The sequence below is a fragment of the Sinohyriopsis cumingii genome, chromosome 8 (assembly GCF_028554795.1).
Source record: "Sinohyriopsis cumingii isolate HCF-2022 chromosome 8, ASM2855479v2, whole genome shotgun sequence".
Taxonomy (NCBI): domain Eukaryota; kingdom Metazoa; phylum Mollusca; class Bivalvia; order Unionida; family Unionidae; genus Sinohyriopsis; species Sinohyriopsis cumingii.
The window spans coordinates 127,034,788-127,106,876 of record NC_142968.1 but is presented as its reverse complement, the minus strand read 5'-3'; the positions used below and the strand labels follow the sequence as shown (position 1 = coordinate 127,106,876).

The 72,089-nt window shown below is 35.1% G+C and overlaps 4 protein-coding genes across 4 annotated transcripts in view; 1 reads left to right on the top strand and 3 right to left on the bottom strand.

Annotated features, from left to right (window-relative positions):
- Positions 1-642, bottom strand: part of LOC149794612 (zinc finger protein 862-like) — a 2,709-nt gene extending 2,067 nt beyond the window's left edge. The window contains exon 1 of the mRNA XM_089968897.1: positions 228-642. Coding sequence (XP_089825023.1) covers positions 228-530 — 303 coding nt within the window. The 5' untranslated portion in view covers positions 531-642. The remainder of the gene's footprint in view (positions 1-227) is intronic.
- Positions 1-10,236, bottom strand: part of LOC149794611 (uncharacterized) — a 90,174-nt gene extending 79,938 nt beyond the window's left edge. The window contains exons 1-2 of the mRNA XM_089968896.1: positions 10,141-10,236; positions 6,624-6,756 (exon numbers count right to left, since the gene is read on the bottom strand). Of these exons, the coding sequence (XP_089825022.1) occupies positions 6,624-6,748 (125 nt within the window). The 5' untranslated portion in view covers positions 6,749-6,756; positions 10,141-10,236. The remainder of the gene's footprint in view (positions 1-6,623; positions 6,757-10,140) is intronic.
- Positions 10,237-24,966: 14,730 nt separating this feature from the next.
- On the bottom strand, positions 24,967-29,911 carry LOC149794610 (uncharacterized). Its single transcript, XM_089969138.1, has 8 exons — positions 29,858-29,911; positions 29,027-29,098; positions 28,694-28,765; positions 26,458-26,601; positions 26,176-26,310; positions 25,780-25,849; positions 25,287-25,587; positions 24,967-25,078 (listed from the first exon to the last, which is right to left on the bottom strand). Exons 1-8 carry the CDS (start codon positions 29,909-29,911, stop codon positions 24,967-24,969), a joined length of 960 nt encoding a protein of 319 aa, XP_089825264.1.
- Positions 29,912-31,318: 1,407 nt separating this feature from the next.
- LOC149794609 (uncharacterized) lies at positions 31,319-71,556 on the top strand. Its single transcript, XM_089968895.1, has 3 exons — positions 31,319-31,386; positions 42,528-42,715; positions 52,722-71,556. The coding sequence occupies exon 3, from the start codon at positions 52,803-52,805 to the stop codon at positions 55,071-55,073; it is 2,271 nt and encodes a 756-aa protein (XP_089825021.1). The 5' UTR covers positions 31,319-31,386; positions 42,528-42,715; positions 52,722-52,802; the 3' UTR covers positions 55,074-71,556.
- The last annotated feature ends 533 nt before the right edge of the window (positions 71,557-72,089 follow it).

Genomic DNA, 72,089 nt, shown 5'->3' with positions numbered 1-72,089 from the left:
CATGTTCTGATATATATATATATATATATATATATATATATATATATATATATATATATATATATATATGATTAACAAAAAATTGGCATTTATACAACAATCACGGTGTACTACAGTAACATCTCATTGAATATATTAAGGTTGTACACGTGTTTTTCCCTATGTTACTGTCATTTAAATTCATAGAATATTACTGTTAACAAGCTATAATATAATATTCTCAATACCTGTGTGATACACAACTGGTGCAGCTTTGGGACAATTGTATTAGCCAGGTTGTAGTAAGCCGCAAAGAAAGTGTTCCGCATAGCACTAATAATAGCATTTTTCCTTTTACTAATGGCAGTGATCTTCGCTGCTTCCATGGTGTTGGCATCCCGCATCACAGTTTGTGCACATGTATGACTGTTGTTACCTGAAAAAAAATGCATTATCAACTTTAGTTGACATTTTAATAATAATAAAACCCTATGATCGTACATTGCAATGTAAGCTAAGTGACGTATAATGCGACCGTCGATTGCATGCATTCCGTAATTAAATGCACCTCCCCCTTTTATGGCTAGCTTCACAAAGCTTGTAGTGAATTGCTTCCTAAATCTCAAGAATGATCACTGAATGCTGTATAAATTTTCTCGACAAGCAAAATAGGATCTCCATTCCCACGAATGAAACTTACACAAGTCAACACCTGGCAATATTGGACTATATATATAAGCATAAATTCATACGCAATTTAGGGATTCTTTCACTCCTGTATTTTGAGAAATAAAAAATTATTTTAATTATGCAAAACTTGTTTTTTTTGCTATTTCTTGTTGCGGAGTTTAAGTCTCTGCAGCCGTAACACGGGATTGATGGCAAAAGAAAAAGATCAATGAGTAAAATGCACAAATATTACTTACCCCGCCTGGATTCATGTTTGGTGATACACTCCTTCTTCAAAATATCACAGCCAGTTGTAAATGAATTGACGAACTATGCCTTGATACATACATCACAGAACATCTGTTTTAACTTTATATCATATCTCAGCCACGGACGCCCAAGTTTCCAACTGTCTAGAAATTTTAAGGAATTTTTGCCCTATTCATCATAATGTGGTGTTGCACTTGAAGCACTACATGTAGATGATGTTGGACTGCAAGGTTTATCATCGGGTTCAGTGACTGTATTGTCTGATGAATTTGCACTAAATCCAAACGCTGTTAATTTTTGTAACTTAGGATGAGATGATGAACACGCAACGTCTAACTTCCGTTTGCTCATGATAATGTTGCACTAGCGACAGATATAATTGTGATTGAGATTTTTTCCATTTGCTTTGTATTTATGAACAGTAGTCGGTATTTCAAAGGTTATCAGTTTTCTATGAAGGTTCAGCAAAACTATTGTATTAGTATATGTAAAAATAACAACAGAAGGATTAGCCATTCAATTAATTGTATCTGTTCTATTCGCATCTTCAGAAGTCGGTCAGTTGTAGGTATAGTTCGGTAGCATGATTGACTGTATCACAGCATACAGTACTCAGCCCAGATGTCAACATAAGCAGATTATGATGCAACAATGCACTGTAAAGATGGGGTTGTCAATACGAACAAAGGATCGTTTGTGTAACAGATTGATTCCAATGCATTGATTAGTCAAGTTTGCGGCTTCCTTTCGTTCTCCCTTTTAATTTATCCAGTCCAAATCCATGATTGTATGTACAAATTAAATAACCAAAACGTCTGTCGCCAAAACAATCACCAGATGGAATATTTTTGTTGCCAATAAGGAAAAAAAAAATCGCAATTTGCAACATTGGCGAAGCCCAGGATGATCCCTGGCTCCTATGTTGGAATAATTTAGAAATTCATGGCTGATTTCTTGTACACTGGTAGTTTAACAGTGCTTAAACTTCACACATTTAATAAATACGATGACACCCTGTTTTATAGTGCCAGCCTTTATTTTAGCAACTGAGTAAGAAAACATTCACAGTAAGCTTAATCTAAAAATTTTAACTCCAACCTTAATATAGGATGTAGACCATAATATAGGATGAAAACCTTAATATAGGATGTGGACAGATGAACAGATGGACATGCATGCTTAAGTCATCACTATCTTGAGCTTCCAACAAGATGGTGTTATGTATATTAATTTAATTGTTTATTAGTTTTAAAATGATGTTTAAGATTTATTGTCTCGTGCTGAATAATGAGAAATAAATATGCACGATTTTGTTAGAAATATACAATCTCATTTTTGCAAAAGAGTTTCTCTTCCTAACTATATGTTACTGTGAGTATATTTTTTATGAAACAGACAGAGGATTATTTTATACTTTTTTATATTTTCAACTTTTCAGCATATTCTAATATCAACTGCTCAGAACATTTTATATGGAAAAATACACCCATACAACTATGAAGGTTATACATTATTCAAATATCAATGATGAACATCACAGAATTGTCAGTTCACTTTTCCACTCGTCTTTAAATTTTCTAACATATTTCAGAGATCGACTCTTCTTCTTCTCCTCAAAGCTGACATTATCATTCTGTTTCTTTGGAGTCGCAGGGTCAGAAAATTCATAACTGCCAATTCGTTTCCGAGACAGAGAGGGAGTAGAAAATATACTTCTTTGCTCCATTGTGATTTTAAAGTTCAGATGTAAGCAGTGAGTGTTATGTCCGTTCATTTCTTTTCTGAATGATCCGTTAATTAAAACATTCAATGTTTTCAACGTTTTGCCGATCTAAGCAAATTAATTGGCAATAAAACAATCCCACGCCGAAAACTGGATTAGCGAGAAATCATATATTCCCGTTTTGTCTAACAGATTATAATTTAAAGCACAATCAAACAAATGCTGATACTAAATCAGAAATGAATCTAGTGAAGTCATAAATGATTCAGAACTTTTAAACATCCAGCTAAATGAAGCAACTTGCCAATAAAACAATTCAAGTTGGTCCACATCCACTGACAACCAGCTTCACAAGCTGCCATAATATGCTCCAGTTCTGACCAGTTGATTATAATTTGATGTCCAAAGATACCAATTCTGATATGTGATCAAAAGGCAGTCAATTTGTGTCATAATTGTTTCCTTTTCCTCTATCATAAACTTCAAACGTAACCTCAAAACAATCTAACCAAAGTCAGTTGAACCTAAGCCTGACTTCAGTGAACTTTTAGCTCCACCCAGTTCATGTAAATCTTCCATTGGTGCAATATTATTGGCCATCAAGATCTAAATTACTGTCAAGCAGATGTCAATCAGTGCCTCCTACAGTAAATTTGTTATTGACAGTGCACTCTTGGTAAGAAACTAAGCTGGAAGCGACAAGGGTAATTAAGTCTGATGTTCCAGTCCAAATCTACGTGCATCAAAAAGAAGCACAAGGTGAAATTTCTGCTTGTCAAAAATGGGTCATTTTTAAATTCCACACGTGTAAACCCGAGGGTACGTGTCTACTGAAGACCTTGCAGGTAATGTTTTTTCTTCAGAAAATGATAATTGTGACCTGAGGTCAAGTAAAGAACTATATAATCTTGTTATAGTGAGGACTTGGTCATTTGTGCTTTAACATCTAGCACTTTCAAGTTGTGCTATGCAGAGCTGCCAACCCTCCAAACTCACAATTAGTGAAAAGAGGGATAAAAATTAGTGAACTCTGAATACAATTAGTGAAAAATCATATCATAACACCAGCTCCATTAACTTTTATGATCAGTACTGCATTATATGAAACTCCCAAAATAAAACATATTATTTACACTGATTACATGTACAAAATTATTTGCAGCCAAATTTACTGGTATACACAAACTTCACACTATTTGTCATGATACGATGCTGTGGCAGACTTGAACTTCCTCAATTCAGCTACAGTAATTAAAAAAAAAAAAAAACAGTTTAGACTTCTTGCCAGATGGTTAATCTTGATGACTAAAATTGCTGCAAATTTTCAGCACCTAAGTTGGCACTAAAGTTTGTCTTAATTTTTTTTCACAATAGGAATACTCTTTCACTGTCACTGTTGTTGATCTCCAACTTAGAAAGGCACGTCATATTCAACATGAAACTTCACAAACAATGCTTCAGCACTGGTAGGTTGCAGGAGACCCGAGTAGGTGGCTTAAAGTACTCCAGAGCTGAAATCTGCTGGGGTGCTCTTAATTTTCCAAATATCTATATGCTTATTGCTAGCAGTGTGCTTTTTCTCAACATTCTGCCACATGCCCATAGGGGCTCATATCGCTGCTTACAATTAATGTCATAAATGAACTATATAATAATATTATTATATTATAGTAAACGTATGACAGGTAAATTGTAACCAAACAGTAAGAGCATCTGTGCACATTCCACAATTCTAAAATTCACAGCACACTACTGTGTGAAAAGCCTAATGTCCATCGGTGTTTCATGGCTGAATGCAAGGCCAATTTTTGGTGTATTCCAATCCATGCTTCACTTTTTATGGAATAAATACAATTTTCCTTGGAGGTGAAAACATTTTAAGTGTAGTGTAGCTTAATTAAGAAATGGTATTAATCCAGAAGATGAAACGTCGAACAGTTAATGATTAGTGGTGTCGGCGCATGCATGGAAAAATATTAACTTGAGCAGATAAACTAATCATTCAATATCTCAAACATTCCTATTCTCAAAAAAGGTGTCTTCATTTAGTGTTTTTTTTTTTAAAATTACAGTTTCAATGAGCATGTACATGTGCCATTTAAAAAATAAATCAGTTGGGTCCCAGTTATCCTCACGAGTATTTGTAAAACTTCTATTCTAAATACTAAACAATGCTTGCTACAGGGCAAACTGTAACAATTGGATATAGTTCTACTAAAATTGTGATTAGCAATACAGGGTTGTTATTGGCATCAGTGACCACTGCTGATATCACGACTGCCACTTAACGGGATAAATGTTATTTTATTCCTGATTTAGGCTGACTGAGATTTCGGGAATTCATGATTTTTTTGCATGCGGCATAAATCCATGAATTGCTATCAAAAGTCACAAAATTCACACCAAAATCGTGAGGGTTGGCAGGTCTGTATTATGTTGTGACCAGTTGGGCTGACTTATTTTCTTCAAATTATTGAAATCAAGTGATTCTTTTCTCTGGAAATATAAAAGTGCTCTGATAAAAGTCTTGGATAAAGACATTCACTGGAATTTATACTGAATTAAAACCTGGAATTATACTCCTGTTATTCAACAAAAGACTGTTGACCCATCAACACTCTATAAGCCACAACAGACATGTCATTGTCTTCAGTTTTGGATTTCTTCAGGATTCGAACTGAGTTTTATTCTGGGCTTTAAATTACTAGGACTTGTGTCTCTAATTCTTGGATTGTTTTGGTATTTAATTCGCAATACCATAAGTTCTTTTTTCTCATTTTCACTTTGTATTCAAGGGAAATTAATTATTTGTTAAATTTTACAAAGCTTGTTGTCTTTCACTTTTTTCTGTTACTCATTTTAAGAGCATAGACTCATACCAAATATAAACTCTATCCAGTGAATGCATATTATATCATAGTCCAGATTTTCCATTTCATTTTTGCCATTTACACAATTAGATGTTTTGCGAAACAAGGGTTAGCTACATTAGGTAATCTTAGAATTAACTGTAATATGATATCCTATTTCTACATACTTTTAATTACCACATTATTCATGGTGTACATGGTGTTAGTGTTACTCTGATCAAAAATAGTTTGTTTTGTTTGTCTGGGTATACATCTGTATTAAAATATTAGCCATGAAATGACTTAATAATATCTCATGTTCCACTGCTTCTCTAAAGCAAGTGATGATGACTAAAAAAGAAATTTATGTCCAAATGCTTTACGCCATCTATTCTTACTTAAAACTAGATACCAAGCAATACATAACAATCAAACACATCCATAGCCATAGGTCAATGGCTTGCTATGTCTAATAAAGAATCGATTATGAAAAACTAGTGCCAAGCCTGCCCCAACAAGCTTTCCTGTTTCTTTTTTTATGTCAGTATTTTAGAACATAGAGCCCCATTTGCAATCCGAGTGTTATTTATTACATACATTTCAAAAAGTGAAAATTCTCCTCAGATTTTCATAGTGTACCATTATCAGGAACTCATATGAAGAGTTTGTAGGGCCCTTGATGGCAGATTGTGAAGAGTTTGTAGGGCCCTTGATGGCAGATTTGGAAGTGTTTGTGGGTCGCCAAGTGGCAGAGTTGTCTAAGGCACTTGTCTTTACAGATCACTCACACATCTCACCTCTATGTGAATTTGAGTCTCAGCACAACCAAAGTGGGTATATGTGAAAGCTTACCAGCAGCTTCACTTGGGTTGGCATTTCTTCCTGGGATCTTCTCTGGGTTTTCTTTTTAAAAATAAATGTAATGGCCAAATATATAACTTACCATACGCTGAAAAATGCCATTAAACCCCATAAAACCAACAAGATATCGTACTGAACGGTTATTGAGAGAACTTGCCCATTAGATGATATTGCACCATTTAATCTTTAGTAGCTTTATAATGCCAAGGTACATCTAAGAGTGTCAACTTTATGATTACTGGAATATAAACAGAATGACATATCTGCCTTACTGTTTAAAGTCTTCTATAGTAGGAAGCTTGGTGTTGACATGCCGTCCCTGAGAATGGTAGTGCATTTCATTAATGGCCCAGTGATGTAGTCTGGTAGCCAAGTCTTCATCACGACTTTGGGCCATGATCTACCCTGTAACAAAAAAGAAACAAAGGATATCATGAACATTATGACTAAAAGGACAAAGCACAAAACAAGGTGTTTTATTCATTCTGAAAAAATTCAAATGGGTTTGCCAGTGTGAAAAGACCAAATGCATGAAGTGACACATTCTGTAGCCAAATACATCACATAATGTTATATATTGGTACATAAAGTCATGTGATGATGATGAAGTACCTGAGAATTTATACATAAAGGCTTAGTGTGTAAAACCAGTTCAATGGTAAAGTGTATACCTATAATAAATGCCTATTAATAATTCTAATTTCAATTAATTTATGACTGATGGAAGGACATTTCAAAGACTTGATAAGTGTGTTAATAGGGAATGGTGAATTATGACTAGCCGACAGTCATAGACAATTTCAATTTTCAAGACAAATGGGTGGCACAAACTACCAAAAAAAAGACGAAAACTGTACCAAAAATTCAGAAGCTTCATTCTTACAGACAGTAAATACATGACATCATCAGAAGGATGGTCAGAAATCGTGGCTCTGAGGACACACAGAAAGTAACCAGGACAAAGAAAATGGAAAATAAACAACCAACAGTGGCATATAAAAAGGTTAAGACAAACAAATTGCATAATTTTAGATATGGTATATTGCAACAAACACACCTCTTGTCGCATGGTAATTTCTGCGATCCTGTGTATAAACCTATATATACTATTAATTTGTTTCAATGAGCTCACTATTTTCAAACTGATTTCAAAACCACATACGCTGCATATCCACTATCTGACTGCTAATAAATTGATGTCTTTAAATGCCTGCATTTCTTTTACATAGTTTTTGATCATGTTCAAATTTCATAGTAATAAGATTTATATTATAATTTTATGGTTATGTGATGCAGTATATATAAACATGTATATACTAGAATAGGGTGGTCCATTTTCTTCAACCCCACAGGCCACATGAACCAAAAATGTAAAGTTTGTGGGCCATGCATGCCGATTTATATTTTAATTATATAACTAATTATTCTACAAGTGCGGGCTACACTAACGATTCCCATGTGCCACATTGGGACCCCAGGACTGCATTTGGACCACCCTATCCTAGACAATTGTTCTTTCAAATAAAAAGTACGGCAATGTGCTAATTACTTTGCATATTTTCAGGAACGAATTATATATTATAAGGAACATGTTTTGTTCATGAGGTCGTATGCTGAGGTCACAGACTTATCAGTTTAATTTATATAACTTGGGATGTGTTTATTTATGTTGTTGCTATATTTAATCTTATTTACTCTCAAAGTGGGCACGTCAGACTTGCCTTATTTGTATAATATTTTTTAAACATTTATGTGTTATATGAAACAAATACATTTCGAAATATCCAAAAATTGTCTTTGTGTATTAAACCCATTTCTGCAACTATCTAGTATCCCATACTCTTCCTCCAATAGCAGAATAGGTTGAACAAAATGTTACTGAAAGACTGTCAATATGCTTGAAAGCATACATTAACCAACCAGTGGTGTACTATGTACTATTAGCTTGCACATTTGTTGTATATACCAGTAACAGAAATCAATATGGAAAATGTAACTACTCTGAATCGTGTGCAAACAACATTTGTTGTGATATAAATTCCAAAATAAGTAAATAAATGATCTGACACACCATTCTCGCATGTTTCTTTGCAGTTAGACCATTAAAATAATTCTTCATGCATAAATTCCCCTAATTCATGATAGTTACACTTAAACTGTACAGCTGTTTCACTTGCTGGTTTGTGCAAATCTCACATCCTGGAACTTAAGATAATAAGAAAAATGTAAGTATTAATAACCACAACATAATAATCTACTTAATAAATCATTATTAATATGGGTTTATTATTAATAGCCTAAGCATTAAACTCATATACAAAGCAATACACGCTGTTAATATTACATTTATTTTCTTTCAAAACTGTTGCCAAAATGCAGTCTTGTTAATCTGATGTTGCATGACGTGCTGTTGTTTTTGTTGTTTTTGTAGGGTTTAACGCCATTTTTCAGCACACGATAGGCTATACATGGCAGCCAGTATTAATGGTGGAGGAAGAACCGGGGAAAACCCCCAGAAAGAACCACGACCCATGAGAAGCTACTGGCAGGCTTTCTCACATACTCACATTGGCCGAATCTGAGACTCGAACCCACGCAGACAGAGGTGAGATGGCAGTGATCTGTAACGGAGAACACTTTAGACCACTCTGCCCCCCTTGCATCACTTGCAGTTACGAAAGTACATATTAATTTGTTAACTATGTGATGTGATGTGATTTGGATTTTTAACGTAGCTTTAACAATTTTTCAGTCATATCGCTACGATGTCTGCAATGTGGCAGTTTATAGTGATGTCGAGCACTGGGGCATCATACCGCAGACATGTAGCATGATGTCCCACCCAGTCACATTATCCTGACACCGGGCCAACCAGTCCTAACACTAACCTCTTAATGATGAGCACCAAGCGAGGCAGCTGTTAGTACCATTTTTGTAAGTCTTTGGTATGACTCGGCCGGGGATCGAACCCACGACCTCCCGCATTCGAGGCGGACGCTCTAACCTCTAGGCCACCGGAGCGGTAATTTTGTTAATTAACTAATATTAAATTTCACAGATATGAACTATACATACATAACTAATATACTTTATGGTATATATAAATGAAGGGCATTTCGGTGTTTGCATTCCGTTCCGGTGTTTCGGTGCTTCTATGCACCCCTAATACTGAAGAAAGTGTTAAGATAGCTTTGTTTTGTTCAAGATATTTATCCTCTTAACCAAATTCGCCATTCACGGCTTCCATCGCATTCCAACCAACTGAAATGAAGCTCAACGGAACTTGAAAATAAGCTTGTGTGAGAATTTGAAATTATTCGAAAAAAATACATCGGAGTAAGTAAAGTTCACCTAAATCAACTTGACTTCAATTTATAGAAAAGCGTCAATACGTGCTGCCAAGTGTGTGAGATATTCTTGAAAATTTTGTCTCTCGTTCTGATGTCAGTCAATATCGGAACACGCTACACAACGCCGTTATTTAGCCAAAGACGTAGCACCAAAACATGAATAACATCTGATAGTCTTACAGTGTAGTTCTGTCATAATATAAAGGGTACACACAGATGTTACCAAATACTCTCAGATGAGTAAAATATATAAGTGGTAAAAGAGGCTGCTAGAAGCCTTTGCCATAACAGGAATTCGAAGTATGACTTAAATGTAATATGGTACGTGTCGAAATACGAGTCTACCATATCAACTAGCATGCAATGTCGCCTATTTGATGCCAAATTTATAAGTAAGCAACACTTCCAAATTGGATTAAAATCAACGTTTATAACTTACTCAATTTTCATTAATATATACTCCGTGGTACCATAAAAAATAGAAAAGTTTAAGTTTACGATAGAACTTGTTCCAAACTTTCCGCCATGAGTACTAAACATATCTTCTTTTACTAAAGAGCTCTAAAAATTGATGTCTCATTCAATACGGTAGCGGGCGTTTTCGTACCCACAGGTTATAGGGTGGAGGTTCGAACCGACAGGACGGTGATTTCCTACCTAAATGACAGTGGTTTCGTATATTTATTATCAGAGTAGTCCAATTAATTATTTAAAAATCACCCGAATATTGATTTTTTGAAAATGCACTACATCATTATATGCAGTGGCGTCGCTAGGGGGGTGCGGACCGCACCGGGTGACACCATCTCAGAGGGGTGACACCAAAATGAAAAATTGCAAATTTTACAGAGCACACACTGCTCGGTCTAGTCGGATTTCATAAGCGGATAACCGATCATAGTTAAATACATGACTAGCAGGCACAGCAGTGGCGTCGCTAGGGGGATGCGGGGGGTACGGACTGCACCGAGTGACACCACCAGAAGGGGTGACACCAAAATAACATTACTAAGGATTCTGTATGGTCTGTTACGGAAGGAGGACCATGGGGTTGACACCATGAGCTACCGCACTGGGTGACACCAACCCGAGTGACGCCACTGATTATATGCTCGGCACTGTTATAATACTACTTTTTTAAAAAGAGTGTAGAAAGAAAGAAAATGCAACGATGTGGGTTCATATTTTAAATTTATTCAAGATTTTTTAATTCTGTACACCTTAAATTCTATTTCATACAAATTCACATCTATGACCCCAAATTTAAATTTGACACAAATATGTATTTCTCACTAAAGTTTAATAACAGAAGATTATTTTTTGGGGGGTATTTTTTATTATTATTGTTTTTAATTACCTAAATCGACCAGCCATGTACACAAGATAGCAGTTGATCTAATAAAATTATCAAATTTGAAAAAAGTTTAGTAGAATAAGTAAAACACAAATTACCATCTCTCTCTCTCTGTGCCAAATGTTAACATATATTTATATATGCATGTCCGTGTGTTTGTGTGTGTGTATTATATTAGAAACAACAAAATAATAATGACAAGAATAGCACATACATCAAAATTTACATATATATGTACTCATACATACATACATACATGCAATTAGAGAGAAAATAGTGACGTTATTGCCTATTTTTCCAGTCTCCAATTTCATTTTAGTCCTCAATTATTTGACATACAATTTGAACCTAATTGCTTAAAATGTAACAGTGTATCTGACTACAATAACCCACTGCCCGTATAAAGCGTCCTTAAAATCTGATTTGCATCATTCTAAAGATTATTAACTGTGACGGCTATCGACGCAAACAAAGTTTCCTCAATGGACATTAACACATACACACACACATGCACACACACACACACACACAGACATGCATATATAAATATATGTTTACATTTTGGCAGAGAGGGAGAGAGAGAGAGCAGTAGCAGCTTTAGCGTTGTGCAAAAGTTGCAATTGCACATTTTCAGCAAGCTGGGGGGGGGGCGCGAAAAATTTGGAGTTTATTTTAAACAGATTATAATTAAAGCAGATTATTTAAAAAGAAATTTTACTCTGATGTTTATTTTTCATTTTGTTCAAATAACTGAACTAATATACACTTAAAAGTGTTGCAAGGCCAATAGTAAAGCTATATATTCCTTCTTGATTGGGGAATGGTTTCGCTGGTGCTTGTTTAATACTTTAGAAAAATAGCACACTGGATGATCTACAACATCTTTGTCTTTTCCAATCAATGCTCCACCAACTCCTACATCACTTGCATCAACAGATATTTTAAATGATTGAAAGAAATTTGGAGCTGAAAGAAATGGTGCACTCTTAAGTATGGCCTTTAATTTATTAAAAGCCTCCTGACATTTGTCAGACCAATGAAACTTAGTTTTCTTACTAACAAGCAATTATGGAAACGTTGGAGCAAAATTTCTGATAATATCCATCCGTACCAAAAAATCGCATCAGTTGCTTTTTAATGATATGCACTGGGAATTCAGAGATAGCCTTGAACTTAATTTTGTCCCACAAAAAAATACATCTTACAAATGTAACACAAGCATAGCAAAACTCACTTTTACCTCATTTAATTGTCAAACATGCATCACTTTCCAAATTTCCAAATGCTTTCCAAGTAATCTTTCCAGATGTCGTTGTGGACGATGACATCATCGATGTAAACCTTGCGATTATCTAGACCAGACTGTACCATGTATACTTAACACTGGAAAGTTGAAGAAGAACCTTTCTTACCAAATGACATGGATTTATGTTGATAAAGTCCATCTGGATTTATAAATACCAAAATTTCCTTTGCTCTAGTGTCCTTGAGTGAAATTTGCCAAAATCCTTTCCAAAAGGCAAAATTTGGTGACATATTTTGTATTTTCAATTTTGTAGTTATCGATTCTAGGCATTGGAAATGAATCCGTTTTGATGACACCATTCACTTTTCTATAGTCGGTACAAATGCGGCGAGTATTATCTTATTTAAGTACTAGAATACAAGGTGAACTCTAGTTACTTTTACTTGGTTCCATGAAATCATTCTCCAATAAAGACCGAATTTCTAGTTTTAAACATTTCTGTTTGAGAGGATTCATCCTGTAAGGATGTTGTTTCATAGGTGTGTAATCTACAAATTCAACATTATGGTAGATTATATTTGTTTGTGTTGGAACATCTCGAAACAAATGTTCATATTCCCATAGCTCTTTTCTTGTGGCTGTAGATGTGAAAGATTCTGGTCCAGGTTATTTAATAGTTCTGAATTCCGAAGATTGGTTAAACCAAAAGTCACAACAGTCCGATTTCATGCCATCATTTAAATCCTCCCTGTGCGGGACAGGTACAACTAAATTGACTGAATGATGAACAGGGCGGTCTATATTATGTATAAATTGCTGGAAAATTGCAGAGAAAAAATCTGACCCTTGATCACATTGGACAGATTTGGGCAGGCCAAGAGGTGTAAAAGCTTTATCAAAGCGTTTACTATGCTCTTATTTGTAATATTACTCAAAGGAGTCACCACTGTAAATCTTGTGGATGCACACATTATGGTCAACAAGTATTGGTTTGCCTGACATGGTCTTATGCAAGGGACCTACACAGTCTACCACAATTCTGCTAAATAGTTCGTCAAATGCAGGAATAGGTTGCAGATGAGCCTTAGGTATCTTCTGGTCGGATTTTCCTACCATTTGACAAGTATGACAATAAATGCAGTATTTAGAAACATCACTTTTTTTTGCGGGGGGGTGCCAATACAAATGATTCAAGTTATTGTGATAAGTCTTACTGACCATAAAATGAAGAGTCAAGAGAGTTGCATGGGTTAGACAAAGAATTGCCTGTCCATACGACTAAGGAATAACAATTTCATAGTTCACTGAGCACTCGTCATCAGCAAGTACCTCAGGTGGTCTCCATTGTCTCATAAGAAGCCCATTTTTGTAAACAAACTGGTACCTCTACGGCTTCAGTTTTGCTAATAGCCCTCTAAAACAAACAGGAGATCTCAGGATCTTGTTCTTGTTCGTGGTTGTCTTTGTCATCCTGATCCGAATAAAGAGAATGGTTAGCAAAAACAGGATCAATGTTATCAATATCTTCCGATTGATAAACACGAGGAGCAAAAGTGACGTCATCAAAAGACTGACAATAAATTTATCATCTAAAGGAATTTCTTTCCTGATCAACATCATTCCCAATAGCTCTTTCTGCAATAGATCTAGCAACTGCACAAGCAGGGTTTAAATCAGGGATTTCATTATCAGTAGGGTCAACGTTGTTAGTTACATGTTACAGTTTTGCTAATAGCCCTCTAAAACAAACAGGAGATCTCAGGATCTTGTTCTTGTTCGTGGTTGTCTTTGTCATCCTGATCCGAATAAAGAGAATGGTTAGCAAAAACAGGATCAATGTTATCAATATCTTCCGATTGATAAACACGAGGAGCAAAAGTGACATCATCAAAAGACTGACAATAAATTTATCATCTAAAGGAATTTCTTTCCTGATCAACATCGTTCCCAATAGCTCTTTCTGCAATAGATCTAGCAACTGCACAAGCAGGGTTTAAATCAGGGATTTCATTATCAGTAGGGTCAACGTTGTTAGTTACATGTGGATTAACCACAGCATTACCTTCAACTGCGTCATTATCTAGTAATCAATGAATACCCTCTATAAGTAAAGACGTCACTATTCCGATTGTCACATGTCCTGACACATTTACACAACGGAGAAGAACATTAACAAAGTCTCGCTCTATTCACTCAATAAAAACGCGTTCACTACAAGAAGACTTCTCAGAGAAAGGCAAAGTACCTGATAATAAAATACTCTGTACTTCCCTTCATATTTTAGTGGGGATAGGCTTAGCAGAATCGCCGATAAGTGACGCAGAAACTTTCGACATAAATGGTTCATAATTAATGAAATCAGACTAGGGTTTGTTTGACCCAACAAATGTATTGCTTTTAATATATGACCATGACCTTGACCTCTTAGAAAAAAGAGCATTTGGAATAGTTCTGTCCTGATTCTGTTCTTTATTTTTCAGTCTGTAGCAATTAAAAATAACGTACTCTTTCTTCTTACAATGGGACCGCGTTGAGATGTAACGTGAAGTTGTTTATATGTACAACATGCACAATTGATAGAATGTTGGCATAGCTCTATGAGCCTGAATTATTCTAAAGTACACTCTCTTTAGCAATTATTAATATTGAGAAAACAAATTCTTCCAGACTAGAAAATGCCAGCTTCCGAAAGTGCAATGAATAATTAACTATGCAAAATGCAAAGAAAAAGTGATTATCTCCTTTTTTTGGCAATTTACCTCTGAAGTCCAAGAGGTGAAAATGAGCAAGCAGAGCTAGCATTTTTTTATAGGCTCAGATCTGAAGTTAGGCCAACCTGTATAGTCTATATCCCATATTACACCCATCAATCATATATCAAAATCAAAGGAATTAAAACTTCTGTTACAGTACCTAAGATATAGAAGGTCTGTTTTTTAAATAGCCAGTATAACCAGTGAGGACAGCCGGAGAAAATCTTTTTCTTTAAAAATCGAACTCTATGCAATGGAAAATAGGTAACTGTAGGGCGCCACATTAAATAAACATGAAAATATGTGCAATTATTGTTTTTTATTTTCATATCATCATTTACGACTTTCTTAACAAAACAGTACATTAATCTTATGCATAAAAATAAGCTAATTACGCTTATTTTGCTCTTGCTTACACAAAATGACATGATGAAGTATTGTGCATGCAATGACCTTAATTATGGGGAAATTAAAAGTCAACTTAAATTTAAAAGTGTTGCATTAAGTGAAAGAATTATATAGTGAAAATATTTCATTCATTTGTAATGAAATTAAGAAATAATTAATAACCAAACAAATTCGTTTTCTACCATATTCTGGTGTTAGAAGAATAATCAAACATTTTCAACCGTTGACCTCTGACTTCCATAAACATCATCTGTTACATCCTTTTTCAAACTGTAAAATTTATTGGTGACATTTCAGGAATAATTGTGGCAAGTTTCATGTTCCTGTCTTTTAGCATAACATTAGTTCATATGTTGAGAAAATGCAATGTGCATTTTAAAAATATCATTAATCTGAAGCAGTGTTAAAAACCAGGGAAATTCCCTTTTTCTTTAAAAATCTAACCCTAAGCAAAATGCGAAACTGTAAAGTGCCACCAATAAGTGCATTTAGGAAGAGATTAGGATTTCTGATCATTCTTATCAAAAGTTTGATTCCAAAAGGTTGTGCCCGTTTCAGATTTGGAAGTACTCGTATGAGACTGAGATGGTTTTTTGCCAAAAGTCTGCTGAGAGGAAGGCTTATTGATAGGTGAAACATCGTGAGTCAAGGAATAATCATCAATTGTACGACAACCATTTTCTAACGTTTTGACCTTTCGCTCGTCAAGGTATGTCTAGACGTCACTTTGAACTCTTCAACAAACACAAACTGTCTCTGACCATCGTAATCTTGGTCAAACTTTTGTGGCTGAGCATTACCTATCAAACAGTTGTTCTTTTACCCTTGTAAATGTGACGTGGGTCTTTTGTATAGTTCCTAAACCTTTGTCGATATGCCTCATGTACGAGTTAATATCGCTTCAAGACACATTTCTTTGACCACATCATAGTTAGCACTTTGTTGTATTGACAATGAAGTGTAGAATTCATGAACTTGCCAATAAATATATTTTGTAATAATAAAGTCCATTGCTATCTTAGGCATATAAATGTTCCAGCAATTTCTCAAAAGGGGGTACTAACTTGATATTTCTGGTAACATCAAAACCTGAAGTTGTGTGTAAAGGGGTGGGGAGAAATGTACTTTTGCCTGCCAGCTCTAATTCATTTAATTTCAATTGCCATTTCTTCTTTTTCTCTTAATCTCTGTATCTGCATTTGCAGTTGCCTCTCTTCTCTTTCTCTGTCTCTCCCGCTTTTCTCTTTCTGATTTTGGATGTCCATTATTTCTCTTTGAAACTGAAGCCTGCTTAATTAAGTTTCCATCTGGTGTATAAATTTCAATTCTTTTAATTTCATTTCAGAGCAAGGTAGAGACTTGCTAATCAAACCCAAGGTGTTTTTATCCGAAAAATTCTTTTCCGCCAAATACTGAACCAAAATATTTTTTATTTCTTGCTAAGTTTAAGAAATCTTCATTTCACATAGATCATATTATCTGACAAACTGAAGCAATTTGTCCTTTTTCAAGGACTCTCCATTCCTAGGTATGATTTAAAATAAGTTCTCCACTTTAAATGACATTAAGAAAGCTTGTTGGTTTCACTAAAGATAGCACAAATATGTGAAACTAAAATACTAAGGACTAAAAAAATTACGAAACAAAGTGAATTTAAGTTTTTAAAAAAAATTTGTCTGAAATATTCCCAAGAAATTCGTATCTCGGACGACTGCACCAAAATGTCTGTTACGACTCTATGGTCATAAGCAAAGTAAGAGAAAAGCGCGAAAACCAACAAGTTTTGTAAAATTCAACAAATAATGTTTCCCTAGAATACAAAGTGAACATTTAAAAGGAACTTAAAGTATTGTGAATGAAATCCCAAATAGTTCTAAAGATTCCATCACAAGTCTAAAAGTATAGAGCATTCCGAATGAATTCCTGCAGTGTTAAGAATGAATTTTAATCTTGAAAGTGCTAGTGTACCAGTAGCCTGAAGTAGTGTTGATATGCTAACAGTCTTGATGTATCGCAATGATATTATCCAAAATGTCTCTAAATGAATTCACAAAAAAAACCAAATAGTTAACAATTACGCAAAGGACCATTGTAAAGGGCGGTCGATACTGACAACAACCCTGGGCGCCATGTTGGGAAATTTGAAGTATTTTTTTCGGGAGTGGGACGCAGAAGGTAATGCTTGATAAATGAACGATTCTAAGCTCGTAAAGATGAACAATACAGAACACAACTATACAACACGATGTCTCAATCAAACACCTAGCTATTACAAATATGCCAGAAAAAGTGGGGTCATTTATAAACGAAGATTCCCTCAAAGGGTTTGACATTCTACTTCTCCAAAACGAATTTAAAAGAAGAATTTAAGACAAGACCAGTTCTGATTTCTAATAGCTAAGAGTTATAGCCATCTCTGATATTGTTGACTAATAACAAGATTTTTAAATTAACCACTTTGGCAGCCATACTGGTTCTAAGACTGGCACCATTTTCATTTAGGATCAAATAAACATGAAAAGTCTTCTGGCGAAAGCCCAAATTGAATAGGATTGTCTATTCACGAGGAATAACAATAGTAAGGTTTTAAAAATGCATGTCATAGTGGCCATATTGGGTTTCAGATCAGCACCGGTTTTATCTACTGTATTTATCAACTGTACATCCGTAGCAGTATTTTATTGATAATGAGGAACACCAATAACAAGATGTTCTAAACAGCCAACATGATGGCCATATTAGATGTCATATTGGCCCATTTCTAATTAAAACCAACTACATATTATAGGAATTCTTCCAGTGAAAATCCCATGTCAAGATGTCTTTCCGTAATAATAACAAGATATTCAAGAGATCAGTCGTGTTGAATGTCGGATTGGAAAGGTATACATTCCGGTCATTCAGGTCGAGGTTCGCCCACTTACTGCATGAGCTTGGTCTAGACCACGACTTTGGGTATATTACCCATGAATATCACCTTTATCTGCGCGGCTTTGCAACTCGTATGTCCTGGTACAAGCTGGCTCGACATAAACATCCCACTGTGTCATGAATATACTCATTAAATATCTCACTATGCAAGTAATATACTCAGTAAACATCTCAATGTCATGGATATACTCAGTAAATATCCCACTATGGAATTAATATACTCAGTAAACATCTCACAATATCATGAATATACTCAGTAAACATCCCACTATGGCTTCACTATACTCAGGAAATATCCCACTATGTCATTAATATAACTCATTAAACATCCCTCAATGTCATTAATATACTCAGTAAACAACCCACTTTGTCCTTAATATACTCAGCAAACATCCCACTGGGTCATTAATATACTCAGCAAACATCCCACCATGTCGTCAATATACTCAGGAAACATCCCACTATATCATTAATATAACTAGTTTGAATTGCTTTTTATTAATATGTTTAATTATGAAATAAGATTTTCTAGCTTGTTTCAGTTCTTAGTGGTGTATTTATTTCTGAAATATGATTTTAATTTGTAGAAGTAATATCTTAGTCTAATATAGTAATTTAATCCAACATATAAGTTATAGTTTAGTCTAATACATACTGTTTAATTTTAGCCTAACAAAGAAATTTTATTTTAGTTTAATAGAGATTTTAAAATTTTAGTCTATTAAATATATCATTTTTCATTTAGTCTAATGTAGAATTTTTCAAAATTATTCTAACATTTTTAATTTAGTCTAATATAAAACTTTAATATTAGTCTAATATAGAATTTATAATTTAGTCAAATATATAATTTTGAATTTTAGTCTTATATAGATCTTTATATTTTAGTTTATTATACATATAGTTTTTGATTCAGTCTGATATAGAATTATAATTTAGACTAATACAGAATTTGTAATTTCAGCCTAATACAGGAATTTTATTTTAATCATATATCAAGTTTTAAATGCTGTCTAATACAGATATTTAGATTTTAGTCTATTAAATATATCATTTAAAATTTAGTCTAATACAGAATTTTTACAATTAGTCTAACATACGAGTTTTAATTTTAATCCAATATAAAATTTGTAATATTAGTCTAATATCAAATTTCAACTTTAGTGTAAAAGAGAATTTTTAATTTATTCTATGGAATTTTTAATTTAGTATACTAAAGCATTTTAAATTTTAGTCCAATTTAGATTTATAATTTTAGTCTAGTATATACTTTTTAATTTAGTCTAACAGAGAATTTTTAATAATAGTCTAATATAGAATTTTCATTATTAGTCTAAAATAGAATTCATAATTTAGTCTAATAGAGAATGTTTACTTTTAGTCTAATACAAAATTTGTAATATTATTCTAAAAAGGAATTTATAATTTATTCTAATATAGATTCTGTAATTGAGTGTAATATAGACTTTTTAAGTTAGTCTAATATATAATTTTTAAAATTAGTTTAATATACAGTTTTCATTTTCAATGATTTAAGATTATTTTTTTGTCTTAGTTAAATATTGATGCTTAATTTTAGTCTAATATAGGGTTTTTAATTTTAGTCTAATATATAATTTTTAATTTAGTCTAATACAGAATTTTTATTTTAATCTAATATAGAATTCTTAAAATTAGTCTAACGTACATTTTATTTATTTTATTCTAATAACATCTATAAATTTAGTCTAATAAAGAATTTTTATTTTTGATCTAATATAAAAATTTTAATAGTAGTCTAATACAGAATTTATAATTTAGTCCAATGTTGAAATTTTAATTTTAGTCTCATACAGAATTTGTAATTATATTCTAATATAAAGTTTTTAATATTAGTCCAACAATATTTTGAGTTTTAGTCTAATTTAGAATCAGTAATTTTAGTCTTATATAGAATTTTTAATTGAGTCTAACATAGAATTTGTAATTTTAGTTTATTTATATAATTTTTTAAATTTTAGTCTAATATAGAATTATTACTTTTAGTCTAATATAGAATGCTTAATTAGATAGTAGCTGTTGAAGGAGACCTGGATTCAAAGGACTACCTGGGGGATTTCTGAATGGTTTCTCCAGATTGACCTGACTCAGAACCACTAACGTTCACATAACTGAATTCTCAATGGGGGAAAAATCATGGAAGGAAGATATCTAAAAACACAAATTTCTCTTTCAATTTCTTGGTATGTCTACATGGATACGTTTTTAGCTCTACTGATCCTTGACTCCATTCAAGACCTTTCCTCCATTTAATTCGGTCTTTCTAAGGCTAAATTCCCCAAAATGGAATGCAAGCATCATGCAATAATTTCGAATAACCCCCATAACTGTGAAATATGACCCTACATGGTGATAGTAACAGTCCCTTGAGATGTTTAATATCTTCCAAATATTCGTTTTATGTAACAACTCCCTTCAGGATCTTTCCTACGTTTAAGTCAGTCTTTCTAGGACAAAATTCCAAAATATGGCATGCACCAACTTGGAATAATCTCCATAGAGAAATATAACTCTATAGGGTAATATCAACAACAGCTACAGACCTTTAATCTCTTAAAAAGATAATCTTTTTCTGCAACAACTACCTTGAAGACTTTTCCTGCTTTACAAGAGTATTTCAAATGATTAATTTTTTACAAAAATGGCATGTATGCATCATACAACATCCACTGAAATAACCCCCATGACTGTGAAGTACAAGTCTATGGGGCAATAGTAAAATTCACTTTAGACATTTAATATCTTCTTGCTATTCATGTCATGCAACATCTCCCATCTAAGTCCTACCTTGAAAATAGTCTTCTTAGAACTAAATTTTAAACAAAAAGGTATGCCAGCATAATGCAACAACTTGGAATAAACACTCTAGGCTGTGAAATATAATCCTATGAGGCAACAATAATAGTCTCTTGAGAGTTTTAATATGTTCCAAATATTAATTTTATGCTACATCTCCCCTCATGACCTTTCCTATCTTTAAATCAATCTTTCGAGGACTAAATTCCAAAATATTGCACGCAACAACTTGGAATAACCCTAACAAATTTTGTGGGACAATAGTAACAAGATCCTTAGACCTTTAATATCTTCCAAATATTCTTTTTTTGCAACAACTCCCCTGAAGAACTTTCCTACCTTTACAATGGTTTTAACATTATTAAATTTCCCAACATGGTATGTGTGCATTGAGCAGCAACTTAGGATAACCCTCATACTTGTGGGTTATTAGTAAATTACCTTTAGAAGATTAGTATCTTCCAAATATTCATTTTATGCAAGAACTCCCCTCAAGACCTCTCTGACCTTTAAACTGGTCTTTTTTAGGACTTAATTCCATTATGGCACAAAAGCACAATGCAACAACTTGGAATAACCCCATAACAGTGAAATATAACTCTACGGGGCAATTTTGAAAACCCCTTTAGACCTTTTGATATTTTCCATATATTCTTTCTCTGCATCAAATCCCTTGAATTCCTTTCTTACCTTTACAATGGTCTCTAAATGATTAAATTTCCAAAAATGGCATGCAGGCATCATGCAACAACTTGGAAAAAATCTTCATGACTGTGAAATATATCTCTTTGGGGGATATTAACAATCCCATTAGTTCTTTAATACATTCCAGATATATGTTTCATGAAACTGACTCCTTAGGACATAATGCAACAGTTTGTAGTAGTTTCATATTGGTGAAACTTTGCTATGGTCCCATTAGATCTTTCCTACCTTCTAGCTATTCCTTTAGGACTAAAGTCGAAAAATTTCCTCAAGACATCATTGAACAGAGAGGTGTAATCTTCATTATTGTGAAATATTTCCCTACCGTCCAATCAAAAGTTTCCTCATTGACTGTTTTGCATATAGCTCTGTACAACATTCAAACAAAATGTTTAGATTCAATCTTATCCAGAAACAAAAAATCAAACTTATTACAAATATAATACAAAAGAAATAATATTAGTGGTTAAATCAATTAATCAATCAAAATTTAAATAAATTATTTTATTAAATATTTTTACAAACATATTTCAAGTACAAATATTTTTTCAAACATATTTCAAAAAATATTTTCTGAAACTTATTTCAAGTACAATTATTTAAAAAATGCCATGGTAAAAGAAAAAAAAGATTAAATAAATATAAAGATTTTAAGTAAATATATAAATTTTTAAAAACTAGCGATTAATTTGGAATTCCATGTTGTTGCGCGCAATTTCTCGAGAAATAGCCTATTCTAAGTTGGAGCCCAATAATGCCAATCCTATCTCCTCCATCCATGATCTCCATCAAACAAACTGGTCCCCAAGACGAATCCTTGATAAGTCCCGTTCGGTTTCTCTGACAGCTTTTCGACGTTTCTTCTCGGAAAGCGACAAGCGCGGGCGGCCTTTATGTTTTTTGACTCTCTCGTGCGTCCGCCATTTTTTTAAAATAGTAGATATTTAAACGGTTACGGGTCAAAACGGACCGGTACCAAAAAGGCCCACGACCAAAACGGACCAGTGCTTAAAAGGCCCGGTCCGAAAAGGCCCGACCCAAAAAGGTCCATTTATGTATTTATTACCAATTACTAGTATCATGTCTAATAAAAGTAACTAATATGTAATATCAAATTCTTGTTTTACTGGTAAATGTCTATAAATAATGCGCAGTAGAGAATCATTGTGCCGTATGTCACAATCGTACGTCAAGTTATCATGAGAATAATTGCGACACGATAATACATGTTCTATGTAAGATGAACAAGGAAGGCAAATAATAATTGTGTAAGAAAACATTGTATGTAAAGCGAATCAGTAATATCTTTGTTATAACATATCAAGAATGAATACGACTGAGTGTCACCCACGTGTGGTTTGTGCATGCCAACTTTGTCATGGTAATGCCTTAACTAAGTAATGGCGATTTCATTTATGATGGATGGATGAACATTTTAATTTGCGAAGACTATTGACTCTTCCTGTTTCATATACATTCAGTATCGTTAATACGTGTATGCGTATTTTATCTGCGTTGATTATAATTTATGCTTTCAATAGACATTTGTTATATTCTGTGCCTTGTAGACACCGTTAATGCGTTGTGGTTGCAATGGAAGTCAAGTCACAATTGGAAAAGATTTAATAGGTTATTTATATATAAAAAATTTGCAACATAAATTTGTATGATAGGTTAGAAAGAGAAAAAGAAGAAAAGATATCATGTCTAACTAGTATAAGCACAAAAAAGACAAACGCTAATGCCATTTCAGATTTATTAATATGTCAGTAATAACAATCAATATCGATAATACATGAATATTAATATCTAATATCAAATACTACAACAATATTGCTCATAATGGCTGTCAAATAAATTTAACAGCAACATATATTAACTAATTCTACAATAACAGCAACAAATAATCATCGAACTATAAAAACATGCATACGTAGATAATCACTTAAAAACTTAACAAATTTGCACTACAGTGGCTACCGACGTTAATATGACGATATAGGATTCAATCCTAGAATAACAGAGGGATATAGTAATGTTGTTCACGGTTATTCAGCTTTTCTAAATATAAATTTCCATGTCATTTCCCGGGTTTTTCCAGGATGAAAGTACTTTTTCAACGTTCACATATGACCATTACTGAATAGAATTAAAGAACATTTTAGATTATAAAATATGCATTTTCTAAATCTAAAAATGTTCTCTTGCTAGTCTCTCCAAAAACATCAAAGTCAGAAACGATGATCATGCACAAAACCACAAAATGTATCACACGCAACAAGTTTGATTGTATTCCTAATGGGCATATAAAGTCATTTCAATGTACAAAATAAAAATTATAACTTCCTATTACAGTATTAAAGAAATAAACGCAAATAATATGAATCTTGTCTTGTAACAAAAAAGAGTTTAACCATGAACATATGTGGTATGGTAGTCGCTTACAAGCGGGCCGAGAATTTAAATTTTGTTATATCGGCTCATATCGGCATGAAATAGATAGGAAAATTATTTATTTCCTCAGAAATGACAAGTATTATAATCATTATGTCGTTAATCCGGTGACAGACAAGACGAAACTACGGCGTAGATGAAACATGACCCAGTACTCGCCATTTGTATTAATAGTCACATGACTTCACAAATCTCAAATGACGACATTTGCATTTAATATTATTTTTAATTTTTCTCAATAACATTTGAAAGTGTGGGTTGTTGGATTTTTGTACTCATGCGACTAGCATTGCAAATCGCAAGTAACAGGTCACATTTCATCAACGACGTAGTTTAATAATGTCTTTCAGCAGAATAAAGACATAACGATTTTAATATTAAGAACTCGATACATTTAACTCAAGATCAGTTTAATTACGACTCAATTACGTGATTATTTATACTTACACTCTGAGACCATACAGCTCGCCGACGGAGATCAAAAATGTAGAGGTTTTGATCTCGTGCTGCATGTACTGGTCCCAAAGTGTATTTAATGATTTTTCAAATCTGTAGCTTCGTCTCTCACGTCCAAGGTCGTTACACTGGACGGCTAAGCGCACGAGATCGGCCTCCCTCCGCAGCAGTGGCACTAACTGGTAGAAGCCTAGTCCCATGTGTACTGCCCTTGAATTTATACGATGGTGCCAGCCTGAAAATGTAAAACAGATAACGAACAATTGAATTGTAAACGTAATACTTTTTTTTATATATATATCAACATGTATAAATATTAATATGATACGGATAATTATGTCATGCATATTAACAGACTAATGTCTTTATACTGATATGCTTTATTTTTGCTGTGCTTACCTTCAACGTCGTTGTTTGTTCATACTTTCTGGCGGTATACAAACCAGGCCTCAGCTGGAAACACTGGGTTATCCAGCCACTGCCTGCGGAGGTACCCGATAAGGGTCCGTGTAGCATTGGTTGTAGCCTTCATCTGCAGCATCTGCAATGCTTGATGTATGTGCGCGCTGGGCAGGAACTGAAGGGCCAGCACTTGACGAACGAAGGAGTGAAGGCCTTCTCGTCGCATGTACGTTTCAGCCAATCCAACAGACTGAACGTGTCGCCACACGGCCTGGGACCAGTGGAAGGCACAGCCCTTAAGTTCGACGCCGGGAAAGGCCTCTCTGATGGCGAGCCATGCAGCTGAAAATATGCATATGCAAATAAAATTCCCGATATGATATTGTTTGTGTATGAAGCAATTCTTTGTGAAAGGTAATACGGTGTCCTAATGATATTGCGCGATGTCATTAATTTGTTCAGACATGCACTGTTAGTGCTGTTGAGTAATGTTCAATTTTAAATTTACATTAATGTTATTAATAAACAGCTTACCTTTTTCGAAGTCCAGTACGAATCCTTCTAATGATACATGTCCCAGCCTTGACTGCAGAGAACGAAACACCTGTAATCCAAAGAATCGAAATGAGGTCAGTGTTCGTAGTGCTGTTACCATAATCAATTCTACAGCGATTACATCACGTCATTTATCTAACATTCAAAAATGACTCATCATTTAATTCTTGGAAAGAAATACAAATGCTGGAAACACTGTAGAGCATTCAAGAGACATATGTTTCATTTTTGAGATATCACGACATAGTCTCATCACAGGGTGTATTCATTTTGTTACTGTTTCTTCTATATATCCTATATCTATCCAACATGCTGGAAATGTCAGTGAATTTTGTAACAGGTAGAGAGAAAGAAAGCTTTAACATAATGGCTTACAGCCAGATAGTCTGACTTCTTCTTCCGGCTCATTAGACAGAACACAAGGGGCAACTGCTTCTGTGCGCCATTTCTGTCGATTAAAGCCTGGATGGACATGAGTTGACCCTGTTGTCGGAAAGGCTCACCAAGGACCTGGAAGTTATAATCACAGTTATTAAACAGTTGGACATAAAGGCTATTATTGCGTGCTATTATAAATTTAAAACACACAATATCTGCAGCTCAGCAATAACTTGTAGTCGTACAGCATAAAATAATGAATACAGCATAATGATTTACCTTAAATGTTCCATCCATATACCACCGTTTCGCTTCTCGCAAAAGTCCTAACTGATATTCAGTTGCCAGCAGGAAGTGTCGCTCCCCATCCATTCTGATGTCTGCCACCAAGAAGTCAGGAATGTTGATGAAGTCCTCATTCAGCTTTAAAAATCAGCACAAATAGACTATTGTTATCAATATCATTCATGTCATAAAATATTCACACTTTAAACTATCAAAAATTAATTACAAACTATATACAATACATTTTATCTTCAAAATATAATTGACAGCAGATATTAAGAATAATGAGCAAACATTATAAAAAAGTAAAAATCAATTAGTTTAAATTTTATAGTCAATTAATATCGAACTGTAGATTTGTCTGATTTCTATATAAACCACAAACTTCAAAGTCCAACGTTCTTGGCTCTTCTGGGCGTAGTTTCGCTCTGGTTCTATTGGCTACTCTTTTTCAAAAGCGCCCTCTTTGGGAGAGAGACTGTATCTGGTCCAGAACTCTCCAGAATAGCGTCTTCTGCAATTTTCAAGGCTGGTGTGAATAGTTGCTCTCTAGCAGCACGTCTCACCTTTGATAAGGAGGAAATCTTGTTATGTCAAAGGAGGTAATCACAAGCGTATAATTAAACACTAAACATGTATGAAAATTTCTTGCCTTTACCACGAAATCCACTAAAATTATGAAAAGCATATTAAAAAAACATTTCACGATTATTGCCTTTATTATCACCACTGTGTTGGGATTGAATATTTAAATAATTATAGTTACATGTAATTTTTGTTCTTATAATTCTAATTTTGAGTTGTTTATGTACAAAAGGTACAATTAGCTGACAATGTAACACGCTATGCTGACAAAAATTTACCTTGGCGTACACCTGTGCCTTTAGCTGACTATCAGATACAGCGGTGTGTGTGTGTGCTGAGCATAGCTTTGAACAAACAAGTTCCCTTACTGGCGTATTGTCACTTTGCACTTCACGTTGAGACTTCTAGAAGTGCAGCGCCACAAAGTAGAATTTACGTTATCTCGCTGCAAGGACAAAAATGCATTATGTATGTCCTTGAACAATCTTGTCCAATGAGGAAATGTAATACAATTAAAGATTTGATATCACACACACACACACACACACACCAATTTTATTGTAACAAATTAAGGTCGAGAAAGATGTATTTTACTACGCATTTGATATATACATGTCATTTGTAATTGATATGTGATTAATTTCCTAGAAACAACAGTATTCAGTGTTAAAAATTATACAATCAATTAGTTGAGATTCAGTAAGTATGTATTTTGATTCTAAATAAGGATAAATTCAATCTAAATACAGCAGTAATCTAACCTCATGCACACAAGTTCACATCCATATTAACAAACTAAATTGAAATTATCATGTGGAATTTGTTTGTCGATATAAGTTAAAATGTTTGTCCAGGATTTTGAAGAAATTGAATTTGTCAGAATTGAAAATAATCATATGTATTTGTCTATGTTTACAATAATTGATGTAAATACTATTAATATCGACACATTTTCACACACCTTTACCCCATATGAATATCCAAGACTGGACACCAATAGTCTGGTATGTTTCTGAGAAGATCCCTCTAGGATTGAATACGTTATACCACGGTATTCGACCATCGTCTCAGTCAAAACATCGTGGACTGACCTGAAATAAACAATGTTATGCAAGCAATCATACAAAATTTAAGCATTTATGTTGTAAGGAAGTATTGCGGTTGCACATATTTCATGTTTGTATATGATTACCAAGGAATTCAAAATCATGTTTATAATAACGTGTCTCATACTCTTTGCAAATATTACTAGTATTACTTGCATATACGTACTCTTCGTCAATAATATTCACTGGATCAATTTTTCTGTCACTTATATCGAATGAAGTGTCTGCGTCGGGGCTGTCGGGAATCGTAATCGCCCCATATGGATCCACTTCAATTTCCGTTGACTCGGCTACCGGAATATCAGTCGACAAATCGCCAATACTAGGGATCTATGAAATAAATGAAACAATAAAAGACATTACATTTTCTATTTTTCTTCGCACCAAATAATGATTTTTAATTTAGTTTCATCATATGTATAACGGCAAATTGTGACTTATGGAAATATAAATATTAAGGCAGTCGAAAACCGAGTGGTTTAATTCATCGCCTTACAAACAAAATTCCTCGTGTCGCCTTATGACTTTTAAACACTTACACTTAATTCCAAAAATGGCGGGTCTTCTGGCTCATCTTGGTCTTGATCGGATACACCTATGGTCACTGGAACCTGTTGTAAACGATTAAGGATTTATTTAATTAATAAAAAATTTGCCTCGATAAACACTCACCATGAACAAAATAGTGTTACGAATTGTCAACAGCATTTCTTGTATAACCGCCTTGAATTGTATGAGAAATTAATCAACTATATTTTTACTTGTTTATATATACAACATAAATACGACATGAACACGATTGTACTGTTATTTACCTTATTACAAGTGTTCTTAATATTCCTCGTGTCGCCTTATGAATTTTAAACACTTACACTTAACTCCAAAAATGGCGGGTCTTCTGGCTCATCTTGGTCTTGATGGGATATACCTATGGTCACTGGAACCTGTTGTGAACGAATAATGTGTATTTAATAAATGCAAAATAGTGTTACGACTTGTCAGCAGCATTTCTGGATAAACGCCGTTAATTTTATGAGAAATTAATCAACTATATTTTAATTATTTATATATACAACTAAGTTGGGTTCATCGGCTCGTCTTTGTCTTCACCTTCCACCGCCATGGTCATACGTGGTAGAAATGATTTCAAAATATTTAGTTGCTTTATATCATACCTGATCCAATTCTCTGCATGGCCTCCATGTAAAACTGATTTCCCCTCTGCTATTTACAGCCTCCCTGTACGCCACCAAGGATATTCCTAGAATAAATAATTTATTATATAATCTTCTTAGATAAATATTTTCGATTCATACTCTGTAGGATGTACAATTTAAACATGCAAAGGATAAAAAATTCATACGTGATTTAATTGAACACATGAAGCTAAATATCGCCATAATTTGCATAGTAGTGTCTTAATTGTCGTAAATAAAGAGAATTTTCTTAACTAAAGAATTTTCTTATTTTTTGTGCACTGTGTTGCAAAAGTCCGCAATAGGCAAAACTCTCATTGATAATTTTATTATCAATGACCTGCACCGTCATCTTTATATGTTTCATTGTAGTTCTTGTGACTTCAAGAAAAGGTAGAGTACGTAAGAATAATAAATGTGTTTGCTCCTGCTCCCCTATTTCCAATTGAATAGAAGTGAATATGAAGATTTTCACTACTTTAGGAATATATTTAAAAGTGTACTTACCAGTGCTGCACGTGCGATGTTGCCAAAATCCACACACATCACAAGCAATCGCATGCTGTCGTGACCTAACTTCCCGAACACAATGAATACAGTGAACATACGCCATTATACAAAGTGCTTATCTTTTTTTATAAGTAATAATAAATTGATAGACGAGTATGGAAAACAGATTATGGTGAAACAAGACGAAACAATAAGTACTAAAAACTTAGAAAAACAATGCTAAAATTAAAACAAATAGATTGTAATAAAGTTGGCACACAAATAAATCCATAAGCACCAGAATCAGTGATCACCAGTAAAGACTTTGCTATTTATATACGTATTACATGCTGAAATTATCTTATTATTTGTTGCTGCGCATGCGCATGTACCTTATGGGAGTAGATGTTTTCTGGTCCCATAGGAAGTTTACAGATAATCCCCTGGTGTAGTTCAGTAAGGAGTGTCTCAGTAATCGTTACAGAAACTGTTAAAATCATATGACACATCAAGCGCTGTTGAGACTAGAGGCATAGGAAAATGTTGTGATTGTAGAGATTTGTATTTGACTCTTAATTGTGATTATCAAAGTTTCCTAACATATTAAATAAATCTGAGACAGAAAACAGGTAAAGGAAGTGTGAAAAGTACAAGGCGATCGCTGATTCTTTCGTAATATCGGTACTACAGTCTGCGTAATCGGTAAAGGTCTGCTGTTTGCTATCCGTTCTTTATTTTTGTCTAGGTGTTAATCCTCACTAACCAGTGTTTCAGTTTTGGCAGCTCAGTGTTTTAGCAATATATGTAAAAATATCATTGACTTAGAAGTGAATAGATATGGTTTTGGCAGCTCAGTGTTTTAGCAATATATGTAAAAATATCATTGACTTAGATGTGAATAGATATGGGTATAGTAGAAAAACTTTTTTCTTCTTCTTTATTATCATTATTATCATTATTATTATTATTATTATTAATCAATCTTGCAAACGGTCCTTATTAACCCGGGCCTTTTCCGTCCAGGTCCTTTCTGACCCGTTACTGGCCTTTCTGGACCGGGCCTTTTTAACCCGGGCCGTTTTGGTACTGGGCCTTTCTGACCCGTTACCATTTAAACTATAACCACGTGACTCTTAACCCGCCCACTGGAGGAAGATGACGTGTAAGTTTTTGTAGTCACGTGAGGTTTCTGTAACGGTTCGTGACCTACAAGTTTCAATTAAAGTGGGCCCCCTCAAAAATTCATTTTCTCTCGTTTATTTATCAGTTATCAAATTGATTCTTCACAAACTCTAGGTTTTTGTGAATTATTTCAGCTTATAAGTTGACACATTTCACTAGTTTCATGATCTTTAAAATTAATACAATTACAGACACTCTGCACTATTGTATGGTCGTCACATGTTTTGTTGCCAGACGTAAAGAAAACCAGGTAGTTAAATGAACCTGTTGTATAACTAAAGAACTGGTTCAAACAGGTTTTTATTTACCAGCGGTGAAATATGTTGAAATGGAGTTAGCGAAAATCTGACACATGGTAGCTTTAGGTGAAGTCTCTCTCTCTCTCTCTCTCTCCAGATATATCACACCGATTTATATTAGTTATTGTCTCTCCAGATATATCACACCGATTTATATTAGTTATTGGTTGTTGTCTTTGCTGTGTGAGAACCGTCTTTTGCGGTTAGGTAAGTCACTTCCTCGTTATTGGTATGCCCATCAATATTTTGATACTAAATTCAAATCGCTGGAGACTACATAATATCTGTGATTGTGTTGAACCTTTTGAAGAGAAGGTCTTCAATATTACATTTGAGACATTATTTAATTATATAATAATGTCAGTACTGCATAAAGGGCATAAACAGTATGACTGCATGAAGGACAAAGACCGATGTTTACTTCAGTTGAATGAGAAATACCCGGATGTAACAACAATCCGTTATTAAGGAACCGTCCACACGAATGGGTGATCTGACTTATTTTTGTGAGAAAAAAAAAAAAAAAAGAAGCGAACTTTCGAACTTTTCTATGTTCAATAGTTATTTATCTATTTCGCATGCGCCAGGGCAATAACCTAATTTCAGACTACTACGAATGTTGACCTTTTCGTCCTAAATTCCATGACGTAAACATCCGGAGCTTCGCTCATGACATTGCTTAGTTTCTGTAGCTTCTGTCTACAGTTGAACATATACTGCAAAGGAATATATTATTCTCTGGTTTTATCTAGAATTTACTGTGTTTTCTCTCTGAGACTATCTGTCTGACTCCGTCTATGCCTCTCTGACTGTATATGTATGTCTGTTTTATTTGTATAATATATTGGCTTTTCTTAATTATTATGTTTTGTATGTTTGTATGTTGTACTTAACCTTTGTTAAAAAATCAAGTCAGCGGTGTACCTGACTAGTGACATATGTTTTGTAAGAAAACATAATACATAGTTAATATTTATCTAAGATCATAGATAAAATATTCAGATCATTGTTAACAGAGTTAAGCATGTTTGTTTGAAGCTGAGTCAAGGACATCAGTTTACCACTTCTAAATTCCTAAACTTTTTGACAACTTGAAACGCTTTAGAGAGGAGGCTGATCCTTTGCTTACTTTGTTTACTTTAAACATTACTCATTCTTGCCTTAACATCTGAAGCTGAATCAGTCTTATTGTTGTGTTCAGTTTTTAATTTGGGTGGAGCCATTTATTCAAATTAATATTCACTGGAAGTGATCAATAATATTTTTGGACTGAAAACATTAATTTAGAGTTATAGTAAATTCAGTCAAGGACATTTTGAAGTATATTATTGTGATACTTCGAAAGATTGTTAACACACCATCACATTCCACGCCATTGGAACATTAGCACGTTCGAGACCACAGGCGCATCAACACATTCAGGATTCAAAAAAATTTACCTTGAATACCACTGGAATTCAATTGGAAATTCAAACATTTGGACTTTTGATAGAACTTTTAGGACTTTTGTGGATTTAATTCACAATAATGTAAGTTCTTTTTAAATTTTCACTTTGTATTCTTGGGAAATACATTATTTGTCGAAATTTACAAAACTTGTTGTTTTACGCTCTTTTCTTTTACTTAGTTTAAGACCATAGCGCCGTAAAAGAAAATTGGGAGCTCGTCTGAGATCTGAATTTCTCTAAAATATTTCAGAATATTTTGTGTTTGAAATTTAAATTCATTTTGTTTAGGAATTATCTAAGTATATCTAGGTCCTAAGTATTATTTCACATATTTGAGAAATATATAGTGAAACAAACAAACTTTCACAATGTCTTAGAACATGGAGAACTTTATTTTAAATCCCACGCAGGAAGGGTTAGAGTCCTTAAAAAAGGACAAATTGCTCCAGCATGCCAGACAATATGATCTATCTGACGTGAAGGGTTCTTCAAGGAAGCAAGAAATAAAATATTTTGGTCTAATATTTGGTGGAAAAGAATATTTTGGATAAAAGGGCTTTGGGTTAGATTAGTAAGACTATATATGGTTTTAAACTGAAAGTAATTGAATTGAAGTTAAAACAGATGAATGAAATAGGCTTAGGAGAGCTTCAGCTCTGGAAAGAGGAAAGAGAAATGCGGCTTCAGAAAGAGAAGGGACATATGCAATTGACAAAAGAGGGAAGGGAGAGAGAAAGAGAAGACATGTAAGTGCAGAGAAACATACAGACAGACAGACAAAGAAAGATGCAGATGCAATGAAGAAAGGGAATTTCAATTTAGATTAAAAGAATTATAACTGGCACGTGGAAACACTCCCTCGTTTACACACAAGTTCATGTTTTGATGTTCCGAGAAATATTAGGTAAGGTCACCCTCTAGGAGAAAAGGAAGTAGATAAATATTTTCCGCACTTTGAAAAAATTGCTATAAATTTTAAATGGCCAAGATAGTATTGATAGTTTTATAGTATAGATAGTATAAGTGTACTTACAGGCAAAGGTCATGAAGTCTGTACTTCGCTATCCGTACAACAAAGTGCTGATTATGACCTGGTTAAGAAATGTATCTTGATGTGTTATGAACTGGTACCTGAGGCATATCCTCAAAGGTTTCGGAACTAAAAAAGATCAGTGTCGAATTTACAAGAGATAAAGAACAATTAGTTATTTGGTGGTGCTGAGCCAAGAAGGTCGGTCAAAATTACGATAGCCTCATACAATTCATATTAATTGAAGAGTTCAAGAACTGCATCTACAGTGACGTCAAGACCTCTCTTGAGGAGCAAAAGGTCAAAACTTTATAAAATACTGCTCATACAGCTGACGATTATTCCTTAGCTCACAAAGTTTCTTTTGTCAATAAGTCTTTCACTCTGCCAGGTTCTAAATAGACATCCAGACTGAAGAATCAATGGACCCTTGACCCCAAAATCTAAGGATTAAAAATGAGAATCTCATGAGTCAAAACTAAATTCTCGAGAGTCAGTTATTTTGGACAGTCGTGAGCTCACAGCTGTGATTTCTCGTTATTGGTGAAATATATAATGTTTAAGATTTATTGCCTAATGCTGAATAATGGAAATACCTGTTCAGTATTATGTAAGAAATATACAGCCTCATTTTTGTAAAAGTGTTTCTCTTTCTAACTATGTTACCGTGTGTATATTTTGTATATGAAACAGACTGAGGAAGATTTTGTATACCCCATCATCGTCATCATCATCATCATCAAACCCTTAACCCAAGAGGTCGTTGGGGCACCACAGTTGACTTTACAACCAATTCTTGCCATCTTTCTCTGTTATCTACTGCCCTTTGGGAATCTCCAAATCTCATGCCTGTCGGCTCCTTAATGTTGTCCTACTTTATAGCCTACTTTATTATATTTTCAACTTTTCAAGATATTCTGTTATCAACTACGCAAATAATTTTAGATGCAAAAATATACCCATACAAATATGAAGGTTATATATTATTCAAATATCAGTGATGTACATCACAGAATTGTCAGTTCACTTTTCCACTCGTCTTTACATTTTCTAATAAATTTCGGCGATTGACTCTTCTTTTCCTCAGAGCTGACAACATTAAGAGAAATTCTGGTACTCGTAAAGTCATCAGCGGGTTCAGTAATCAGAAAAGTATGATTCCTTTCACAAGCTACACGCCTTTGTACATCGGAATAATGCAACTGTGGCTTTTACGTTTATATAGTGATGCAAACACTTTGGAGTCTCAGGGTCAGAAAAGTTATCACCGCCAGATCGTTTCCGCGACAGAGACAGACAGAAAAGAAAATATACTTCTTTGCGCCATTGTGATTTTAAAGTTCGGATGTATGCACTGAGTGCTTTGTCCATTAAATTTTATTCTGACCGATCCATTAATTAAAACGTTCGAGGTTTTAAACGTTTTGCCGATTCCAGCAAATTAATCGCCAATAAAGCCCAATCCTACGCCGAAAACTGCCTTAGCGAGATATATTCCCGTTTTGTCTAACTGATTATAATTTAAAGCGCAATCATACAAATGGCGATATTTTATCAGAAATGATTCCAGCGAAGTAATAAATGATTCCGAACTTTTAAACATCCCGCTAAATGAAGCAACTTGCCAATAAAACCATTTAAGTTGGTCCACTTCCGTTGACAACCGGCTTCGTGAGCCGCCATAATGATATGCTCCAGTTCTGACCATTTGATTATAATGTGATGTCCAAACATACCAATGCTGATATTTGAGCAAAAGTCAGCCCGTTCATGTCATCATTGTTTCCGCTTCCTCTATCATAAACTTCAAACGTAATCTCAAAAGGGCCGTCCATTTAGTACGTACGCATGGGTGTGTGTGTGTGTGTGTAACCCAAATGCATACGCTTGCGAATGGGGGGGGGGGACGGGGCTACTGATAATGTATGTATGAATAGGAAACGGGGTGAGGGTTGGGGTGGGTGAAACCTCGATAATAATTTGTTTAATACGTAACCTATTTGACTGGGTTAAGTCTGCGTTTGAATTTTAGCGGACACTAAACACACTTTTTAAAGTTACGTATATTATTTCTTTGATGTTGCCAGACATTCAAGGTCGGCGGACTATCTGTTTTATTAAGCACGTTAATATTACTAATCCTTGATCGTTTCTGCGTGGATTAAATATAGGCCGCTCTATAGAATTGGAGGAGGGGGTGCTTCAAGCGTACATACGCAGGTGGGGTGCTTGTAAAAAAAAAAGTACGCATGGGTCAAGCTTTGCCAGAGTTTTGCGTACGTACTAAATGGATGTCCCCAAACAATCTAGCTAAGTCAGTTGAAGCTAAGCCTGACTTCAGTGAACTGTTAGCTCCGCCCAGTTCATGTATATATTCCACTGGTGCGATATTATTGCCATCAAGGTCTAAACTATTGTCGAGTAGATGTCAATCATTGCCTCCTACAGTGAATTTATTATGGACAGCGTACTCTTGACGCACAAGTTGAAATTTCCGCGCATGAAAATTGGGTCATTTTTAAACCCCACACGTCGAAAGCCGAGGGTAAGCATCGATTGAAAATCCTGTCACCTGTTATTTTGTTTAAAACAAAACACTTCAGTCTCATGCGAATAGTTTCAAATCTCAGTCTGGCACAACTTAAAGTGTCTGAGTTTCAGAGAAAACTGATCAGAAATCCTTATCTCTTTTTACGTGCACCTATTACAGAAAGAAGTAAACGTCGTTTCTGATTGTTACAGATTGAAAGATAAACATCAGAATCAAGCCAGAACTATTCTAAATGTTATTATTTCTGAGAGGTCAGGGTCACGGTCCGTATTGAAAACAATACAGTTATTGGGTCAAACAATCCTCAGTCTGATTTTATTATGAAGAATTATGAAGCATTCATTTTCAAAGGTTCTGCATTACTTATTCGTGATTCTGCTAAGTCTATCCCTATTAAAACGTTAAGGGACACAATCTTCTCAGAGTCTTTTATTATCTGGTACTTTGCCTTTTTTCAAGAAGACGTTTTCCAATGAAAGTGTTCTTATCCATGGAGTAGAGTGCGGTATTCTTATGTTTCCCTCCACTGTGTAAAGCTGTCATCAGACTTAGTCTCAGGATCCGTGACAGTCGGAAAAGTAACGTCTTTACACATTGAGGGTATTCATTTATTACTAGACAATGGCTTAGCTGGAGACAAGGTTGTGGCTAATCCACTTGTAACTGACAAACCTTGTTTGGATCAGAAAGTCGATCCTATTGAAATAGAAAATCCTGATTTATACCAAGCTTGTGCAGTTACTAGAGCTATGATACATAAAGCTCTTGAGAATGACGAAGATCAGGAAATTATTCCTTTAGCTGACACATTTGATGGTCAAACGTTTGATGAAGCCAGTTTTTCTTTTTTTATTGATCAGTCAAGAGTTATTAATCACAATGGTCCTCTTTTTATTATTCATTCTCTTTATTTAATCAGGGTGACAAATGACAATCACTCATTGTCGAACATGAATAAGATTCTGAGATCTTCTGTTTGTTTCAGAGGGCTATTATCGAAACTGAAGCCATACAAATACGTGTTTGTTATTATGTTAAAAATCGGGTCCTAATGAGAAAATGGAGACCAATCGAGGTGTCCGCGGGTGACAAGTGGTCAGTGAGGTACCAAACTCTTGTTGATAAATCGTATAGACAGGAAATTCTTTATCTAGCCAATGAAGCTACTTATGCTAGTCATTTAGGGTTCAGTAAGACTTATCACAAAATGTTTATTTGTTTTTATTAGCCAAAAATTAAAAATGATGTTTGTAAATAATGTAGATCTTGTCGAACTTGTTAAATGCTAGGAAAACCCAATCAGAAGGTACCTAAAGCTCATCTGCAACATATTCCTGCATTTCTCGAACCATTTAGCAGAACAGTGATAGACTGTCGATCCCTTACCAGGTCAAAAATGAAATTAAGGTATGACAGAAATACAGGGGAAGGGAGTTGTCATTCTTGTGACAGAGCTCTGGCTTTCTTGCTAATACCTTGCCATGCCTGTATTATATTTATAGGACATATCGTGGGACAGGGTCAAGTTAAATGTATAAAAGTTAAGGTCAAGGCTATCTCTGAATTTCTGTGCCTGTCAGTAGAAAGCAGCTGATGTGATTTTTGGGTGTGACTGGATATTATCAGAAATGTACTCCAATTTGTCATCATTGGCAAACCCCTGAACAATTTATTGAGTTTGAAAACAAAGTTTCATTGGTCTGAAAAATGTCAGGAGGCTTTTGATAAGTTAAAGGCCATACTTAAGAATACACAGTTCTTTCAGCTCTAAATCTCAATCATTAAAAATGTCTGTTGATGTAAGTGATGTTGGGATTGGTGGAGTATTCATTCAAGAAGGCAAAAAATATTATAGATCATTTAGTGTGTTATTTTTCGAAAACATTTAACATGCACCAGATAAATTATTCCACAATCAAGAAGGAATGTTTGACTTTGATATTGGCTTTGCAACACTTTGAAGTGTATATCAGTTCAGTTCCTTCTCCGATTATTGTATTCAGTGATCATATTCCCCTGATTTTCAATAGCAGGATGAAAAACAAAATTCAAAGTATTATATTGCCTCTTGTAAATATTTTGTTAGTCATAGGACGTCATCTTATGTAAGTTTTAATATAGGTATATTTGACTAATGTTTAAGGAAACGTTTATTACAAAAAAACTTCTTTTTCATTATGAGAGGAGGTCTTATATATTTAATTTGTGTTATTTATTGGCTTTTCTTAATGAGTATATGTTATGTACATTTGTATCTTGTTCTTGACCTCTGTTAAAAATCAAGTTAGTGGTGTACCATGCCCAGTGAAATTTATTTTGTAAACAACATGATACATATAAAATATTTCTCTAAGATCACTGATTAAATATTGAGATAATTATTAATAGAGGTAAGCAGGTTTATTTCAATCTGAGTCTACGATATCAGTTTTCTACTTCTAAATTCCTAAACTTGTTGACAATTTTAAGAGGCTGACCCACACTATTATTGTGTTTTAGAATTGTATGTAATGTTGTTTACTTGAATCATTACTTATTCTTGCCTTAACCTCTGAAGTAGAACCGGTATTATTGTTGTGTTCAGTTTTTAATTTGGGTGGAGTTATGTATTCAAAGTACATTTGGCTGGAATCACAAAGTGCGCAATAATATTCTTGGAATAAAACTGTGATTTGGAATTATATTGAATTCAGTCAATGCCATTTAAGATTATATTACTGTGATACATCGAAAATAATTAACATATCACCACACTCCAGACCATTGGTACATTAGCACGTTCCAGACTACATGCACATGAATGCATCAGTATTGGATTTTATTTGGAACATACATCTGGACATGAAATGGAACTTTTAGGACTGTTTGGGTTTTAATTCACAATACTGAAAGTTCTTTTCAAACGTTGCATCGTGTTTGTTTCCTACGCCACAGAGCAGCAACACTTTTCCAGGCCCTGGATGCTCTTGATGGGGCTATTGGGTGGTGACGGACACATCAAGGGTAGTAAGAGCTGTGTTCAAATTGGGAGGTAGAAGGTAGTGGCGGGCATATTGGCAGGTGGTTATCCATGCACTATCAATCCAATTAGAGACTCAGTGTATATATGACATACTCTCATGCAAGTCTGTTGGAGTTAGCTTTTCCTTCCTAGTACCTGCCGACTAAGATTCTGCCCGTGTGAGATGCTGGCTATGCGGCCCGCTCAACAAACTGCAGGTCTATGGTCCTGCAATCAGCAGAGCAAATGCTTGGCCAGCCAAAATCAAACATAGAATGGTGCATCATCTCCTGGCCAGATTCGTTACTGTTCAAGACGGAGATTCCCCTGCTTAGCCCTAGGTACGTGGGAGATCAAAGATATATGCAAATTAATCATCAGACTCTATCCTGGTCTGCCTGGTCTCGATTTGGCATAACCACATGATCTGGTCGTGACCACTTCGGATGTGATCTGTTTTTAGTGTCCATTGGGGATAGGCTTGCTTTTATCTGGTCATCTACCCCGATTTGGTAGCTCTTGCTACAGATGGCTGAGCTAGATTGTCGGAACTCCATATTCTGTGTAGTGCTCTAAAATATAGCTTATGCCTTTGATCAGACTTGACAGTATGCATAAGCTTTATCTTGACAGTAGATCTCGCTGTTCCCTAAACTTCTTTGCACTCTGTGCTACCCACTCGCGGACTGGAGTACATCTTGGATGGAAGTCCCATGAACTCAGCCATGGGGACTCCGTTATAATCGTCCTTGACCTTTTCTACGTCCTTCCTCGTAGCGTCGCTTCGGATGGGATGACTTGCCGGAAAGTCGTTCATGTAGAGGTTGGCGTCCTTAGCCATGTCTAGTAAGACGTAGTAGCTTAGCCTTAGCACCGTAACGCGTCGTTATCTGGTTGTAATAAAAATAGTACATTAAATGTTTTGAAATGTATAGTACATCCTGACCATTATAGATCGGCCGATTGAAAATCAGCTTGTATAGTGGACTGCCACTATCAGGTGTCACAGCTTGTCCTTTTGAGTCCTAAGGTGGACCAGAATGACGCTGATGCACTTTAGCAGATTTTCCGTGATCTTGCCAAAGACTGAATTATTTAGCAATTTGTGTTAGCCCTTGTCGAATCCGTCTGTGACCGTATAGTTTTGTAGGGTGCCATTCATGAGATCTGGTCGAACTCTATCACGCAATTGTTTTTGGTAATGCGCATCCTGAAGTTAGTGTAGAGCTGGAGATTCCAGTTGTGAATGACGTATCACTCTTTCTTAAGCATTGACCAGCTTTGCGAGGTGGCATGGTAGGATATGATAGCTGTCTATAAACTGGAACTGGCTCAGGAAAAAGAAGGTCGTATGATTTTCCGTGTTGTTGGGGATAACGCTGATGTCTGACCTTGAAACTGTTCCCAGAATTGTCAACAGCAGATGACCGTCGTAGTGTAGAAGACTGCGAAATATGACGGGTACTTCAGTTTTTTATTCCAGGTTTAGTCGCTGATGGATGTTGAATGTCTTATGGGCGGCTTATCAGTAATGGCCGTTGATGTGTCACGGGTGTCTCACCCTGTACTTATCCAACTAGCCTTGTTAATCGATGTGATGTTTGACGTTGTACTATAAGAGGTCACTGGATGGCTCTTTTCTCGCAGATACCTACTAGCTCTTTCCCTAGGTTTATGGTAAGTTCACTACTGTGCTTTTTCCTGTGTACATAACGGAGAATTTGGTTTTGCTGTCACATTGTTTGACTATGTGGCGGAAGTGGCTGACAATTTTATAGAGGTTACTGTCGGTAGAAGTAACCTCTTTCCTTTTCACAAGCACGTTAAAGGCACACATGATTTAAGGTACGGCCGTTTGATGAAAGAAGTACTTAAATTCTAGCTTATTCTTTCCGGTGGGAAAATCTTCTACGGTTTTGATCCTATACCACGGGAGTCCTTTACGTGGTACTCGAGAAGGTCGGGTCGGGAGGCATCGATATCAAACGTGTTTTTATGTTTATATTTGTTACTGATATGCACCATTCGGGAATGTTCCTTGATCCATATATAATGCTACTTTCTGTTTTTGGTAAGTAGCAACAGGATGGTGGTCTTTTCTAGCACGTTCTCGAAGACACAAATATGGTAAAGCAAATGGTCCCGTCCAAAGACGATGACTGTGATGGTGGAGTTGATATTTTTAAAAACTTTTTGATGTCTGACGTCCTCATTTAAAACTCAGTTTGTAAAAGTGTAGCGGTCCGTGATACATGCCGTACTCGTACAGGTTTGCTCTTTGTAATGGTCATTGAGTGGAAATGGGGCGGATAGAATTGACCATTGAAACATTGGGTGTCGAGATTTTCTACAGTTATAACTGCCAGTTTGGGAATCCACTTGGGCTTTGATATATGCCCTTTAATGGTAAAGATGAGCAGTCTGAACTTTCCAAAAGTGCTAGATGCATTCTATTTATGCCACAATAGTTTGTATGTGAATGCGGACCACCTCAGTCTGTAACCCCATTCAATACACAACAATAGTTAGTACTGCAAGGGATATGGGAATTGTTTTGGGCATGGCGAATTTCCAAACTGCATCCTAAAGTTGAAATTGCGATATGCAATAATTACAGTCACAATGATCTATCCTGCATATCCACCCGCATCCATATATACGTTTACAATAGCATGACATGGCTCGCTTGCTGGTTGCATAGATGAAATGAGGCAGTTTATTAATTGATTAATGAGGAGTGAACGAATGCGTGTATGCATGATCACTGTGTTGAGTAAGGATGATAGAAGAAAGAAAGAGGGTAGTCTTTATTTTGTTTGACTAGACTATGCTTGTATTACAGCTCTGTCGTAAAAAAATTATTTACACACTTATACATTTATTAAATGATTGATTATTTGATTCATTGATTCACTCAGTCAATTATGATATTTCAGAGTTGTTTAAGATTTATTTATTTTCTTTTTTAATTTCTTTATATATGTCTTCTTATGCTGAGAAAACTGTTTCGACCTCTTCATAAGTCTCATCAGGTAGCAGCGGGTAACACAACTGCTCATAACATGCGTTGTGTTAGGTACGGATTTCCCCAGGTCAGTTTTCCTTTTTGTATTATATGTTTTTCGTGGTGTCTTTGAGCATGCTCTCATGGACTAAGATAATATTTTCTGTCTGCAGTGTCCATTTGCTCCTGTTAAACTTGTGCATAGGAGTGATCGCCCTTGGAATGACTGTCCTTTGTGCCTTTGCAGTAATCAGACTTCCTGTTGCCGGGCTGTTCTGTATCTCATTTGAGCCTGAATCCTATTTCCTCGTCTTGGCAGTATACATTTCCTCGTTTCTGGATGCTTTCAATACAGCTGATGGTAAGTACAATACATATCCACTTGTTCCAGTGATCTCAGAGTCCTTGGTAAAGGTATGCCTCCCAAGTGTTTTACTTTTGTTTTCAGTGATGGTCCCAGGTTGTTATTGAGTCTGTGTATTGTTGAATGCACTCTTGTCCCAAAGTTTCCTGAATAGTTAACATTTCAAGTAATAAAATACTGACTGATCTGTTCACAGCCTCGCGTTTCTGTGTGTGTTAATTTGTTGGTTGTCTTTGCACATCACATTAGGAAAGTTTCATTTTTAGCACTTACAGCGGGATATTCTTCTCATTTTCTGTCATGTTTAGATAAGTCTCTTGATGAGGGCACAGGCATACTGATCGTATCCACCAACTGTTAGTACTTCCTCCACCAAAGACCTTTAAATAATGCCGACATTGCTTGCAGTACCCAGAATAACATCGCAGAGTGGTATCCAGTACCTGGGGAGTTGCCATTTGCTATTTCTAACATTACCACCATTGGCTTCCATCATTCGTTTGAAGATCAAACTTCAGCAGGCATTGATATCTTGGCTGAGTATCTTCTGTTTTGACTCTTTTCCTTCGTCAAGTCGGAATTGCCGTGGAGCATAAGAAGGGGTCGAATGGGGGATGGTGAGACCATTTGATTGCCAACATCATAGAAGTGGAGAGATGTAAATGATACAGCACTGATCATTTATATGTGTCGCAAGCGATGCATAACAGTGTTGCTGCTAAGTCTTGATGCAGTGATTGGCATATGCAATGCATCCATATCTAGAATTTTTTTAAAAAGCGTTTAACTTAATCGGTGACAGTTGCTGTTTTGTCATAAAACATAATAGAGGTGGTGAAAACCCGGCTGAGATCAAAGGGTCGACGTAGATGTCACTCCTTACATTGCGGGAGTCTTTAAGGGAAAAAAGTTCTCCGATCCTCAATGAAACACAACGCTTGACCTTCACGTCGGCAGCAACAGTTTTGAGTTGGCATTTGGAGAGGGACAAGAGGTACTTTTCGTATGGCATGGCGGCATTTAAGCGTTGCTCAGGGTTCATTAATTGATGAGTATGAAATATCGACCTGTTCATTTATACAAAACGTTGAATGTAGATGTGTACATCAGAATATTTATCTTACTTAATGAGGCTTTGAGTTGTTATTCTGCAAAATCATTTGAAGGATGCGAATATATAAGGGAAAGTGCTTGAACGAGACACACTGTGTTACTTGGTATACCATTTCCGCTTGATGCAAATACGACAAGTGATTTCACTTGTGCAGTCCTCTTATATTTAAATGTTCCTTTTGATGCCTCCATTTCCTTTAATCAATATAATGTACTTAATTTTTACTGTCTTTATTTTTATCACCTCTTAACAGGTATTGTAACAAATATCTAAGTTTCTGTTTGCGCCATAAAATAGCAATTTGCAAATTTTTTTTATTCAAACATGCAATAATAGCTAGTGTTTTACCAAAGACAAAGCAAGCATAGGACGATGATGGCTGTTGTACTGCTGATGTTGAGAATGCATCGAAACTTAAGAAATTATAATCTCTTGCAAACAGTCATGGTTAGAGGCGTTCTGCTGAGGGATGGAAACAATTGTCATTGATAGGTTTATTAAAGATTTTAAAGTCGATAACATTTTAAGAGATCGTGAAGTTCTTCAGTTTTTATCTTGACTGGTTTTATGTCTAAAATGATGTCGTAAACAGTAACATCGGTATTCATCAGGCATAATTTGTGTGTTGCAATTTTAAAACGTTAAATACTATAATCGTGAAGCCATATGCATTGTTTTGCTTGTTATGATTCACTACTGTCAGAATCCGAACAATCCTTCAAAGTACATATTTCTGGCATTGGTTAGATACAGAACAATATATAATGCATACATACATACATACATGCATACATACATAACATACATACACTCATACATACATACATACATACAATACATACATACATACATACATACATACATACATACATACATACATACACTCATACATACCTACATACATACATGATCGTTTGTTTGCCTACATACACAAGGGCGCAATTATCGGACGTCAAATTCTCATCAAAGACATGAAATCAAACCTTAAGAACCACTGCATGTTTGATGAAAAAAGATCCGGATATTTAACAGGTAATTGTTAAGCACGTTTTCTGCAAAACAATTCAAAATCAAAGCTTTAAATTTTAGGGTCCAATAACTATTTCTTATTTCCTTTGTAACTTTCATGACTTTGGAGTACTTTCATAATATGTAAATCTCGCAAATACCTGCGCGTGTACATGACTTAGGTTGGCGTTGTGGCATGCATCTGTAGGCCCAATGCTTCTTATATAATGAGAGTCAAACAATTTCCTACGTCTCATGATAGTCGCTGACTCTAATCATATTAACCTTGAACTTGGACACCTGGCTACTTATAGGAATTTGAGTGACGGAATCCCATTTCATGTCTTCCATGTGGTCTTAATTCATAAACTGTCATCTTCAAGACTGTATACAGTCGTTTGGCGGGGTGTTCGGTATTATACAGCGAAATACGAAAATGTGAATTGTGGTAAAATCCTGTACGTCCTAATAAAAGATGTTGTAGTGAATGTATTACCACTTCAAGTTTTTCTTTCTTCTAGCTTGATTTGGCAAACCCCGATTTAAATTTCGATTTTGTTTTCAACCTTTTCTATTTGATTTACAATATTACTAGTGTGCATCGCATCAGATACACAGTAAACATCTGGTTTGATGCTGTGAAACTGATATAAAGTTTTAGTTTTTTCTCCAATATACGAGATCATCTGTTGGATGTGGAGTAAAATGCCAATGTTTTGAAGATTGTTTATTGGCGTGTATCATAAACACACAATTGATACCTGGTTTGGTGGGGAAGAGCATGAATTTTATACTCATCTTAAGACCAAAGAGTATGTTCTAATTGGTATATTAAATTGCTGTGTACATTAAATCTCCCCCACGCCAACTAAAAACCTACACTCTACTAATTATGTAAGAAATATTATATAATTCTAAACATCATGCATCATAGGCATCCCACTGGTTAATATAATGTTTAGATAAACTTCCTCAAACTATACATACACGATTTTTGACAAGAATAATGAAAAAGATAAATACATTTGGCTTCTCTCTGGGGGCTATTCACTTGATGAGGGAGTAATTTGGCTTGAGAACAAAGATGACCTCATCTTTACTATACCACTAAGTTTAACATTCTACAGACATAGGGTGATACTAATGTTTGTACTAGGGTGATGCCAGCTTTATCCATACATTAGAACTGAGCTGATCCATGATCCTGCCTAAGGTGGGTTGATCCCAGTCTTTATATGATCTTTATTCTAATAATCTACTGACTAGGCGTGATTCCAAAGTCTGTACTTTGGTGATCCCAGCATAATCACTACTCTAGCAATAGGCTAAAATCAAAGGCTGAACAGGTGAGGATAGTAGTATAGGGGGACAGTATGGTGAGAGTGGACTTGTTGAAATTATATGAAAAGGAATATAGCGTCAGTTTGAATTTAACATGGGAATGGCACCTGGGATCAATGGAAATTGAACATGGGTGATGTCATGGGGTTTATAGGGTCAAAACTATTTATAGGGTGAAATGCATTTATAGTGACAAAGGTTGATAGGGACAAACATAGACAAACATAAACAAACAAATACACATCCGAACAAAAAAGATGGAAACACAAAGAAAAGAAGACAGAAATGTTCGAAAGAAAGAATCACAGATAGAACAGAGACTCGAAAAGGAAAAGTCTATTGTATGGGTACAAAATATTGATTCAAGTATATACATGGGCTCTCTGGCCTGTGCTTTGGTCATATCACCATCCATTTCATACATAAACATTCCGACATGAAATAAACCTATTTACGAGTTATTTAGCTGTTGGTTCTAGTAAACTACTTTTGCAAATTAAAGTTCATGCCTTCGAAAAATCATTTAATATACAAGGTATTTACATTTCATAAAAGAAAGCCATTTTCTTTCACGCTATCTTAAATGTTCATTTTTAAGATACAGCTAAAACAAAACAAGAAACAAACAGTCAAATATAACAAAGCTCATGTTTCTATCTTTATCCGTCACCGACGTTGTTTAAAATTTGGTCAGCTACCACTTGTGTCCCGGCGTAAATGTGTCCCATCACGTACTCCCTTTCATTCGTAAATCTGCTATTGTATCCATCGTGCTAGATACACTTATCGGTAAGCAGATCAAGTGCAGCCATAGTCTTCTTCCCATGGAAGTACAACGTATGCCATATGAATGGTCACTTTTGCATCGGTGATGTCAAAATTTTATCTCCTGGTCTGCATGTCTTCCGTAGCCCTCAAAGGTTTGGAAGAAGTTAATTCTGCAGGTGTACTAAACCCGAGACATACAGGCGAGTTCAAACTGTCGTGATTCATAGGTAGGCTCAAGCGACCTCGATCTTCGGCTTGGCACTGACGTTTGAGTTCCTCTAACATTGAGTCAAATAATTAATGAAATCTGCTACTTCCTCGGGTGGAATGTCAGACGCGAAGTCTTTAAATGTCACCGTGTATGTGTAAGTTGTTGCCCTAAATTTTCTCGAGGTCGCAGTCTGAGTCATATGGATGCTAATATACTCCTTTAGGTGTACTGAATCCTTTTCCTTCTTGGACGCACTTTGCTGTGACGGTATGGTGGTGAAAGAGGTCAATGATGTTTTTTCCTTCTCTTTTTTCATCTGCGTAGAGTGATTTATATTTCTCGGCGTTTGTCCTTGCAATGAAGTGTCGTTCTTGGAAGTCGTCCATTTTTATACTGAGTGGTATCAGTGTGTCCATAAGGTACAGTCTTGTAGTCTGGAACTCGCACTGGTTGCATATAGTTTGTCATGGCCTTAGCAAATAAACAACTAAGACGTGATACTGCATTGGTGAAGTGAGCGTGAGGCATAGCATCACACCCGAGTTTCTCGTTGGACTTGAGTCTTACACTCGATACTTACTGTTTGAAAGAATTCATCTTTCTCGCTTGGGGGAATATCAAGCCAGTTTAATATTTTGAAATAGCAGCACGTTGGAACCTCCAAGAGCAATAAATATTAAACAAGGATATATCTGATATGGCAAGAAATGTACCGCTAAGATGAATGCAGTATATAATGAATAGATATGCAAGTCCTATGAGTCACAAGTGACCTTCTACACCAGCAGCCGTAGCAGTTGTCGAATGAATTCTTAGAATATCTATGTTACTAATACCTAGGCGAGTTAATTATTGTCAGAGATAAGACAGTCACAGTTCCCTTCTAAAATAGTCCATGAATAATGTCTCAGGTTTTGGGTCAAGGTAAAAAAATATTGCAATAAAAATATTTTTTCTGCAATGCATTTATATAAAGAATGACATGATACTAAAATGCAAAAAAAAATATTTGTTGGGAGTACTGACACTTTAGATTATAATGTGATGTATCTTTATATATATATATATATATATATATATATATATATATATATATAGTCACTGATGCAGAATTAACTTCTTCCAAACTACTTTTAGCGCTAAAATTTCATCAGATGTAAGTTTAGTGCTTTATTGAGCTGCTTAGAACAAAAATAACAAAGACAATAATTTGAATATGATTAAAATACTTATGATAAAAAGAAATAAGTTGTCAGAGATTTTAAGGTTAAGAACGTATTATCCAATGTTTGTAATAGTTTTTAATAAGGTTTTAATATAATATAAACATTACTTAAATAAATATAATGCTCACCATGTTAGGTAAGATAATATAAAATATTATTTGCTAGAAACAGTTAAGAATTCAATGGAACTTGCACGTATCATAACATTGACGACATTGGTGTCAGGTGTACTTATTGTCCACTTGTCTAACGTACTATCGAAACATTCACTGTAAAGAACTACTTGGAACAGTCATATATGAAAATCAACAGGACAGTCCTCATGATCTTGTGTCTCCTCCAATATCACAATCCATAGTAGAAACATCGGTACAAGCATAACCTCGACAATCACCGCAGGCAGGTGAACACTTAAGATTTTGTTTGCGGCATGTGTATCTTGCACACTCTTACAGTTACATCTGATCATCACCAACGGGCTGATTGGTGCTGCTTGGTTATCACTGGGCACAATAACAATAGCTCTTTTCACGTCTTTCCATCCCCATTTAATGGGTCAAATTTACATTACCTTGCCAGACTTGATCTTGATAGTAGACATGGAGCGAATGGTACTTACCTGAAGCAGGTGTTGAAGGCAGTGACCTTAACTGTTGAGGTCTTTATTACCTTCTCAATGAAAAACTTAGAACAAAGCCCGTGTATGTATCAGTTGATTTTAAAACTAAAGAAACCATTGCTTTTTCTCAAGCCACAACCACATATCAAAAGCAGAGTTGGAGTTGTTGAAGACCTCTGCATACTCTTAAAGCTGCCTGATCTTCTCGAGTTCAACACCTTTGTTAATTCTATGCAGTTGAGAGGTTGTATCACAACCGAGCAGAGCATGAATAAAGAGACGATTTTTGAAGCCTACCATGCTTAAGGACGGTTTGGTGCTTTTGATGTTTCATAGTCTGACTTTCCTTGAGGTACGCGTGGGTTCTGGATGGAATATTATTTCTCTGCTTCCCATGCTGGCATAATAGCAAAGGAGCACAAGTATGCCAGTTGCATCAGCTACAACTATTGCATCTCTGTTAGTAGCCGCAGCAAATGCAATCTTCACAATAAGAACATCTGCATCTCCAGGTGCATGTATGATGTACATCCTGCGGTTTCAAGACATTCTCTCATCATGTATACGAAACGTTGTTTCTTCTCTTTGTTTAGTAAGAACACATTCTTGTTTACAGTGAGCACTGTACTTGCATCACAGTGAATCGATACAGTTGTACATGCTGTTGCTGATCTTCTCATATGCATGATATCTTTCACTGATGCAACCTCTTTGTAACCGTCTAACACCACTGGACATCTCCCATACTTTCTTGTCAAGGAGTGCACATACATATTGCATATGTATTGAAATGTCGAGCTATTATTCCAGGGCAAATGATGCAGTAAAAGCTCCCTCATCAAAGAATTATAGAGATATCACATTTGGCTGTACTTCCTTCCTAAATGCAATAGGAAGTACTGCAATTTTTTTCTGCCTCAGCACATCTGAAATCTCAAAAACGTTTACAGGATGACTGCAAAGCTCTTACTTAAATAGTTCTTCCATGTTTGTGTTTTCGTTTTTACTATTGGCAATCTCTGACAGAGATGTTCTGGGTTAATGTAGATGGCTTCATGTTCTTTAACTTTGATCTTGCTACCTGTTTGCTTGATGATTCTTTTTAAAGGAATATTTGTAGATGTCCTGGCCTTAAATAGATTCTATTATCTTCTGTTTTATGGCTGCTGCAGTGTCCACGTTGACTGATTCCTTTGCTACCACTCCTGAGACTATTGTGCGAAAGACAGATCTTCACAACTGAATGGGTTTCTTGCCTTCAAGACATGTATCACTTTCATTTTCTTTGCAGTCTTTGTCCTTCCTTGCATTAGATAATTTCTTGAGTTGATCAATGGTTTGGAAGATTGATCCTGAAATTCTTGTATGGCCAGTGTAAGCTGGCATTGAATTGACCAGACAGACCTCAGAAGTACTGACATATTGATAGCTCCTCCATTGATCTTAATGCTAGGCGTTAGCACTTGCTCAGTTATGAGTTCAGTGATCAGCAGGTGTTATACATGTTTGGTCTTGCATTCATATACTAATTGCAGTGCTTGTGTGAATAATTATATTGCTGATATTATTATTATTATTATTATTATTATCAACATTTTGTTCTAGTGAAAATAAACTTAACTCCTCAGACCTGCTGAAGTTTATTTTTTTTCTTTCTGCGACCAAAGTGGCTAAATGAATAAGAAACATGCCGGACGCAGAATCAATCGATTAGTGACCAGAAGATCCTATATTGCCTTATGTGATGCGTTTGTATGCTGGTAATATACTCTGATATTCTTGGATATAACCACGTACTATAACACCAATTAAAATATATTTTAAATACGATGTTCAACATCCTGCTTTTCAGTCGTGCTGGTGGCCATAATTGTGACTTTTTTCTTTAGAATGTTCTCTCATTGTCCAGTGTACATCAGTTGTTTTTTCTACTGCACAAAACAGCTGCCTGTGTAAGCCATTATGTATTTCAAACGCTGTGAATATCGAGGTGATAAAGCTGATTTCAAAATCTTAAAATGGTTTGAGTTTGAATCTCAACTAAATGTTTAAAGTTCGAAACATTTTGCTGTTTGTAACATTCGGTCGAACAAAATGAGAATTAGAACTTAGAATAATTTCTTAACTCTTGTGCTTCTTTTTTGGATGCTGAAATTTAATAATATAAATTTACTTCAGGTGTCATGTCTTAATTTGGAATTTGTATCTGGATCTTGAGATTTATTCCCAAAATGTTCGGGAAATATGAATCCTAGTCGTACATACATTCCAACGTGGTGATTTGGTGATCCATTTTTCCTCCCGCACATTATAGGACATTTGAGAATTTAGCCTCACGTGTTGAAATAAATTTATTTTATGAGCAAGAGGACGGTCGTATTTTGATTCATATTCCGACATGTTCAAAATATAAACGCTGTAGAATTTGTTTTAATAGAAGTTAAGCTGGTTCCATTGTTAGTAATGGAATCTAAAAGACAGCGCGATGAAATTCGAATCTAAATTACGCACACCTTTCGTCCCTTGTCATGTACAAAGGACGTTGGAAGCATTTTAAAAAAATAAACTAGCTATAATAAAAACTTTAGTAATGTACGTGAGAATATGGGTTTACTATTCAATACGGTACCATTGTGCAAAAAGAGGAGACTGGTATTTCTTGATATATCTTTTACGCCTTGTGGAATACATTCTTCTGTTTGACGCTTTGCATATAATTATAGTCTCGTCTATATATGATTATAGTGAATTTTTGTCTTATAACTGAGGTATTTTGCAACCAACCTGATCTTCATAACAAATCTGCTTAGAACAAATACCAGGGGAAAAAAAAGATAGCAAAAACAGAAATAAGTAGAAAAACACGTTTGTGTCTATTCCGCATGCAATACAGTCCACTTACACAGAACATTATCTGCTTAGCAGTTATTGACCTACAACAACATATTCAGTCCTCCGAACGGTCGGTATAAGGTAATGTACGTAAAAGCCATATACATAGGCAGAAAACATTGCAAAACTTTGATCATGGTCTCGAAACCCAAAAGGAGAGGAAACAAATTAAAACTGTGCCTAAAATCCTTTGATCTATTCGGTCTAGAAGGAACAAACAAGAATTTGAGATGATGGTCATGAATTATTCCGCTCTTTTACTATCATAAAATGCTGTGCGATTTTTCCTTTTCACAATTTGATTTCTTCATCATTAAAGCAATTCTCCTTGTCTCTTTTTGGTGAATTCACTGAACAAGACGTATCCTTATAGTACCTAGGTCATGAACAAACTGATCTGTATGCTTTGTTTTCGGTTTTCCGGTTAAAAGGGCTCTAAAGTCAAAGTTGAATGATTTGTTTTTGAAACCCGCATATGTATATAAAATGAACAACACAAACAAGTAGAATGTGTGTTTGTGTAGATAGATAATGATATATACATAATAATGGCTGCCCCCCCCATATATATATATATATATATATATATATATATATATATATATATATATATATATATATATATATATATACACGCGTAGCCATTCTTACGTATATATCATTGTCTAACTAGACACACATATATATGTGTGTGTGTGTGTGTGTGTGTGTGTGTGGAGATAGTTAATGACATCGTAATCGATATTTATTGATTGGTCTGTGCTTCATGCGTTATGTTTTATTTCAGCATTCAAGAGGTTAATAGTATTTTCTTCTGATTTTAGGTTAAATAGCCGGCAGTAATTGCCGGGTCACCACAATATTCCAGGTTTTTTCATAAAGACGCTGTTCAGGGCAGTTTAGCAATGGCTGACAGAGATCGAAATACAGAGTACGTCCGTAGGTTACGGTCAGTAAGTACTAAATTTGCTTGCAAAATGAAAGATATTAATTTGCTTAGGCCATTTTATATTGCTTCTCTTATGTTTCGTGAAAAATTGCAAGTTTTGACAGACCAGACGAATGCGATAGCATGTGGAAGCTTTGGAGAGGCGACCCAGTATCCCTTTAAATGTGTTGCATATAGGGATATTGACATAATCATGATTTATTACCGAACCGTTGCTATCGAAGATATTCGTGAGACAAACCAGTATAACCGAGAAACATATGTATATCATATTGAGAATAACGGCTGCCCGCCTGGATATTGCTTACTAAGGATGTTAAATCGTGGCTCATCCCCAATGTTACAGTTGTTACATTTATATAAAGAACTCTCGGGAAGGAAATACATTATGAGCTCTGCATCCAGAACTGTAACTGGGATTTTAATGTGCGGTAGTGACTTATTTCCGCACGGTACTATTCAGTATTCGGATATTGCCACAGGCAACATACGCGAAGCTGGACCGGCCATCAGCACACAGACTAGTGGATGTGAAGCTCAATCCAGACTAAGTTCCTGTGGTTCTAACATCACGAAATTCGATTTTGTATCTGTAATTCACTGCCCCAAATGGCCTTCGTGTGCATTAGAGTGGGAGACAAGAATAAGACCTTATGGTTGGCCTTCACAGCAACAGAAAAGCGATATCGTGAAAAAAGGAATATACCTTGCTCCAATTGGCTCCAAACAAAGCGAACTTGAAGACATACAGTGGAGATATTCATTCAATGAGGCAGAGAAAATACTTGTCAGGTCTTTCAATTTCACTCAAGTCAAATGTTACGTGCTTCTAAAGATGCTAATATCTGAAAATCTAACACAACGTTTCAACGATGATGTCATTAGTTCCTACCACATCAAAACATTAATGTTCTGGACGATTGAGCAGACCGATCCCCAGCTGTGGGTTTCACACAACATAGTAGAGTTGATTTTTCATGTCCTGGAGATGTTATTTCTCTGTGTGAAAAACTTATTTTGTCCCAGCTATTTTATCCCGGATGAAAATCTTTTCGCTGGAAAGGTTACTCCTGCAAATATGGAGGCTGTATCTCAGGCTTTATCAAATATCATTAGGGAGGGATGGGTAGCTTTAACAAGACTTGATCACTTTGCTAGAGATGATGACTTCATTCAAAGCCTTTACCAAGACAACGACATTGTAGATCATGAAGATGTTACAACGGAGCAAATCACTGAAGTGAACTGTACAATGAATATTTTTAACTCTACTTCCCTGAGTAGCTTCATGTTACAACTTTTGAACGTGGGAAGTTTCTGTCATATAAGTGAAACAGCCAAGATGGATGCACATTTTAATGAAGTAATAAATAAACTTCTTCAAAAAATATATGTCTCAGATGACATGAGAGATAAAGAAATCTTGCAAAATATTCTTGCCTTTGTCTTGTGCAGCTACGGAACTCATGTTTTGTCCTTGTCACGTTGCCCAAGTGTCCTAACAACAAACAACCGTATTGTGGAAGAATTAGGACTAATCTACACAAAGTATGCTTGTAAAAGTAACCTGGGGGAGTGCCATGCAAAATATGCGAACTATACTTACATAACAGGAGATTTCCCAACAACTATTGCAACAGCACAAAACTTGCTCGACAGGTACACACAATTCCAGCTCCGTCCACCTGGGTTAACTGTAAATATACCCAATTTGTGTAATTATTTAGATCTGATATTCCTAAACGCCTACGTGAATGAAGTGAACGCTGCTGATTTATTTGATAATCATTGTCACATGGAATGCGTTTATTTCCTGAAAAATGAGATATATGCACTGCCAGATGACGCAAGAGTTGAACTGTTTAATGTCCTTGGTGCCAAAAGCCATTTCCAAACAGAATGTAGGTTTTGGTTTGGGTTAAATCCATTTTTATATGTGGCTTATCTGGCCTTTCTTGCAAACTTTGATTCGGGACATCAAGATAATGCTGAAGCTTTCCTAAGGAAAATGGAAAGCATCTGTAGCAATCCTCCAACTGCTTTTGAGTCATCATCCCTTAATCTGCTTGGTGTCTGTTACGTCAAAATGGGGCAGCTGGATAATGCCATTGAAACGTTTTCCATTTCTGTGAAGAGAGGCCGATGTAATAATGCAGCTGTCTGGCACGTGGCTCGTCTGGTGTGGCGAAAACTGCGAGATAGATGGATGGAAACACATGAAAAGTAAGGAACTGAGAGCAATACAAACATCGCTGAAATTCTTTTGCATTATTTTTCGTCAACATATGACAGGTGTCTCATTTGATGATATTATCCTGGTGATATATTTAGGATGCTTGTTTATTTTCGTGGCGTGGAAAGCAAATACTGCATTTTTCATCTGGTGTAATGACGGATCATTTCTAGTCTTATTTAATCCTTTTTAAAAATGAGAGAAAATTATACGATTGCTCAAAGAATCATATTTATACGTTTTATTAATTTGTATTATGTATATCTTTGAATTCATCACGTCTTACTCAGCTACTAATATTAATTCATGCAACTTGGAGGTGGGCTGGTTGATTTGTGTTTCCGTTTTTTTTTGTTTTGTTAATATGACCACACAGAATAATTGTGGTGATTATTAAAATCATAAAGCACTTTGATCTAATTTCTTTATTTTATGAATAATATAAAATAAGACACTTCTCAATTGGCAGAGTCCAAAATTTTCACCTGGTTGAAAGCTGTTAATAAAAATAAAACGTTTAATGTAGAAGTGTATATTAGAATAATGGTGCTAGAACAAGACAAACTCTATGTCGATGCTTACAGCATTTCAGTTTTATGCAATATACGACAAGTCACATGATTTGTTCAATCCAATTACTTTTTAAACTTTTGTTTGTTAATGCCTCCATACATCAATTGCCCGTTTGCTTTAATTAATGAATTTCGTTTTTGTATTTTCGTTGCATTTACACAGCTTTGCATCTATAACTGTTATTTTGTAGCACCTCTTGAGACATAGAAAATAAGTGGTAGTGTAACCAACGTCTATTGAAATTTCCCTTCGCGCCCTAAAATAGCAGTATGCAATAACTTTTGTTCACACATGCAAAATTTATTTTACTGGCAAGTGTTATTTTCAATATGCTTTACCAAACATAAATATGCATGACACCACGATGGCTGTTGCATTGCGAGAAAAGGCATTAAAACTTAAAAGATTGTAATATATTGTGAACAGTAATGGTTAGAGGAGTTCTGTTCAAGGAAGAATTTATAACATTGACATTGATACGTTTATTGATATTGATTTAAAAGTCGATAATAGTCTAATGGATCTTGAACCGTTTCAGTTTCGTCTAGACTGGTTTCATTTGCAAAAGATTTCGTAAACAATAATATATATAATTTTGTCTGTTGCAGTTTTTAAGTTTTATGCCTTCATCATGAAACGATTTGCATTATTTTTTCTTGCTCTAATTCACTACTATTAGAAACCAAAATATTATTCAAAGGTGCATATTTTTGGATTGGTTAAATCAGTACATTATACAGTACATATATGCATACATATTCATGTGTGTGTCTAAGTATATGTGCATACAATTGCACGAAATGCCTCTTTTAAATTGGAATCGTCTACTGAAATTTACAGATGTGCACACATGGCTTTTCCACTAGTTTAGGAAAGGTTTCATCAAAGACATGAAATCAAACTTAACATCCCACTGTACATTTCATATTTTGAATATTCATTAGAGCTTTCGGTTTTAAGATTAAAATAATTTTACTTTTTCTTTCATCACTAGGACGTAGATTTTTCATGTCTATTTTGTAATACCAGATTGTGTACAGGACTTATCTTGGCGCAGTTGCATGTATATGTAGACATAATGCTTTAATGTTTCAATAATGAGGGTCACACAATAATGAGGGTCACACAATAATGAGGGTCACACAATATTCTACATCTCTAATTAAATCAACGTCAAAACTAGCCACAGATGCCACTCACGGAAATTCGAGCAATGAAATCCTATTTCATTGTCATTCTTGTGGTCATAATTCACAGACTAATGTCATCTTCGATATTATACAGTCTTTTGACACGGTGCATGGAAGTGTGCCATGAAATACGAAAATTGAACAGTGATAATATGCTGTACATCCCATCAAGAGAGTGTAATGAATGTATTATCCCTTAGAGGTTTTTGTTTGATCTGATAAGGGCCGGTTAAAATTTCGATTTATTTTCACAAAGTTTATATTCATTTTAATTATTGGTGTGCATCCTTTCAGACAGTCAGCACATAGTTTGATGTGACAAAACCCAATATAAGTTGTAAAGTTTTTTTTTTCTTTCTCAGAATCCCTTATACACGAGTCCGTCTCAGGAATGAGGTCTGAAATATTTAATTTCTGTATTTTGATTGTTGTATGCTAGAAACACACAATCGATACCTGATTTTATTGGGCAGAGCACGATTTATACACAATTTAGGACCGAGGAGTATGTTCTAATTGCCAAATTCTGTGATTATTTCCATAGATGTGCTATGTACATTACACCTCTCACTCTCAAAACAACGGACTCACAATATCCTAATCATGTAAACAATATGATCTGATCTTAATTTCAACCATGCACCATACGCGTCCCATTGGTTAAACTCAAATTTGGACATGTCCTCAAAATTGGGTGACACTAGGAGATTGCTCATGTCAGACCATTAGAAGTTTTGAATTTGTGTTAAGAAGTAAAGTATGGGATTAGTTTTGTAGGGAGGTGACCACTTCCAAGCACGATTGTCGGTGTGTGTCCGAATTAGATGTCCTATTTAATTGAGAGTTTAATGTTTTTTTCCGAGTGTATCGCGGTATAGACTGTCAGTTGTCGAGTCACACAGCAAATAACGCCCGAAGGGCGTTATGTAAGTTGTTTGAGTCGGCAACTGACAGCTTATACCACGATAAGCTCAGGAGAAAAAAAACAACAATATTAAACTCTTATAATTTCAATTCTTTATAACTGTATTTACTTTTAGATTTATTTTTTAAAGATATTTCCTATCAGTTTTAGAGCCCTTTTTTAAGCGTATGAATTCTTTTGGCTAGCGTCTGCCACGTAGCTACTTATAGAAAAGGGGATTCTACATCTACAACGTAATAGCTTCGTCTACATCAAAGAATTTTACCAATGCCAGGCGACCTGGGTTTTGAACTTTCCACAGCATTGTGTTAATCGTTTATTTAAATAGTGTATGTGATATGAGTAGAAGTTTAATATTCAAAGCAAAGAACGTGTTTTGTTTGACATACGAATGACTCATGGATTTAATGTTGTCATGAGTTCTTTGTGACTTGGTCGAATCGTTCTTGTCCAGTCACGTGAGTAACCATTTTGCATTTCTTTCCATTTTCGTGCTCATTAACAGTTTAAGCTACTTACAATGGCTAGTTACCAATGAAATTTAGACTATTGGTAAATGGTTATAGCAATGGGGGTCCAATAGTCAAAGAGTGCAAGACATCGACTATGACAGTTACGATGGGGTAGTAGCGAGAGTTTATCACCCCCACCCCCACCCCCCATCTTAACTATCATTCTCGGCGTCTTATATTGTAGGACTGTGAATCCAGTTGTTATAATGTTATTCTTTGACCACCACCCCCTTCCCAATCTCTACATCAATTTACCTATAGTTTAAATTCATTTGTAACGTGCCGCAGGGAAAATGCTGTACAACATATCCCCATTATTCTTCTTTTGAGTTTCCCAGCTTTTTTTCATACCTAATCAAAGAAAGACTTATTTATCTTCAGAAAAATTTTAAGGATTTGTTATTTGATCTTGTAAAATCAATTTATTTCATTTTCTAAACAAATTATAAACCCACCGTTTTTATTTAGTTTTAAAGGCTTGCAGTGTGTAAACCTTCCGATTCGGTGTTCACATTATTTACTGTGCACGTGACACTGTTTATAGAAGTATAAAGTAGATCTCCTGCAGTTTATATAGAAATAAACGTAACTCGGTCAGATCACATGATTATGTTCTGATCAATGGAAATCGTTCCTACATTTATCATCTGATGCAGCTGCAATTAGTTTTACTTGATCATTAATCGTCTTTCGGTTATTTGCCTTAAATACATTTTTGTTGGCATCCCTTTTTCGTACGTGTTGTATTTCGGCCTTGAGGGAAGTTAGAGGTTTATGTGGTTTACTGAGTTTTTGTGGTTCTAATGTAACTATTTTTATTTGTTAAATCCAAGGGATATGAAAAAAAAACAGACGAATATGATCATGTTAAATGATTTTAGGTATTTAAGGGAAAAGCAGGTCTAACATCTTATAAGTTATAAGTTAAAAATGAAAGAAAATATTTTAAATTTTAAATTTCAATTAAAATTCTGATCAAATGAACATATCAGGGGATTTACCCTGATCCAATGTTGTGTCCTTTATTTTCCTCCCCTTCCTTGCTCCTGTTCCTTTGTTCCTTAGATCCATCTCTCTCCTGTGAAAGCGTCCGAACTGCCCGACGTCCAGGCCACGGAAGGAAAAGCGCCTCGGATGCCCTTGTCTGTCCACCTCCCAATGCTATCACCTTTGACACAAGCAGCACAAGTTTCTTTCATTTCAAAATCTAACCCCGGTTTCCAATTTTGTACGGGGCGGTCCTTAATTTAACGCCAAATATGCGAGAGTCACAATCGATTTGAATTGTAAATGTTCCTACTATGCGGTTTATCGGTGTGTGTGTGTGTGTGTGTGTGTGTGTGTGTTATGCATACTTGTATTTTTCCGAAAGATTTGACCAATCATTTTGACTTACGGTAGCTGTTGAATTTTGTGATCTAAATTGGGGTGTCGCTACGCCGTTAGTTTATGCAGTAGTACGCAAATCGAGATCCTTTCAGGCCCATCGTTCTTGCATGGATAGGGCTTTCTTGGGTTAGAATGAAATCCCTAGTTGATAATTATGTTGTGTGTGCGGGGGGGGGGGGTGGCAAGGAGCGGAGGATGGATGGTACGAGTGCTATAGTGTCTCTTATAGATGTGTTTGGTCTTTTATCCGCATTATGTGATCTATACTGAATGTTTGCAATAGATGAGCATGTTTCTCTTGTGTTCCAGTGGGGGTATGTTCAGTTTTGAGCGTTCATTTTATTTATTTTGGTTGACAATTTCTTAACTGAATGTTCGGGTTTGGGCTTGCATTTTATTTATTTTGGAATAGCAAATCCTTTTGTTTTCTTCATTCTTCCTTCCCTGTCTTCAGTAGTCTCAGCACTGGTAGTACTCAATTTTTAGCTCATTTTCCTTATCTTCTTTACTTCTGCTCTCTACCATCGTGTGTTTATTTCCTGTCTAGTTGTTGTTGTTGCCTTCGTCTTCGTTCATGCTCTTTTGTATTTCTGCTCTTTCCCGCCGCGTGTATTTGTTTTCTCCTGATGTTGTTGTCCTCTTCTTTTCCTGATCTTCTTTATTTCTGATCCGTTTTTCCCGTGTTTTTCCCTTGGCCAGCGTTGTTGTTATCTTCTTCTTTCCTGATATTTTTATTAAATGTTCTAAACAAGACCAACGGACTCTTTTTTCCTGGTATATTCTTTTTAAAAATCACAGTTAACATTTCACAACACATCATTGAAGTCCATCGTATCTTCTTCTTTCACTCGCTGACTCTCAGTTTAAATTTCTTAACCGGTACGGATTCTTCTGTTTCTTCTCGTGATCTATATTTCTTGCTTTTCTTGACTGGAATGGGTTCTTTATCTTCGGAATCCCTCTCATCCTCTTCTTTTTTCTATTTCTTCTCTTTTTTCTTTTGGCATTCTGAAGACCAATATAATAATATATTGAACAATTTCAAAATATTATAAATATTCACAAAAAATTCCGTAATCGAATTGATAGATTTCGAATCGACAGAATTGCCATTGACGCTATTCGTACACCACGTGAATATGTCACGTGATCTGCATACACTTCGTCTGATTTCCGTACAGCAATTTGAGAACTGCAAATACCGAATCCAATGCATTGGCTATCATCCAATCAATTACCTATACATTTCTCAATGGGGTACTAAATTTAATTGCTAGCAGATCCAGTACTTTTTGACAAACAAAAGTTCACTAGGTACTGAAAAAAGCCTTGTGATCATATATTAACTGTGTGCTTTGTAGTTTTATACAAACTAAATTAAGTGTTTATTTTCCCCATAATTTTCACATTTTTCTCTTGTAATAATGTTTTAAGGATTTCATAGGATCATTTTAATATGTAATTTTTATCGTACTATATAAATATCAACAATATTTCATGTAGAAGTGTCAAGCGTAACGTAATGAATATATTCAATTGACAGCTTTGACTAATTTTGTAATTACACGAACAATGACAAGTACTTGTTTTGTGGGTTTTACTTATTGAACAAGTATGAAAATTTTTTTATTTTGATCCTTTTTCCTTTTCACTCATAATTTCATCATTATTTTGTGCCTGTTGTTTTAGAGCCTTAGAACATGATTAAACATGGAAACGCTTTTATTGGTCGATATATTCTTGACTAATATAAAATAGAACTAGGAATTAATAATTAGTCTTTTCATGCATTAATAACATAGCGTTTGGTTACTATGTGTCTTGTTAGAAATATGAATGGCCACAATCATTGATTGATTTATTGGTGAACAAAGGTTTCACAAGAAAATGCATTGGCAGAGTAGACAGTATATTGTGAATACGAGACTGGAAACACCAAGCGCATGCTGATAATAAGAAAACAAAGAAATTGTTTTCAAAACTATTATTATAAGGTAGAGAAATTTACTATGGATAAAAATTTTGTATGCTTGAAAAGGGACGCAAAGCTTGATATTTTCATTTTCCATAAACATTTACGTCATCTCAATATCTGCTCCAGAAACTTCAAAAAGTTCAAAATATAGCTGCTCGGATCATACTTAGAGTACCACGATCAGAGCACACCTCACCGCTGCTCTGTACCCTACATTGGCTATCCATTCGATCCAGAATCAAACACAAAATTTGTTCTCTGTGCTACGTTTCACTGTCGGACTCTAGTCCAACATACTTATCCGACCTCACCCGTGTGTACACACCAGCAAGATACTTACGCTCCTCTTCTGACAATCGTATACTCATTATTCCAAGTATGAATACAAAGTCATATGGACAGCGTTCTTTTGCATACCAGGGCCCAGCAACGTGGAATGAATTGCCCACTGAACTTAAACACAAGGACACGGTGATTCCATTCAAGAGTGCTCTCAAAATTCACTTATTTCGACTGCAAGAACAAACTTAAAGACCTAATAATGTTTCCTACCTTAAATATTCGCAGCATGTTTTTTTATGTTTTCTGATTTCATGGTGTTTGTGTTTGTAATCATATCATTATATGTTTTTATCTTATAGGTGTTGTCTAATGTTGTAAAGCGCTTCGAGCTTCTAAAGATTAGGCGCAATACAAAGTCCTCATTATTATTATTATTATTATTATTATAACACGTCTGGAACAGAGCAGCAAAACGGTACGTGTCCTGTACGTTATGGGGAAATCATGTTAGTCAAACCCGTTACTAGTTATCTGTATGACAAGAATTACTGCCAGATAGTTTTAAATGAGGTTTCAAAATACAGCAAATGAAAATTGTTTTCATTTGTGCAAATGTGTTGATCAAATCCCTCCTAATAATGAACTTAGCTCAGTAATTAGATCTCTCTATAATGTTGAGGCGTATGGTCACAATGACGTTACTGCAGAGCAATATACGTTTTACAGATATTTCTAGTATTGTCCAGGTACTTGAAAGTATTTGCAGAAATCTCTATTAACCGTTATGTACCAGAGTCACGTTTAAAAAGGCAATGGCATACCACTTTTAAAATGTGGAAGAAAAACAAATAAGACATGAATAATTACTGGGATATTGCTATCGTTCCGATGTTTTAAAAATCCTATGACAAACCATTACGATAGACTGATTAGTTTACTTCTAAACAGATCTCCTTCCAGAACTCATCGCAACAGGGTTTGTGAAACAACTGTGACAGCACGACTGCATCTTTTTGTATCAAAGACGAGTTAAGATATATGGAAACAAATACTTCTGTCGGTGTTACTTTTCATGATGGTGGTAAAGCATTCCATACTGTCTGGCAATATGCGATATTTGACAAGTTGTTCAGACTTGGAATGAAGGGAAAGACCTACCGTATCATGGAAGACTATCCTGAAATTGTCTTATGTTGTATTCTCTGCTAGAAAATTGTATAAATGTTTCATTTTTAAGCATAACGTGGATCTGTGTGGTTCTTTCTCGTAATCATGACTGATATCATCAATTAATTGAATCAAATTATGCATGCTCTAATAATTAAACTCTATTAAGCTCTATCGTCATTTACTTTGCACCATGTTAGCCATTGCTATGCCTAATTATCATGAATCAATGCAACATTTGCTTGATGAACAAGCCCGGAAGTTGGAGACTTGAATATAACGCATATACGAAATGTAATGTTGTGTTCACTGCAGAAAGAACGTTGAGTATATCAAAAAATTGCAAAACCCCAAGGTCAAAAGTAGCAAGAATGTTGGCGTACCTCAAATATACAACGTAAAATCAGACGATGCCATAGGAAAACATCTGATCAATTACGTTTTCTGTATTAGTATCAAAGTCATACAATCTGGCAGACATTTTGTTAGTAGAAATTGTTTTTTATATCCTTTTTTCCACTAATTTCGCAGTGGAGTTTTCTTCGAAAGAACATTTAAATACTCTTTGGAACTGTTTTATCTGTTTGCATTGTTTCTCTCTCTCTCTCTCTCTCTCTCTCTCTCTCTCTCTCTCTCTCTCTCTCTCTCTGTATATAAGAGAGAGAGAGAAAGATGTGTGTATATACTATGCATTTTTAGACGTTTCCAATAGTTTAGGAAAACTCTCAGCTTAAAATGAATTCAAACTGAACGTATTATATTTCGAATGCAAAAATTTCATCGAAGTTTAGCATAGTTGTAAACTAGCTAACACAAAGCAGATTCTACATTTTTATCGAGTTTTGAAAATGTTCTCAGCAAAGTTATTCAAACTCAGATGTTTACATTTTAAGCTTGAATAATTATGTATTTTAAATATAAAGGGCAACATTCTTTATTATCATCTTAGTTCAAGAACTAATCAAAGTTTGTATATATATATATATATATATATATATATATATATATATATATATATATATATATATATATATATATATATATGTAAGTATTGGTAGACAGGTACTTTCAATGAAAAGTATCTTCTCAGTACCATAAAACGCCTTATGATAAATATGTATTGGGTGCTTTGTAGTTTTATGTCAATTTTATTGTCTATTGTTTGAAACATTTTCACATTTTACCATGATATTTTTCCTTAATGATGTCTTCGCGATTTCACATGGTCATTTGAGGTGTTATATTTGGAATAATACAGAAATATGACAATACCTGTTGTATTAAATATAACCATGAAACTCCATCATGTAATAAATATATATAATCCAGCTTGTAAGAAGTTTCTAAGAATTACACATGTGTTTCTAACTGTTGCGCCTATTATTCGCGTATGAAAAATTGTCTGTGTCCGTTTTTATATCAGGTCATTGTCTGCATGCACATCATGTTGTTTTGGGATTTTTTGTTGGAGATCCTTAAGAGATAATTAAACGGGATGAAACATAAATGTTGTATTATTTGATATTATATATGAGTGAAATAAAATAGAACATGCAATTGTTTTACATTAATGTGTGTGATTTGGATTTTTAACGTAGCTTTAACAATTTTTCAGTGATATCGCCACGTTGTTTGCAGTGTGGCAGTTTATAGTGCTGTCTAGCACTGGGACATCATGACGCAGACATATAGCATAGCACAAAGTCGTATTATCTTGACACCAGTCCGACCAGTCCTAACATTAACCTTTCAATGCTGTGCGCAAAGCGAGGCAGCTGCTTGTACCATTTGTATAAATCTTTGGTGTGACTCAGCCGGTGTTCGAACCCGCGACCTCCTGCATCCGAGGTGGACGCTCTAACCGCTAAGGCCACCGGGCGGTCAGTCTTATGAAGAACATGCATGCACACATCCGTTCGTCAATCAATCTATCCAAAATTCCATCAGGTATTTCATCCATCGATCCTTCAGATCCATCTATACATGCATGCATACATACAGACATATATACGCGCATCTACAAGCATGGATCTGCATTTTGTATACACAGGTATAGGTATATACAGTTAAATATCTACTGTCCAAAATGTGTGATATGACACAAACTTGATACGTGCAGAACTAAAGATAAATAGGGAAAATCTTGAAGGAGGCAATAAATAGAAATGTTTTGTAGATCAAAGAGCATAAATTGTATTTAGAGATAAAATATTGATTAGTGTATAAACGGTGATCACCAATAGTGAAGTTTATAGTCCGTCATCACTGTTCTTTCTTGCACCATAACTATGAACAGCATACGCACTCTCAATAAATATCAGTAACAACAGCAAGATCAGCTGTTACTACTACTACTATTACATCACTGCTATTTCTACACAACCACCTAACAGCAAGGCCACCCTCCGAAAAAACCCCATCGAAAACAGCAACATCAACTGCTACTACTGCTACTACAACCATCAACGTGGCGCACTATTTCTGCTAATAAGACTGTTTGTGCCATTATAATCACCACCACTGCTACTAGTGCTACTTCGGTGGCATGAGAAGGAGAAGAGGGTGGAAGCAGGGCGTGTTCTGAAACATTGACAAACAGTTAACAAGATATTTTGCATAGTAGAATTCCAGAAGTGAAGGGGGGGGGGGAGTTTGGTTTGTCTTTCTTTCAAAATGTTGGAGATTTAGATATTATGATCACGTGGGTTTGAAATACCATGTTGCTCATTGCTTGATTCGCTGTCAAAACTGCTTCTGTTTCCATTTTAAAAAAATACTAAATCTATAAAAATTTAAAATATAAATGCAAACGCTAGATCAGTATTACCCAAATAATGAAAAACAAAATTATTTATCGCCTAAAATACAATTTTTAGTATAATCTCTTCATGACATCTCTTCAAAAATATATTTTCAATCGCATGGCACAAAAGCACGGGTTTATTTTCGTTTGCTATCACATGGCTGATAATTTTTAACTTAACGGTATGTTTAATTTAAAACAACAGACAGAATGACGTTCCCTTAGGCGAAGAGATAGACGTGCACTGATAATTAGAAACTATTAGCATCTGACAAGAGTAAAGTGTGAAAACATGTCCCAGAACACAACCCCCCCCCCAAACAAAATAACAAAAACATATAGGCCAACAAGAATGTCGTAGCTTTTTTATCTTTAATTAGAATTGTTATTGGTAATAATTCACCCGAGAGATGTGTATGGCTGTGCATGTACTATACACGATTCAAGTCACCCAAACAAATACACGGACAGCAATATATAATTTTACGGTACTCTCGTGCATATTCAACTTCATTTTTTCTGTCTATACATTTAGGAAAGTGAGTGGCAAGGTAACACAAAAAAGAATTAATCGATATATATATATATATATATATATATATATATATATATATATATATATATATATATATATATATATATATATATACATTTCTCGCCTCTTATAGAGATCCCGAATGACGTCATCAGCAGCCATATATGTGGGATGATGGCAGATTTACTGCTGAATTTATATGGTGTTTGGAAGTTGAAATAAATTCATTGAATCTCAAAACATACATGCATAAACATAACGCAAATCAAGTTTTACGTCGGTTTCTATATTTTTAATGTATAAACTGATTTGGCCTCAGTGTGTCTTGTTCAAAATGGTCCGTTTTGATGGTCGCATATAGGAGAAACTGCCAGGTTGCCCATCGTCAGGTAAAATGGGCATAATATCGTCTGCTAGTGACCTTATCGGGAAGCATCCATAGTTTAGAGAAAAAAGGAGAGACACTAAAGCATTGGTTATCCAAATCATATTGTCCTTTACTAATGCATACCAAGGGATATAAATGTCTCATTAAAATAACGAGTTCAAAGAACTTCCCTCCCTTTATTTCTCTTGTTTCATTTTTTATACTTGCTGTCATATACGCTAGATACAGTAAAACTTATATTGCAAAAATTTAAAAATATACTTTGTTACTTGTAATCATTTACAGAAAATTTCATTCTTGCTTAAAATTTACATTTTTCCATTGTTTGTTTCTGTTGCTTGTTTTTCATTTCTTTCCCCTTTAAGAAATCAATTTCACATAAATATCTTCTTAAAATCAAACTCTTATCATGGGAAAGTATTTTCTAATGTATTGATCAAAGACCTTTATACCTAAAGGGCTCTTGGATGAAAAGTTTTGGCTTCTTCAGACCTCTTATACGCTTCATTCTGTGCACCAGTATATGTTAATGGAAGGTGTTTGATGAACCTGATGTGTATAATACGATGATGGCGAGATACCGGCTGAAAATGCGACCAAACGACTTTGGACGCCTCGAGTTTGAGGACGCATCAAAGGCTGGTACAAGATTTATGTTACATGCTTTGTGGGCGCCGCCGCAGTTCTTTCCAATCATATGGTTTAACACATTGTCGTCATCGTCGTCGAGCTTCTCGCCTCATATGAAGTGGTTGACTGATTCATTGAAAGCCTTTCAGTTTTCTTCATCCATGATAATCTTGAATGGGTTTTGAAACACCTTCACATCACCTCCAACTAACGAGAAGCAATTTGATATCAGTGTCGACAACCTTATTGTCCAGATATAAATCCTGTTCTTTGGATACTCCATCACATCAGACAACTGTGAAGCAGAAACTAAATAAGGTCTGGATAGCAATATTCTGCGCGTTGTTTTTATTTAGATTGTTGGAATGGTCTTCCACTAGCACGTTCATTGTCTCCAAATACACATGGATGGTGTATGGAACACACATCAGAAGATAGTATTTCTAGAAGGTTAGGATACTCCTGACAGACTCTAGTAAGGACACTCTCTGCGGTTTCCGAATATACTTCGGCGGTCGCTCGTGTAGGCTTCCAAAAGGCCATCCCGGCAGAAGACATTGGAGGTACCGGCGATATACGTACTTTCATCTCATGTTTCATTGTGCTGGTATAACAGGCTAAGGTTCTTTCTCCAAACATAGTGGGTGGCTATTTTCATTTTTCGCCTTCGGTGCACGTGATCAGTAATATATTGTTAGCATGTGGTTTGACATGCAGGTAGATGACTTTCTTTCAGCAGCAGGTACTAACACATATAGTTTCGTTGCGGCGATCAAACTTGGCAATATCACTAACATTAACAGGAATAGCAATACCTGCAGAGTCGAGCTCGCCACACCGAGGTCAATCATTTAGCAGTGGTGAAATGCTTATCAATGCGCCAAATGTGCCTGCATTAGCTTGGGCAAGCAGCCACTTAATCTCATCAGTGCGTAGTAGGGCGGTGCAAACTATGAAAGTAGGCCCTCAATTTAGTGCTCTCCAGCTCGACATCTTCGACGTGCTGGCCATGGCTCTTTCTCCAGCTGCGCCATTAACACGATGTTAAGCTTGAGGACATTCATTTTCCTCAATTGCCTCAGGACGAAATCTTATACCGTGTAGAGTGTAAAAGATGTCAAGGCGTCAGATTGGAGTTCGTGATTATCAGGCACGGTGGCACATTAGTCAATTACAACCGCATTGGTTCTGACCTGACGATAAGTCGGGTAAGGTCGAAACATGGGATTCAACCAGTCGTCTGTGCTATCTAGGAACAGGAACTCTCTGTGGGATCGGAACGGAAGGATCAACACTGCGCGTTGGGTCAGGAATTGGCCATAGGGCCAGAATAGGGTGCTCAACCCGCTTTATCTACTGCCTAAGGAATGGAATTGGTCATGGGATGTCTGAAGGGCATAGGTCGGATATAGTGCGACGAAGAGTCATATTCACTCTGCTTATCTGCCATTTCTGGAATAGGTCACCCAGACGCGTGTTAGTAGGCATATTGATTGGTATAATGTATGGGAAATATATATTCAAATAATTCTCGCCTTTCCTTGACTGGTATACCAGTGAGACAATCTCTAATTGGGGTTTAAGACCTCCCTCAGTTTCTGCATTACCTTTTCAAACATCCATCTGCCTCTGTTTACAGCATGCCAAATTGTGCTGCACTCTATTGTTCCCACACGACTGAGCTTAATCTAGGGGTGGGTGGGTTGGAGCTAATTTGAAAGTAACCCTTTACATTCATTTTGTGTGTTTGTGTCTCTGTGTGCGTGTGTGTGTGTGTGTGAGAGAGAGAGAAAGAGAGAGAGAGAGAGAGCTAGCGGGGGGGGGGGGGGAGATGACAACATGACTATAAATCACATCATATTCATTGTTTATAAACCGCCACTTACATATTAATAGAAAACATCTTCAGATATTGTTGATATTACTTTAGTACTCATTTGAAGTGAAATGATGAAAAGAATTAAGGATTTCGAGTCTTTGAAATATTCAACGAATCACGTAATTATACTAAAGGATAATTTGATTACGTTAGAAAATAATCTAACCTTTCGATGCAGCTTGAAATGTCATTCGCATGCGTAGATTAAATGTTGATCTAACACAATAATAAATATAGTATTGTAAGAAAATTTGGGCTATGATTTTTGTGCTGCTGGTAATAACAAATCATACATTTTAAATTTGATAGCTGATGTTTATTTACTCCGTCAGTATTAAACACAATCATGTAATGAACTTAAAATAGTTTTATGTTATTGATGTATAACTAATTTATGTTTTTGTGATCTTATTGTTTGTATTTTACTTGCTTTCCTTTTCGATCAAATAAAACATTTTTGTCCAACTCAAGTGTTACATTGGATTATAATGTACTGTAAACTGCATCTTTTTCTCTCTTAACATTTTTTTTCTCAAAACGATTTTCATCCTTTAAACTGCCTTATCTTTAAATATATGACATAAATAAAAAAAATGTGTACCTTTTAGAAAATGTTTTTTTTTCTATATTTATTTGTATCATTTGTTATCTATATTTAATTTGATGCGGGAGGTCGTGGGTTCGATCCCCGGTCGAGTCATACCAGAGACTTAAAAAATGGTACTAACAGCTGCCTCGCTTGGCGTTCAGCATTAAGAGGTTAGTGTTAGGACTGGTCGGCCTGGTGTCAGGATAATGTGACTGGGTGGGACATCATGCTACATGTCTGCGGCATGATGCCCAAGTGCTAGACATCACTATAAACTGCCACATTGCAGACATCGTAGCGATATGACTGAAAAATTGTTAAAGCTACGTTAAAAGTCAAAATCACATCACATCACATATTTAATTTGTGTTGTTTGTTGTTTTTTCTTAATGATTATATGCATATATATTTGTATTTTGTAATTGACCCTAGCACAAAATAACGTTAATGGTCTACATGGCTAGTGGCATTTATTTTGTAAAATACACAGTACATAGCTAACATTTCCCTATGATTACAGGATAAATAGTCAGATCATTAATAATTGAAAACATGTTTTCTTTAGTTTGAGTTATAGACACAGTCTTGAGCCTAACCTAATAAGGTTCCTGAAACGAAATTTTCCATTAAGATGACAGTGTATTATCAGAAAATGGTAATTTCGACCTAGGTCAAGTGGACTGGTATATATAGTTATTTACTTTAGAGTTACTCATTCCTACCTTAAAATCCGAAGTGGAATCATTATTATTGTTGTGTTCGGTTTAATTTGGGTGGATTTATTTGCTTAAATTAATCACTGGAATTACAAAGTGCTCATTAATACTTCTTGGACTAAATCATTAATTTGGAATTATAGTGAATACGTTCAATAACATTTTGGATTGTATTATTGTGACACATCAAAAGACTTAACACACTGGCACATTCCCGACTATTGGCACATTATGACATTCGAGAATACAGGCACATTAAACATTCACTATTGGCAGTTATTTGGAACGCCACTAAAATTCAATTGGCACTTCGTACATTTGGACATGTGATAGAACTTTTAGGAGTCTTTGGGATTTAATTCACAATACCGTGAGTTCTTTTTAAAAGTTTACTTTGTGTTCAAGGAAAATAAATTATTTGCTGAATTTTACAAAACTTGTTGGTTTTTGCTCTTTTCGTTTACTTAGTCTAAGACCACAGAGCCATAACACATAAAGATGTACATTTTTATATCTTCATATATAACAGATGTAAATAGTTCCAATATTAATGAGCCTGTGTCAGGGTATAATAATTTCATTTTGTCACAATATTTTACTAAAAATGCTGATAATAATAGGCATGAATTAGCATTACCAAGGTAAATTATGTTATTCAGCTTTTTTAAAACATGGGGGGGGGGGGCATATTTAAATTAAAACACCTTCATTGAAAATTTTGTAAACTGAAAATAATGGGTTGCTGTGTACTGTTTACTGCATGTTTCTTCTGCACAATTATATATCTACCATATTTCTTACAGTTTTCATTGTCTCACGAAAGTAAAACGTATTTATTTAGTTATATTCATTGGGTTAATAATCATCACCTTGTTTGATTTCCTTCGTTTCTTAGTATTCTGATTAATAAATGATTTCATTCATGCTTGTTGTTTTGAATTTCATTATTCTTTGAATTTTTTTAAATGTTTAATTCTACCTGCGCATAAGCTTGTGTACTATAATGAAGAATATAAGTTGATTTATTAATTAGATTAAGTACTAGTTGTTTTACTATTTCTTTCTTATATTTACCTAAACAACTCTTTTGATAATAATACTTTAATTTAATGGTTTCAGGTAGTAATGGATAATCACCGTTTGCATCATGGAATTCATTTGGGTTTTTTCGATCAGCTTCTAAAATGTATCCTGTTAGATTACACTGGTCTAAATTTTTTTAGAAGTCGTCCGCTTCAGAGATAATATGTGCTATTCATTATGGAATTTGTTGTGCTCAATTAAAATATGACAATAAAACCAACTGATTGGCTAATGTTTCCAAGATGTTTCAGTTCTTACATTTTAAGTCTATGTATATTGTGTAGATAGTAGAGTTTTAATAATAACTTGGAAACTTTTTCATGTGTTTATGGTTTCTTTATATGATAATATTTCACTTGTCCTGTTTATGTAAC

Excerpts from the sequence above, each read along its gene's own strand:
- LOC149794610 (XM_089969138.1), bottom strand. The coding sequence starts at position 29,911 with ATGCGATTGCTTGTGATGTGTGTGGATTTTGGCAACATCGCACGTGCA. Across the intron at positions 29,099-29,857 it reads ACATCGCACGTGCAGCACTG|GTTCCAGTGACCATAGGTAT; the intron begins GTAAGTACACTT and ends CGTTCACAACAG. Across the intron at positions 28,766-29,026 it reads CGCCATTTTTGGAGTTAAGT|GTTCCAGTGACCATAGGTGT; the intron begins GTAAGTGTTTAA and ends CGTTTACAACAG.
- LOC149794609 (XM_089968895.1), top strand. The coding sequence starts at position 52,803 with ATGGCTGACAGAGATCGAAATACAGAGTACGTCCGTAGGTTACGGTCA.